Here is a 72,089-nt window from a genome sequence, read left to right on the forward strand (position 1 = left end):
CACTAGTTCACTAGCATGAATATCAAGAACAGGTCATGCCAGAATAAATGCATTTTTTTAAAAAGGCTACTAGACTAGTAAAGAAACACTGTAGGTATAGTTTACCCATATTTTAGCAGAATCACAAAGTTTATTTTATTCTTGTGTAAATGATAGAGAGAGGTAGACTAGATTAGGAAATAATTAGCTGGATTTGGATGAATGAAAAAACCCAAAGAATAGTCATTAATGGTATGCTGCCAACTTGAAAGGAGGTCTCTAGTGGAATATTCCAAAAATCTCTCCTTCTACAGCTTAACTTTTTATCAACACTTTTTTTAATTAAAAACTTCCTTTTTAGATTTGGATTTTTATATGGAGTTTTGAGTGATGAAATGTGCTTGTCAAGGATAATACATACTTTAAATAAATAAGTAGATAGTAAGTTTCATATGGGCAAAGGGTGAACATTTATCAGTGACTTAGATAAAGTTATAGATGACTTAACCAGATTTGCAGATGATATCATGTTGAATATGATAGTTAACCTGAGTGATAAGAATATTTCAAAAGATCTTGAGAGAACAGAAGACTTAGTTTAAAAAGAAGAAAATTTAAAAAGATAAAATTAAAGTCTTACTTTTGGGTTACAGAAATTGAGATTGAGATTAGATAGCCATTCACTTAAAGGACCTGAGAATTTTAATAGAGACAAATTAATGTATGTCAACAATGTGGTATATATCCAAGAAAGTACATACACTCTTGGGCTGCATTGTGAGAAGCAGGGTTTCAAGGACCAGGGAGGTGAGAGACCCACTGTTCCTAGCCATCATCAGCACACATCCAAAACAGCATATTTACATTTTAGAGAGGATATTGGTAAGCTGTTAAGTACTGAGGAATAGGTAAACAGGATAGTGAAGGACCTTGAGTCCATGCCATATGAGAAATTGAGTAATATCTAGTAGTATACTAGTAAATATTTGACAACTAGCTCACAAGGGAATTGGGAATATGTGCATGACATATCTTTAATTATTAATATTTCCCCATCGCTTTATTAAGTCAAGACAATGTAACAATAAATAAAGCCATGATTTTTAATATTTCATGGTTTCTGGGGTCTAAATCCTCACACTGAAAATTTAACAATTGGCTATTATAAGGTGGTTTGAGCTGGTTCCAGCATACCATTGGCAATATCCTACTCCAAGAAAATAAAATTTGGGATTTAGAACACAAAAAAGATCCTTAAGTATGTTCCTCAGTTGAGGAGAGCTGAGACGTGTTCTGCTTATTCCCAAAGAGCAGAACTAGGAGTTCTGAGTGGAAATTTTGTTGTTGTTAATATTATTCAGTCACTTCAGTCATGTCTGACTCTTTGTGACCCTGTTTGAGTTTTTTTGGGGGCAGAAATATTGGGATGATATGGCATTTCCTTCTCCAGCATGTTACCAAGAAGTAAACCTAGGGTTGATTCAAGAAAGACTTGCTAACAATTAGAGTTTTCACAAAGTAGATCAGATTTCCTCAGGAGGCAGTAGGTTCGTTTTTCACTTGATGACTTCAATCAATATGGATGAAAATATGGTAGAGAAGATTCTTATTCAGAAAAGGGCTTGACATAACAGGCCATTGAGGGTATTTTGAACTCAAAATTTCCATATATCTGCTCAAAAACTTTCTATTCTGATTACTCTTATAACTTTGAGAAGAAATAAGGAAAGAAATCAATTGAATTCCTGTTTTAATTAAAAAACTTGAATAAATCTTGATTTACCTGGAAGCTTGGGTTAAAGCAAGTAGTTTCAAAGGTTTCTGTTTTTTCTCAAATAATGATACATCTAACTTTAGGAATCATTCAAGCAATCTGGTCTTGTGAATGAAAAATATATTATGTTAGTATTATATGAATTTGCCATTATTTTTCCATAGTCACAGAAGTGACATTATTTTCTAAGTTTAAATAAGAATTTCTATCCTAACGATTTGGTTTCACTTCCTTGTATCTCCAAAAATTCCAATAGGGTCAAATTTCATATGGTAATCCATAACTATAGCATTTTTTTTTTGCAGGATGCTATTTTACTTTGTAAAAATTCATCAATTTTTAAAGTCAATTTTATTTGGGAGAAATATTTTTTTCTAATTAAGAAACATTTATTTATTTTGTCCCTCCCTCCCAGTGGAAAAAAAAAAAGAAAACCAAATCCTTTTAACAAATATACATATCCCAGAAAAATAAATTCATTCTTTGAGCAATTCCAAAAATGTTGAGGTATTCTGTATTTTTAGTCTATTATCTCCATCAGTAGGTAAGTAGCATCCTTTTTCAAAGATCCTTTGGCATCATGGATGATCATTTCATTGACTAGAGTTCTTAAGTTTTTCAATATTGTTCATTTTTTATGATATCATTGCTACAGTATAAACTGTTCCATCTGGTTCTGTTCACTTTACTTCTCACAAGTCCATGCAAATCTCAGGTTTTTCTAAATCTCCTTCATAATTTCTTATAGCACAATAATATTCTTTGATATACATATATCATAATTTGTTCAGCCATTCCTCAGTTGGTAATACATCTTTTCCTGAAAACTCTCTGGTGGTTTCACATACACATGTATGTGTATATGTTATGGGCCAGAACTTGAAACAAGGTGCTAAGTAAGTGGATTTGAGGAGACAATGGTTAAATCTAGTTTAGAATTTATTTAATCCTGCAACAAATAATGGTTTCCTGGTGATATAATGATTGGTGTATACTCAGTGTGGAACATATAAGGAGGAGTTCTCAGGGCCAGAAAGGACAAGAGCACTAGAAGCTCTCGGAAGCAGAGACAGATTCATTCCATCATTACCTTTGTAGTGGCTGGAGGTTGAAGCACAAACTTTGAAGTCTGGGAGATTCAGAAGCCAGAAAAGGCAGCCCGGCAGAACTAAGGAAGACAGAGAAGTGGTGGCAGACTTTCCTGTGGAGAACACTGAAACCAAGATCCAGAAGGCCTCCAGAAAAACTAGCCGAGCCCCAAGTGAAGGAGACAAGACTTTGAAGGAGACAATAAAGGATTTGGACTTTGACTCCTAGCTGCGTTTGGGGTATTTACTGAACTGAAACTAAGGCTGATCCCAGAGACCTCCAGAAGCCCCCCAAGAAACCTGCTCCCAGAGCGATTACATTTTAGAGAATATTACACACATGTTTATGAACATATGTATATGTGCATATATGTGTGTATCTTCATGAATATTTATGTGTACATATGTGTACACATGTACATTATGTATATGTGCATTTGGATTTTGGATTTTTTACATGGAGTTTTGAATGAAGAAATGCACTTCCTAAGGAGAATAAATATTTAAGATGAATGTAAAAAATAGTAAAATTTAAGTAAAATGTAAAATTACTTTTATTTATTTATTTTTTGGGGGTGAAATTACTTTTGACATGTTGAGGTAACTGTGTTGTGAAAAGAGAGATTTGGAATCCAAATGTTTAGTATTATAACCCATCTTGCCTGAAAACTTCCTCTATAGCCTTCACCTCTTTTGCTCTCAACATCAATTGTTAAATGAAAGTCTTAGAGTGAAAGATTTTTAAGATTCCTTCACATTGTATATAAAATTTTCAGCAACTGTGTATTCTAATTTAGAGTAAAGGTTAAAATTTTCATTATCCCTTCTCAAGGGATTAACCCTTTTCATAAGTATGGAGTTAAGAACTACATTCACTCCTATTTTTATCTGCTACCCTGCCTGGGTTCAAATTCACAAAACTAGATGACTTTACTAGCATAAACTTATCATGATGGGGCTAACTTCAGCTTTGACAGACACCATCTCTCTGAGCCTCTTCTCCCCTCTGATTATAGGTCTGGGAAGTAGAATGTTAAACTCCTCCCAGTGCCTTTCTTTTTTTAAAAACAAATATTTGTTTTCAATACATATTGCTTTATGAATCGTGTTGGGAGAGAAAAATCAGAGCAAAAGGGAAAAAACCAAGCAGAGAGGAAAAAATAGAAAAAAAAGAAGTGAATATCACATGTATTGATTTTTATTCAATCTCCATAGTCCTTTTTTTGGATGCAGATGACATTTTTGTCAAAAGTCTATTGGGATTGCTTTAGATAACTGAACCACTGAGAAGAATCAAGACTTTCATAGTTGATCTTTGCACAATCTTGCTGTTATTGTGTACAAAGTATTCCTGCTTTTGCTTGTTTCACTCCTTATCAATTCATGTAAATCTATCTAGGCTTTTCTAAAATCAGCTAGTTCTTTTTTGTAGAACAATAATATTTTATTATCTTGATATGCCATAACTTTTCAGCTATTCCCCAATTGATGGGCATCTACTTATTTTCTAATTCTTTGTTACCACAAAAAGAGCTGCTACAAACATTTTTGCACATGTGGGTCCCTTTCTCTTGTTTATAATTTCCTTGGAATACAAACCCAGTAATGGCACTGCTGGGTCAAAGGGTTTACAGTTTAGTGCCTTTCTTTATAGACTGGCTTCTTTGCTCATTTTGCTTCGCATCTGTTGCTCTGCCTGGTTTCAACCCCACAGAACAGGATGCCCCAACTCTGCTACCCTACCTCCCCATGCCTCCTTTTATGTCTTCCCCTTTAGTTTGAAATTCCTTGAAGACAGGAACAATCTTTTTATTAATTGCATCCCTAAAGCTTAACACAGTACCTGGCACATGGTAGATACTTAATAACTGTTTACTGGATTGAAAGAAGCTGAGAAGTTTCTGTGTTGGCCAACAAAGCAGGTAAAGAATTGTCAGTTATTAATTTTTCATTAAAACTCGTTTATAACTAAGATTTATAAATTAAAAGGGCTTAAAAACATATATTCAGAATACTTGAAAAGCTAAAGGTTACTAACTCTAACTCTGCCTTTGAAGCAGAATCTCACTTAATCTTTGGTTTTCTGTCTCCCATCTCCCTGTCTTCAAAGAATTTGTATTCAATTGAAGGAGACAACATACATGTTCACTACTTAAATGGATTTGTATGTGTGTGTATGTCTATTCAAGAGACATACAAAGTAGACTCTTTCCACTGGATGTTCTCCATGTCCAAAATACCTTTCCTTATTATTTCTACCTCTTAAAACCTGAGTTCTTTTCAAAGCTTGTTCTAATTCTTTGACTGCTAAAGCCATCCTCCCAAATCACTTTTATCCATTTTGTATGCTGTGTATATATTGTTTCCTTCAATAGAAACTTCTTGAGGACAGGAATTGTTTTCTTTTTTGTCTTTTTTATTCTTAGTTCCTAGCATAGTACTTGACACATATAGATGCTTAACAATTATTTATTGATTTCTATTTAGGATCAGAAACATAGTAGAAATATCTCCCCAAACTTCCTTTTCCTCTTTCCCATCTTTGATTATTTAAATGTTAGTCATTCTTCAAAGATCAAGTCAAAGTCCTATCTCCTGAATGAAGTCTTCTTTGCTCATCCATATTCCCAGTGATCTTTCTTTGAACTCCTCTGGTTCTATATCATTTATATCAATTACTTGCTATTTAATATGTTGTACTGTAGCATTTCCTGTGTTGTCTTAATTCTCAGCTTGTTATTTTATTTTTCATCTGTATGTGTCTTCTCTCCTCAAAGAAGACTAAGATCCTTGGGTGTGTAGAGTTATACTTCCTTGTATTTCCCAGTCTTGCTCAGCTCTGCTCACATACAGTAAGTAGCAACATGGTAAATGCTGGTTATTTAATTAGTTGTTTTCTGAGCCATTCTCAGAAAAATAAAAGCCTTCTATGTATCAGAAGCAAGAAAAACCTCTGTACTATTTTCATATTAAGAATAATTTTATCATGAAATTTTTCAGCTAAAAAAGGAATCATCAAATAGTTTTTCATCATCAAAATAAGTTTTTCACTGTTCTAATTTTAATAGTTAAATGCCTTCTTTTATTTCTTATCTCTTTTACTTCTCAACTTCTCTAATTATTATTAATGATTGTTTCCATGGAAGACTCAATAGAATTTATTAAAAATCAAATTTGAGAATTGTGTCACATCTGAAAAGAATTTTAATTATAAGGTATAAAATGAAAGGTAAAATTTTAAAAGTTCTTTCTTGCTCTTGAAAGTTGATGACCCTCTAGAAATGACAATGGATTTTATGTTAAATGCAACCAAAATTTTTTGCTCTACAATGCAACAAAGCTTTTAAAGTTGGAAGAACAATAAGACTATTGAAAAGAAAACTATTAACTGTTACAATAAAAAAAATCTGTTCATCATAGGCAAAAATAATACAAAGAATTTAAGCTGAGAAAAAGGAAACTTTTTCTAATGAAATCCATTTTTTTCACTCAAAGCTATACCAAAACAGATATCAAAAGAAGCCTATAATATTTGATCATAAAAAAACATTCAATGGCCAGATAGTTGAGGGAATTTTATTTTTACTTCTAGGTGGTCTAGAAGTCTTGTTCCCAGTAATAGAATGATTAACTCTGATAATTATGTTGCTACACTAAAAAACAAACACACAAACAAACAAAAAACACCCAGAATTATTCTGGAACTACAGATATTCTTAAATAGGAATAGAGAATAATAGGGCTACATTACCTTGGACCATGTTACACATTCTGAAAGATCAAGAAATTTATACAAGAAGATACAAGAGATAAGTACGTTTCCATGGCATAGAAATTCACCTAATTTAAACTCTAAAGTTTATGGGTTATAATGACTTACAAAAAACTTCTCAAAGATATGTTTAATACCTAAAATCATGTGTGGTTTCACAATGAAAAATTAAAGAATATTTGTGAACTCAAGGACAAATAAGATAAGAGATTGTAGAAATAGGATAATATAAAATTATTTAAGGCATAAAATCATAATATTTATTGTATGTCAATAAAATTATTTTATTTTATCTCACTTAATTTAAATGCTACTCTAGCAGATGCTTAATAAATGCTTATTGATTGATTGATTGATTCATGCAACTTAACTAAAACACCTATATGCATAGCATATTCTCACACCAATATACTAGTGAGGGAGGTTCTTAGGTTTTTGAGATTAATTTACAGCCTCTATGTCAATGAAACACAATTTTTGTATGATAAATGAGATGCTGTGTAGGGTACTCAGGGACAAGCTAAAAGCAGTAACAGTAAATGGCAATCTTCTGACTTACTGTATATGTCATTGAAAAGAATGATGATTTCTCACAAATAGAGGTGAAGTGAGGGGCTACAATGGCCCAGATTTAAATGGTTTTGTGCTTTTTCCCAATCTTCCCAGACATGTTTAAATAATATTTGGGCTCATGAGTGAATTGTGTTCAATTGACTACAATGCTCATTTTCAGTAGGAATTTATTAAAATCTACAGGCACAGATTTTTTATAGAAGTAGATGGATATTAGGATTCACAGCTGAGAAAGAACTAGATTTATCTCATATTAGAAAAAAGGGCAGTGTCTTAAATATAGGCAATTTTCAAGAGGATTGAAAACCAGATTCATAGAGTTGAAAAAACTAGGACAAAGAATAGCATTTAACTGACATTTTTTAAAAGGGATAAAACATTTCACAGATATCATTTGACCCTAAAACACTCTTGTGCACTTCTGGTATTATAGTTATCCTATTTTACCTATGAGAAAACTAATCATTAGGGAAGATCACAGATAAGCTTTTTAGTACAGACCTTTTCTTTACAGATGCTTAAATTGAGATTCAGAGATGTAATATACTCAAGATCATACAAGTAACAAATATCAGAATTGAGATTTGAACCCAGATCCTCTGACTCCTTTTTCTTTTTTTAGCTTTAAACACATGCATAGTTTTCAACAAAATTGCAAAAACTTGTGTTCCAAATTTTTTTCTCCCCCTCTTCCCCACATTCTCCCCTAGTTGACAGATATTCAATATAGGTTAAACATGTGCAATTTTTCTGTACATATTTCCACAACCATCGTGCTAACAAGAAAAATCAAATCAAAAAGAAAAACATAGAAGGAAAACAAAAAGCAAGCTAACAACAAAAAGGTTGAAATGTGATCCGCATCAAGTACCCATAGTCCTTTCTCTGGATGCAGATCGCTCTTTCCATCACAAGTCCATTGGAACTGATTTGCCTGAATCACCTCACTGTGGAAAAGAGCCAAGTCCCTCAGAACTGATCATCGTATAATCTTGTTGTTGCCATTCATAATAATCTCCTGGTTATGCTCATTTCACTTAGCATCAGTTAATTTAAGTTTCTCCAGGCCTCTTTAAAATTATCTTGCTGATCGTTTCTCATAGAACAATAGTATTCCATACCATTCATATACCATAACTTATTCAGCCATTCTCCAACTTATGGGCATCCACTCAGTTTCCAGTTTCTTGCCATTATGAAAAGAGCTTTCCACAAACCTTTTTTGTACATGTGGGTCCCTTTCCCTCCTTTAAGATCTCTTTGGGACATAAACCCAGTAGTAACACTGCTAGATCAAAGGGTATGCACAGTTTGATAACCTTTTAAGCAAAGTTCCAAATTGCTCTCCAGAATGGCTGGATCCATTCACAACCCCACCAACAATGTATCAGTTTTTCCACACCCCCTCCAACATTCGTCATTATTTTTTTCTGTCATCTTAAACAATCTGAGAGGTGTATACTGGTACCTCAGAGTTGTCTTAATTTGTATTTCTCTGCTCAATAATGATTTAGAGCACCTTTTCATATGACTAGAAATGGTTTTAATTTCTTCATCTGGAATTTGTTCATATCCTTTGATTTATCAATTGGAGAATGACTTGAATTTTTATAAGTTTGAGTCAATTCTCTATATATTTTGGAAATGAGGTCTTTATCAGAACCCTTAAGTATAAAAATGTTTTCCCAATTTATCACTTTCCTGAAATGAAATTTTCTTACCTACTCTGTCATAATCTGTAGAAGGAGGAGGCTAGACCAGTTGATCTCTAAGGTTCCATCTAGCACCCCTACTTAGTGTGATTCTGAGTCTACACAACTTGCATCAACCTAATTGTCTTTCCAGTTGAAGTTCTTGTCAACATCTACATAAAATTTTTGTTTTTGCTCTGTCTTTTCTAACATGTTCAAATATTCACAATTCTATCTGGGGTTTTCTTGGCAAAGATACTAGAGTGGTTTGCTGTTTCTTTCTCCAGCTCATTTTGAAGATATTGAAGTAAACAGGGTTAAATGACTTGTCCGAAGTCATGCTAGTAGTGTTTGAGGTCAGATTTGAACTCAGGCCTTCCTGATACCAGGCTTGGTGTTCTATTCATTGAGCATCTAGTGATTCTGCAATCACATTAACCAATATTTTATAAGCAACAGATATTTACGATGTATACAAATAGTTTGAATATTAATGAGTGCCTCTAAAGTATTTAAGGACCTTGAAAATACTGTGAGAGGTAAAATAATTTTATTCTCTGAAGTTTTCTTTCCCTATCAATTCACTTAGCAAATATTTTCTTCCTGATGATAATCTTCATCCCTAAGCAATTGCTCACAAATTTGGAATTATTTTGTTCTGAAGCAAATATTTGTGATTCAAATTTATCCCATTCAATTAACAGAAATATATACTTTCATATTTGACTGTACTTGACCAAGGATCCCTTCTGCATCATCCAGTCAGTTAGCCTTTATTGGAAGACTTCAAGCCTGCCTCTGGATGCAGGCTACTCCACCACTCAGGGATGGTTCTAATCATTAGGAAGTGTTTAACTTACATTCACTTTTAGTTTTGTCCAACTCTTTGTGACCTCTGGACCTCCTTCCATAGGATTTTCTCAGCAAAGATGGAGTAGTTTGCTATTTCCTTTTCCAGAGGCAAACAGAGATTAAGTGACTTGCCCAAATTTACATAGCTACAACATTTCCGAGTCTGAATTTGAACTCAGGTCTCATGATTCCAAGCCCATTTACTATGGGCCATTCACTGAGATACCTTGCTATCTTGTTTTATTTATATGTGAACCTAAATTTACATCTGGTTCAATTGAGTCTCCTTTGAAGCAGGCCCTGGCTCTCTGAGGCTTGGGATGAGTCACTGCTATTTTATCAAGTCAACAATAATGCTGAACAAAAACTCACAGAGAAATATATTAAAAACAGTTGGTTCAAACCTAACTAAATTTGATCTTGGCTGAGTGGAGGCTGCCTTCTTTGGCTGGGAAGGGAAGGGAAAGAAAGGGAAGTGTTTGCTGGGAAGGAGCATTGCCCCAGGATGTTGTTGTTTCTTTATAAGGAAAGAGCTACCATCTGGGTTGGGCAGCGGAGATATGACCTTGACAGTGATTTGAAATAATTACCCAACCTCCATCAAATTTTTCCTCAACAAAGGATATTTGAATACTGTCCAGTGGGGTAAATTGTTTATTATTTCCATGACTACATTAGTAAACAGTTTTTCTGTGAGTGTACCAAAAGAACAAATTGCTTCTTTTTGTGGCATCTATTTTCCTTTATGTGACGTTAAAATACAAAAGGTTCATCAACTCTTTTTAATTGAATTGCTCCATATAAACTCCTTGACAAAGTAATAGATATGTAGCCCCTTCTAAATGCCAAACTAAGAGTAAATTGCAGACACGACATGTTAATATATTGAAGATAAAGAATGGTGTTGAGAAACATCAGAAATCACAGGATAACCCTGAAACATAACAATTCTCTTTCATTACTGAGTCCAATAAAGGAACAAAGAAAAAGGAAAGGGAAAGGCAGCAGAGCAAAGGGGATAGAGGTCTAGAGCAGGAGACTTGGATTTGCATCCCCACTCTGACATTTACTAGGTGTGGGGCTGTAGGCAAATCAACATCACTTATTTAGACTTGGTTTTGTTTTGTTTGTTTGCTTGTTTTTTGCTGTGAAATGGGGGAAGAGATTGGTTGGACTAGATTAGGGTTCTTAACTTGAGGTAAAGGGACTATGGATATCCATGAACTCAGGTGGGAAAAATACCACTTTATTTTCACTAACTTACGGTTTCTTTTGTAATTCTATATATTTTATACATCAAAAATATTATTTTGAAAGGGTTCCACATGGTTTATAATTTTTTTTTCTGTTCATTATACATAAACTTGATCTCTCATCTCTGACTCTTTGAAAAGGTTGTCCACACTCACATCCTTCTCACTTCTACCTCCTAGTTTCCTATGAAGTTCCCTTCAAGTGCTACTTTCCACACAACTTTTCTTCTGACCTCACTAGCTTCTAGTGTCTTCATCTGTCAAACAAAATTATTTTCTTGCCATGTGTCTGTGTGTATGTATGTAGTTCCAGTATACTGAAAGCTCCCTGATGGCAGGGACTGTTTTGTTTCTATCTTTGTATTCCCAGAACATAACACAGTGTCTGGCACATAGTAGAAGTTAATCTATAAATACTGAATAATAAATATAATGAACAATAGTATATAAATTATATAATACATTATACATAATATGTAACAATGTATAATGTGATCATACATGTTATGATTATATAAAACTTTGATAATTATAATATATTGATAAATCACTATTAAATAATTTTATACATATTAATAGAAATAATGAATAAATACTGAAATATATACATATATATCCACATAAAGTATATATGTATACATAACTATGTTAGTTTATGTGTGTCTGTATAGCTGTTGTTCAGTTATTTTTAGTTACGTTTGAATCTTTGTGACCCCATTTGAGGTTTTCTTGGCATTAGGGAAGTTTGCCATTTCCTTCTTCAACTCATTTTATAGATGAGAAAACTGAAGCAAACAGAATTAAGTATCTTGTTTAGGGTCACACAGCCAAACACTTTATATACTATGCTACCCAGCTGCCCTAGAGAGACAGAGAAAGAGAGACATACATATATACACACAGAGATATACATACATCTATCTATAATTATATATAATCAATATCTAAATCTATCTCTATGATTAGTTTTCACTATATATAAATTTGTGCTATATAGCATATATGTGTGTAGGTATATATATATTTATGCTGCATATTATATACTTTAACAATATTATATAGTATATAATACTAGTTTAATATGTTAACATATTATAACATAATATATTAACATAACAAAATATTAACATACATTTCACACATGGAGTTATAAGTACATTATATGTAATTATAAATTATTAGTATGTTATTTTAAGTATATTATCTATACTTATAATTTAATATGTAAACTTATAAATGCATGTCTATATATAGTTATATAAGTTTATATGAAGTTATAAACATATGATATATTATATAATTATAAGCATATTGTTATGTTTATTATATATTTATAATCTCATATATATAAATTTATAAGTCTATATAACATTATATAAGTTTATATAAACTTGAGTTTACATGTGAAGTTATAATAAGTATACACAATACAATATAATACTCATATATCAGGAAATGAGAGAGACAGAGAGAAAAAGATGGAGAGATGCAGAAACAGTGAAAGAGACAGAGACAGAGAAAGAGAGAGTGTGTGTGTGTGTATATGCACGTGTGTATGTGTATGTGTGTGTGTTTGAACTTAGGGGGACTACAATGGAAGGAGCATTAAGATTCACCCTAACAAGATAAGGGATGCTTTCCCTAGTAATCATTTACAGACCTATTATTAATGCAAGTTAAGAACACAATTTGAAGCACTCAGTAATATCTCAGGAGGTAATGATGTTGACAATGATGAAGTGGGAAAAAAAAATCAGTCAGGTAGACCTTAAGCATATTAATCAATCAATCAAATTGAAGTCCTGCCTCTGAGACATATTGGCTATGTGACCTTGGGCAGGTCACTTATCTTTCAGGGATCTAAGTAGTTATCTAAGATTTTGGCTTGCAGGGCAAATGTTAATCTGCCTGGGTGGAAAGATTCCACTTTGTTTGTTCCCTACACTAATGAAACCCCTGAACTGCCAGTATATCAGATACTAAATAAATGTTGATTGATTATTCTTTAAAATAAATGTTCCTATCTCTGTCTCTGTCTTTCTGTCTCTATGTGTCTCTTTGTCTCTGTCTCTTTTTTCTTTGTCTCTGTCTCTCTGTATCTATCTTTTGGTCTCTCTCTGTGTCTATCTCTCTGTCTCTGTCTTTGTCTTTGTCTCTCTGATGGACACACACACACACACACACACACACACACACACACACACACACACAGATAAATAGATAGACACAGATAGATGGATATAACCCCTAATGAAGAATCATGCAAATCAACATGAAGGACATGGCCCTGTCTAGGAAAGAGCCTGTAGTAATAAATGCCTTGAATTCTCATTTGTAGAAGACTGAGATTTACAGAGCATTTTCTTCCCTCAACAACACTATAAATTAGATAGTGTAAGCACTATCCCAGTGGAAGGTAGGCAAGAGGATTTACCAGTAGACATTTTAAATGTGTGAAGCTTATTAAAGCTTCGAGATGATCTGCATATCCCGGTGCTAATTAAGAGGCACCTAGTGGAAATTATAGTGACAAATGCCAAAGGGATATATGGGTGGAACTCTTCTCTTAAAAAAAACTCTGCAGGAAGCAGTGAGAATATCCGGAGACAGGGAAGAACTAATGGAATTGAGTTGAAAGGGAGGGTGGGAGAAAGGAAGTCAGAGGCTTCCAGTGGAAAGTGGCTGCTAAGGCTGATTTTGTCACTGCCAGATAAGAAAGTTGCTCCTACAGAAGAGAGGAAGGAACCTCTTCTGACCATGGGTAGAGGAAATGAGGGAAACTGGAGATAGGAGGTATATTATTGCTCAAAGGTAATAGAGAAAAAGAAGACATTATGAATGACTTGGGCCTTCATATGAAAAAGCAGGTATATGGCCTTGGGCATTATGGAGCCACAATAAAATTGAATAAAATATCATTTAGGGATATTCTACCACCAGAATAAGAATAATCAAAATGGCTAAGGATTTGAATCTTTTAAAAATGTCTTATTCAAAATGATGGTCTAAAAAGGATGAACTCAATTCAGCAGAACTGATTTTAATTCATCAAACATTTATTAAGTAAAGTACTATGCCATATTCTCTTTTTAGGTCCCTGGCCCATAGTAGGAACTTCACATCTATTTGTCAAAAGAAAGAATAATATATAATCTATATGGTATAAGTAGTGATTATATTTCATTTTTGTCATCATTTTGTATAACTACATACCTTTTAAAATGCTTTAGTTCCTTAATCAGCTTGGTCCCTCTTCAAATTGCCAGTTATATGTCCCTAAATTAATAGAACAATATTATATCAAATTCAGTCCTACAGAAGATGTGATGTACATGTATCTTAAAAAAAAAATTAGATCATACACATTGTTTCTATGTCTTAAATTCTAGAAGGATTGGGATAAGGGGAAAAGTTTTATTGATGAGTTAAGGATCTCAGTTTTCCTTGGAATGGGAACTCTCTTCCCTGGAACATATTGCAAATCATTCTCAATTTAGTAGATAAATCTTTAAGGCTTGAAGCTAAAATACACCTAGTGACTTATTCATGGCCAATGAGCGTCAAAAGTGGAATCTGAATCCAGATCTTGCTGACTCAAAGTTTAGCATTCTATCCACTATATCATATTGACTCATGTTATTATTAATATTCTTTTTGTTTTTGTTGTTTTCCTTGTTTTGGGGTTTTTTGTAAATTGTATTTCGTTTTTTCCCATATAGTTTTCAACATTTATTTTTAAAAGATTTTGAGTTCCAGATTTTTCTCTCTCTCTCCCTCCTCAAGATGTCAAGCAATCTGATACAAGTTATATACATGTGCATTCATGTTAAACATAACATTCATATTTTTATGATAAGGTGGAAATAACATTATAAAATACCTAGGTTCAAGTCCTATTTCTCACACTTGTCACCTCTATAAGCTTGGGAAAGTCACTTAAACTCACCAGTACTATTTCCTCATTAGTTAAATGAAGAGATTTTATTAGATGTTATCTCTGAAGTCCCTCATGTTTCTTGATCTAATAATTCTGTCCTTTAAATCTTAACCCTGCCATTTACTACTTTTACCACTTTACTACTACTTTCTTATAGGATTTTCATAAGTAAACAACAATTTCTGATGAGTCACAATCTCACTTTCAAGAGATTCAATTTTATTTAATTCAGCCATGATTTATTAGATATGTCCTATTTGTCAGGCATTGTACTAGGCATTGTAAATACAAAGACAGAAAAGGAAATAGTCCCTTTCCTTAAGGAACTCACATTCTAATATCTCTTCCATATCTAAATATACAATTCTATCATCCTGTCAGGCACCTCTCCTTTGTAATATGATTTCAATTGCTGACAAATGGGTAGGGAGGGCTGAACAAGAGGATCTCTGTGGTCATTTTTAGCTCAATCAACTCAAGCACATAGATAAGAACAAAATCTGTATTTTCAGCAGGGCAGAGAACTTTCTTGACTCGGGAACTTCCTCTATACATGCAGAGGAGCACCTTCTCTGAAACAGAGTTGCCTAAAACAGGACTTCTTAAATTTTTTTCCACTCATGACTCCTTTTTGTCAGAGAAATTTTTACATGACTCTGCATATATAGGTATATAAAATAGGTAGACAAATCAAATATTCACTGATAATAAATTATAATTTCAGGATCTCTACATTCAGTTATGAGACCCCATATTGTGAACTACAGTTTAAAAAGCTGAGGCCTAGAACATTGAGAGGTTAAGGGGATTGCAGGATTATATAGCTAGTTTGTGTCAAGTGGAAAAAATGGCCTTCTAGGATTCTCTGAATCCCTCAGTTGTCCAGAGCACCATAAGACCATGTCCAAGATGAAGTAAGCATTAGAAAGTAAGTGATTTGGTTCAAAAAAACATGCTGATTCTTGAAGTTTCTCTGGCTAACAGTGAAATGGGATTTCTGCAAATCCAGAAGTTATAGCTTGTCAAAGTTCACTGGTAAAAAAGGTGTTATCTCGTTAGCTATACAACCCCAGAATCACCAGACAAGGCAAATTACAGAAAAAGAAAGCCAAAAGGTTATCTCTAGCAAACAGTAACACATTCTAAAGAGTCATGGAATAGTGTTTTGGAGAGGATTTTTGAAGATCTGATTACAGAGCTAATGATTTTAAAAGTGAACTTTTTCCTCCTCTGAAACATTTGTGAAACTGACTAGGACTTTACTCAAGCCTGTATTTTGATCTTTTCATCAAACTTTTACATATGTTAATCCACAGCTTTCCTCTTCTTAGAAACCAGTTTTGCCATGTTTCTTGGGCTCTCTCCAAACATTAGTTTGTTGTTTTTTTTTTTTCTCACAAATTTAGCAATCCCTTGAAAAGTATTTTGATAAAAGATAACACTATCAAATGAACCACAGCTGCAGATAGATACAAAGCTTACTATATTTATCTGGCCTCTGTAGTACAAAGTTGTTGGGTTTTTAACTCTGCTCTAAATTTTCTAATTGAGATTCCTTTTGGAGTTGAGAAAACAATTCTACAATGAGATTTCTTTGTCTTTCAGTCAATTACATTCAAATGGATTCTGCTCTTTCTTCTGCACTTCTCTTTATATCCATCTGATCATGATCATATAAGAACAGGTTTAGACTAGTTGTTATTGGGGGCATGATCTGCCATAGTCATACATCATCAGAGCAGCTTTATGTGACGACCACTGTCCTGGCATTAACTGTAGACTTTCCTCTGAATAGCTGAATGAACAGCTCAATAAGTCAGTCAATCTATAAGAATTTATTAAGTGACTACTCTGTGTGAGGCAATATGCTTAGATGCTAGGAATACAGGTGCTCAAGGAGTTTACATTCAACCTAGAGAGGTAAAATGCCTACGTATGTGTGTGTGTGTGTGTGTGTGTGTGTGTGTGTGTGTGTGTGATAGGTATGTGTATAATTAACTTATAAAAGTTAATTTGGTTGCGGAGACTTCATGTGGAAGTAGTGATTGAGTTTTGAAGGAAACTTGGGGAATCTGAGAGATAGGGTAGCTGGGTGATAAAATGGTTAGAAGGCTAGGTTTGGAGCCTGGAAAACCTCAGTTAAGATTTTGCCTCAGATTCATTTTAGCTATATGACCCTGCACAAGTCATTTTCTCTCTCAGATTATTTCCTCATTTTTAAAAGGAAGGAGTTGGGGGCAGCTAGATGGCACAATGGATAGAGCACCAGCTTTGAAGTTATGAGGACCTGAGTTCAAATCTGGTCTCAGACACTTAATACTTCCTAGCTACATGACCTTGGGCAAGTCACTTAACCTCAAAAATATAAATAAATAAACAAATAAACAAACAAACAAACAAATAAATAAATAAACGAATGAATGAATAATTAAATAAATGAATGAATAAATGAATGAATGAATAAACAAACAAACAAATAAATAAATAAATGGAGTTGCACTCAATGGCCTCTATCCTTCTAAATCTTTGATTCTAAAATGGGTTGCATTCTAAGTATGGGAGTCAATTAGTACAACCACAAATAGAAAATGCTGTGAGTCTCATCTATGGGATATAGTAAGAAAGTCAGTTTGCTGGAAGACAATACATTGGAAAAAAGTAAAAATAGTAGGATTGGAAGGAAGATTGGAGTCAGGTTATGCTGACTTTAAATATTAAACAGTGGAATTTGCTCTTGGTCTTAGGGTCCAGGTCTCTGCCTGCTACATTAAGCTTGCTGTCTTTTGTTCAAATAGGAGAATCAAATTCAATGTATTACTTGGCTACTTCATTAAAGGTATTTCACAGAGGGAACTTTTTATATTATCAGGAAAATAATGGGTAAGGAAGAAAAATTTGATTGGTCACAGTAAAGGTGAGGAAGGCAAATAGTCACAAAGCTCCACAAGTATATTTGCAATATGAGGTGAGGAAGGGTTCCATATCATTGGGTGAAACTCCTGTGGCAAATTATGGGAGGGCATAGACAAGAATTCTACATGGCTATTATTTCTGTTGTTTTGAGGAACAACCAAATTAATGAGATCAGAGATGCACATGAATACTTTGAAAATGATTTTGATGAATCTGTGATCTCACCAAAGTGAGCTCCAGCTACGCAATTTGAAACCGAGTTGTTTGTCACTACATGAATTCCAGTGGTGCACCAGACCTGTCCAATGATCATCATTTGCTCTAAAATATATGTGATTTGGTTCTGATTTGTCTTCTGTAGACTTTTAAAAAATATATTTTTAACTTATAGAGTGCATATATCTATGAAACAAGAAGCAGTGTGATGCAATGAATAGGGAGTTGGTTTGGAGTCAGGAAAGCCTGGATTTAAAGCCTTGCCTCTTATATAAACTGACTTAGGGACTCTGTGCAAATCATTTAATTTTTCTCAGCCTCAGTTTCCTTATCTGTAAAATGAGGGCAATTGTAACACCTATCTAACAGTGTTTTCGAGAGGATTAAATGAAATAATATATGTGAAGCATTTTGTAAATCTTAGACAATATATAAATATTAGCTTTTATTATTTAAAAGAGGGACCCAATTAAGCAAAAATAGCTGACATTTGACAATAGGCACAGCATTGTGTCTGCATGGTTTACCATCTCTCTGCAGAGAATAGAGAGATATGTTTTATTATCTGGTTCCTGAAAATATTATTGGCTTTTTGGGTACTCAGAGATCAGCTTTGTGAAGTGATTTTCTATAGTCACCGTATATTTTGTTTTCCAATTCTGCCCTTTTGTTCCATATCAGTTCTTGCAAGTCTTCCCATGTTTTTCTGAATTCCTCATATTAGTAATTTCTTACTAAATAATATCTTATCACATGATTTATATATTACACTGCATTCAGTTATTCCCCTCTTAATAGATACTCCATTGTTTCCAGCTTTTTTCTACCATTCTGAATAACATTATAAAACCATAAAAAGAAATTCTTTCAAGATTACTCTGGCTGATATGCCATTTATCTAATTTTAGCATCATTTTCCAACATTCTGCAGAGCAGAAAAATCTAAAGCTATCACAAACCATCTCTTAAGGGAACTATGGAGCAAGAGGAGAGTAAGGAATCTGATGTCTGTCATGTGATGATTAAAATATTTACTGACTACACAACTATTATAGCAAAGCTTCCCCTTCACCCACCTACTGTTGAAATCCTAGAGGGCCACATATGTCCTTGGCCTAAGCATACCATTCGCATTAGCATGAATGGGAGAAGTTCATCTAGTCAAAGGGCAGTCTATAGCTCTTCATTCTGTAAGGAGAAAAAAGGACTATTCACATGGACATCACCTTTGGTCCTAGCTTCCCTTAAGCTGACTTATCTTATCTTGTCATGTACCTTGAAAAGTTTTCAGTTTCTACAAGCCTTTACCAGGCCTTGTCTAAACTAGAAGTGATAAGGGCTTTCCCTATCATCAGCTAACACAAACTCATTCAATGTCATGGATCTTCCAGATGGAACAATATTAGATTCTGGGTGTTTAAAGGGTCTCAGATGCAGGATAGAACTCAAGAGCATATTCTTATAAAATAGAACATAAAGGGAGATTCAGATTTCTTTTAGTCAGATTTTCTGTAGATTTCACATTGCCACTGATTCCTCATCTTGCTGCCCTACTTGCTGAAATAATAGATGTGTGTGTGTAAATTGTATGTGTGTATGTTTGTACTTGAGGATGGGAAGGATGTGATGAATGAATATGATTGTAGATTTAAGAGATAATCAAACAATTCTATCGTTTTATGGATAAGAACTCTGAGGAGAAGAAAACAAAAAGAAAATAAGCATTTATTAAGCACTGACTATATGTGTATATATGTATATATAATATATACATATATACATACATATATATGTATATATATATATATATATATATATATATATATATATACTATGTGCCAAGAACTTTACAGATATCATCTCATTTATTTTGAAACCTTACCCAGCTTGACAAAGATGATAAGTTTCTGAGGCAGTATCTGAATCCATATCTTCCTGACTTGGGGCTTAATGTTCTAACAGCCACACGGAGCTACCTCTCTAAGACTCTATCACCTGATCATTTCAATTAGTCTTCCCAACCAAACACTAATTAGGCCTAATCCTGCCTGCCTTCCAAAATTATACATAATGAAGCCTGTTCAAGGTTATCAGAGAAGATTGTAATAATGAAGAGAAGAGCTGGGCATCCCTCACAGTTTTCTAACTCCCTTGCCACCAGATTAGAAAGTGAGAGGTAAGACACACAGGAGGAGTCCTATAGGCACTAATACTTGCTTCACCAATGGGACCCTTGTCTATTACCCATCTGAGCTTTAGATGCTGTAGCTTCCTTTCTGTTTTTCAGGACCACAGGTTAAGCCCTCAGAATTCAGTTTTCCTTGGGTTCTTCCCTCTTCCTAGATTGTCACAAGGGCTATATATGTCCATGAGTTTTGTGTCTTACCTCGTTCCTCCCACAGTCTGTATTTGACCTTCTTGGGAGGACAGAATCAGGAAGAATCAGGGAGGATCACACAGCATTTGTGGGTAAGAGTGATTCTTGTGATAATCCATAAATAGGAGAAATGGAAGCTCAAAAAAGATTGAAATGTTTTTGAATGCTCTACTCTCTCCTCAAATGACTATTGAATCTTTTCAATCAATAAACTTTAATTAAGCGCCTGCCATATAGCAGGTGTCAAGCATTGTGTTAAGAGATGAGGACACAAAATGAGGCCAAAGATGGTCCCTGACCTCAAAGAGCTTACAATCTTATGGGAAAGACTGCCTGCTAATATATATATATATATATATATATATATATATGTTTTATATATATATATATTATATATATATATATAATATATATATAATTATATATAAATATATTATAAATAAATTATATATATATATATTAAATACTTGCAGATGGGGGCAGCTAGGTGGCGCAGTGGATAGAGCACCAGCCTTGAAGTCAGGAGGGCCTGAATTCAAATGTGACCTCAGATACTGAACACTTCCTAGCTGTGTGACCCTGGACAAGTCACTTAACCCTCAGCCAAAAAAAAAAAAAAATACATACAGATAGCCCTTAACATTCACCTTTGCAATATCTCATGTTCCAAATTTTTCTCCTTTCCTTCCCTCTACCCACTCCTCCAGATAGCAAACAATCCAATAAGATTAAGCATGTGCAATTCTTCTAAACATATTTCTACATTTATTATGCTGAACAAAAAAAATCTGATCAAACAGGAAAAAATGAGAAAAAAAAACAAGCAAACAACAAGCAAAAAAGAAGTCCATTATAGTTGATCATCACATAATCTTGTTATTGCTGTGTACAATGTTCTCTTGCTTTTACCTACTTCACTTAAGCTCTTTTCACTGCAATGAGTCATCTAGGGGTCTTTTAAAGGCCATTGTGGCCACCAAGCTCCACCAGCTCCATTTACTTCTGATTATTCCATACTTTAAAGACCTTTTGCCCTGGCTTGTCCTGTGTTTGATCCTGGTCTGCTTATACAAACTTCTTTTTTTGCATTTGTCCTTAAGCTTTTTTGGACTTTGGATTTCCCTTCTCCTTTCCAATGGTGTGATTCCTCCAGATCCCAGGAATAGCTCAGCTCATGGATCCAATTTGGTCTTTGACCCATATCATCACCTAACAGTTACTATAGAAGGTCCTGTAGGTGCTAGGACTTGCCTCACCAATAGAACCCTTGACTTCTGGATGTCTATAACCCAACTGAGCTTCAGATGCTATACTTACGAGTTTTGTTTTTTACCTTGTTCCTCTCACAGTCTGTATTTGATCTTTCACCTGAGTTAGATAAAACCAGAACTCAAGTATAAAAGAGATTATAAATCTGGGATATAAGATAGGTAATGAAGAATAAGAGGGAATTTAGAAATAGGAAATAGCATGGAGTCAGATTAGAACAATCATCAAAAAATACAGCACCTTAAATTAGTATTTGCTAAGTCAATGAGATCTAAGGAGGGCAAGGCAGGGAGGAATTAAAGGATAATGGGTCCTCCTATACCCTTAGAGTTAGAAGGGACCTTTGACACCATCAATTACTCTTTCATTTTGATGAAACTGAGGCACTGAGAGGTTAACTAACTTGTCCACTACCATTTAGCCATATGTATCAGAGTGGAGTTAAACCCTGGTATTTCTGATTCTGAAGACACCTCTATATTCACTATACCATACTGCCTCTCTCTCCTATGTCCCAGAAGACTGGATGAGGGCTCCATAGTATTGACATTTTTGGGAGGGAAAAGGATTTAGAGAAATCCTATAAGTGGAATCTGGCAAAAATAAGATCTACTTTTTTCATTCTTTTTCCTTCCTTCCTTCCTTCCTTCCTTCCTTCCTTCCTTCCTTCCTTCCTTCCTTCCTTCCTTCCTTCCTTCCTTCCTTCCTTCCTTCCTTCCTTCCTTCCTTCCCTTCCTTCCTTCCCTCCCTCTTTCTTTCTTTCTTTCTTTCTTTCTTTCTTTCTTTCTTTCTTTCTTTCTTTCTTTCTTTCTTTCTTTCTTTCTTTCTTTCTTTCTTTCTTTCTTTCTTTCTTTCTTTCTTTCTTTCTTTCTTTCTTTCTTTCTTTCTTTCTTTCTTTCTTTCTTTCTTTCTTTCTTTCTTTCTTTCTTTCTTTCTTTCTTTCTTTCTTTCTTTCTTTCTTTCTTCTTTCAGAAAATTCATGGAGACCTGGTATAACTTTCCTGAATTAGCATTTTGCCTGCACTCTGACAATGACTTGAAACCCTCAGTCAGAAGTGCCAGTATCTGAGGTAAGCAGCACTCTTTCTGTATTGGGCTGATAATAAATGGGTGTTGATTAGGCAAGACCATTTGTAGCAGAGTACTGAGACAGTTGTGGGTTGTTCTTTTTTTCTAAGCTTTTTATTTTCAAAATGTATGCATGGATAATTTTTCAACACTGACCCTTGCAAGACCTTATGTTCTAAATTTTCCTCTCCTTCCCCCCTCCCCTAATTGGCAAGTGATTACAATATATGTTAAACATAATATATGTTAAATTCAAAATATGTAAACATATTTATACAATTATCTTATTGCATAAGAAAAATCATATCAAAAAGAAAAGAAAAGAAATAAGAAGTGAACAACAACAAAAAAGTGGGAATATTATATTGTGATCCACATTCAGTTCCCACAATCCTCTCTCTGGATGGATATGACTCTCTTCTTCATAAGAACATTGGAACTAGCATCAGTCATCTCATTGTTGGAAAGAGTCACATTCATCAGAATTGATTTGTCTTATAATATTGATGTTGCCGTGTATAATGATATCCTGGTTCTGCTCATTTTACTTAGCATCATTTCATGTAAGTGTCTCCAGGCCTGTCTAAAATCATCCTGCTGGTTATTTCTTATAAAACAATAATATTCCTTAACACTCATATACCATAATATATTCATCCATTCTCCAACTGAAGGGCATGCATTCAGTTTCCAGCTTCTTGCCACTATAAAAAGAGCTGCCACAAACATTTTTGCACATGTGGGTCTCTTTCTGTGGGTTGTTTTTTGAGTTGAAAATAAGGCCTGCATATAAATTACCACCATTTTCAGGGACTAGCCAGAATTGGCTAGTACACGTGAATATAAATGTTTATGTAGCTGGAGGCAGAAGAGGAATTGGGAGATTCAGCAAAGTAAGTTGCTTATAGGTGTAGATATCACAAATTAGGGAGAATGTGTAAATGAAAGAGACCTAGAAATGGAGATTCTAAATTGGACCAGAGAAGAATTCCATCTGTTTATGAGCTAAGTTATATTATTGTCTCTTCCTCCTTCTGTGATAATCTCAAAAACATGGCATGGCCCTGTTTGGTCAACAGCATGCTGCTTTTCCCCTCATACATGGAAATATTCATCATTTTTGTGGAAAAATGAACCAGAAAGATTAGCTGAGGTTGTACATTGGCAAGAACACAAGGAGGAAGGGTTGTCTGTAATCACTGTGGCACTAAAGCGTGTGCCTGCTGACTTGTTAAGTTTTCCAATGGCGCACTTATTTCATGTTGTAAAACTTTTGACTATATACTTGGGATGAATTAGGGTGGCCACAAGACAATCTGTATGCCCAAAGTTTTCTTTTGTTACTAAAGCCGGTGGGATCAGTGGTAAAAGCAACACACTGCTCTAGAAACCTTGAGGTAAAAAGAAGTGGCATATGTAAAATCAAATACATTTATTACTTCTTACATTCATACCAGAAATTTCTCACCATTACTGTGGAGTTTGGAGAGAAATTTGTGAGGTTCATATTCATTGTTGGTTGTAATAGGTTTTATGAAACAAAAATTAATACTTTTCTGAAGTTCCATTATTTTTAAAGCAGAGGTTTACTACTGGTTTATTACTGGTAATAATTACAGTAACAACAATAAAAACAATATTAATAATCTAGATTATTATTTCACATTCCACCTTCCTAAATCAAAGAAAAAAAATCAATTATAACAAAAGATGAATCTAAGTTTGTAATGTCCTGTTGTCTCTCAATTGTAATCCTTCTCTGGGAGGTTTCTTTTCTGTAAATCCTTTTCTCTGGGAGCAGGTTTCTTGGGAAGTTTCTGGAGCCTCCAGTCAGAATGAAGTAGAATCTCAAATCCTCTTCTTCCTGAATCCTGGCTCCTTTTTATCCTCTCAGAGAATGGGCTTGTGGGTACTCCAGAGGCTTGTGGGAACTACTTATAACCAATGAACTTGCTCCTTTTAAAGGTGTAAACTCCTTTGAAGGTGTAAACTCCTTTTCAGAAGTCTAAAGATGTAAACTCCTTTTAAAGGTGTGAACTAAAGGTGTGAACCCTGAGTTAGAGAATTGTTAAGTACAGACTTAGCACCTAGTAATTACCTATCATCTCCCCCTTCCTTTTGATTTAGAACATAAGGTAAAACATAAATCCATCAGTAAGGGAGATATTACACATAATTACATAAATTACATAAATACATAGTAACATAACACATGCTAGAAGTGATGTAACAAATACCATGATCAAATAATCATAATTTGAGAATTTATACATGTCCATAAGTCCATTGTCCATTAGTTCATGTGCCAGAAATCCAATAATTCCTGCAAGTTTTAAAGTCCTCCAATAGTCTCATCTTGTGTTAGGAAATCCAATGATTCCTGCTGGTTTTAAAGTTCTTTAACAGTCTCCTTATCAGCTATACTCTTTCAGTGTCAGATGTTTCTTAGATCTTCTCCTTTGTTTTGATCTGTCTGGGGAGGGAACCCCAAGCTTTTATCGCAACCTTTCTATATCATTGTGCTGATTACCTGTCTCCTCCATCTCTTCCTCATGCTGAGCACCTTACCCTCTTCTTCTTCCACCTTCTGTTCTTCATTATGCACCACCTGAGGTTCTTTTTCCTTGATTGATTGTCTTCTAGGCCTAGCTTCCATTTTATTTATTTGTTCAGCAAATTCATTGCATCTACCTTCAAACGTAGCATTCATTTTTCTCTGTGACTCTTCTATTAGCTTTTGTGTAGCTGGGCACATTCTTCCAGGAATGCAGAACAAATGGGGCTTTGTTTTAGTTCTTATATATTTAATTATCTTAGAATTATGCTCATTCCATTCTTCTTGCAACTGAGCAAGTTCAACCTTTTGTTCCAAAAGTTGCAGTTCTATCTGTTTAGCACATCTTTCGTCAAAAAGTTCTCTCTTTTCATTTTCAACTTGTTTTCTTTCTTCTTCTGCTTGCACTTCAAGCTTTTGTTCAATTTCTTGACGCCTCTTTTGCCTTTCCGTAGCTACAGTTGATTCCTGCTTAAATTTATGAAGGGTACCCATTAACAAGCCAAATATATGTCGATTCCTTTGTTTTCCCTTTTCATCCATATTTTGATCCTGAATAAGGTCTCAAGGTGTGCGCTTTTTGGAGGTAGCTACAACTGAAGGCTGCAATGCTGGCTTTTTGACATCATCATCCTCTGTGTTGCTTTCTTGGCGTGATTCTTTTCTTGTCCGATGTTCTTCTCCCAGCCTACTGACTGCCCCTTCAAGATCTCTCTGTTTGGCTGGAGGTCCTCCTCCACTATCTGAGAATCCATGCTTTAGCAATAAACTACCATGACCCCTACCTCCACCAGGGCCTGAAAGGGCCAACAATTTAGCTTGGATGGGTCTCACATCATTAGGATCCCAGCCCAAGAGTTTTCGGATATTCTCGTCTACATTTTTAAAGCTCTCCTTGGCTTTTTCTAGCTGCTTCTGCAGTTCTCACTTGACCGCCATCTTTTCCACCCAGGCTGGTGCAGCGGCAGTTCTCAAGCCAGATCTTCCACCGTGGCCTGTTTGGGTGCCAAAATGTTATGTCAAGTCCAGGCTAGTTCCTCTGAAGGGCTCAGAATAAGTCCTTGCCCCACGTTGGGTGCCAAATTGTAATGTCCTGTTGTCTCTCAATTGTAATCCTTCTCTGGGAGGAGATTTCTTTTCTGTAAGTCCTTTTCTCTGTGAGCAGGTTTCTTGGGAGGTTTCTGGAGCCTCCAGCCAGAGCGATGGTAGAATCTCAAATCCTCTTCTTCCTGAATCCTGGCTCCTTTTTATCCTCTCAGAGAATGGGCTGTGAGTACTCCAGGGGCTTGTGGGAACTACTTACAACCAATGAGCTCGATCCTTTTAAAGGTGTAAATTCCTTTAAAGATGTAAACTTTTCAGAAGTCTAAAGGGGTAAACCCCTTTTAAAGGTGTAAACTAAAGGTTTGAACCCTGAGCTAGAGAATTGTTAAGTACCAACTTAGCACCTAGTAAGAACCTAACTTAAGTTAATATAGGTAAAGGAGAGGAAGAGGGGATTTAGAAATGGGAAGATTAATAGCAAACAAAAAACTACAGCACCTTAAATTGGCATTTGTTAAGAGAATCAGAATATAACTGGAGGGCAAGGCAGGGAAGAATTAAAGGATAAGAGATAACAATGACAATAATACTTGGAAGTTATAGAATGTTAAGATTTTCAAAGTTTGTATATATATATCAATTATATATGCCATTATTATCTTCATCTAACAGAGAAGGAAACTAAGGCAATAGAGTATGGTTTTACAACTAAGTAGAACTATGGATAGAGTGCTGGGCCTGACAAATCTGAGTTCAAATGTGTCTCAGATACATACCAGCTTTGTGATCCTGAGCAAGTCACTTAACCCTATTTGCCTCTATTATTATCTGTAAAATGAGCTGGAAAGAAAATGGCAGACTACTGTAATATCTTTGCTAAGAAAACCAAACTTGGGTTACAAAGAATCAAAAGCCATTGAAAACAACTAGTAAACAATCGCCCTGTGTGAGTTCTGCATAAAATAATCTTTTTAGCAAATGGACATTTAGCATTTGAATAATGGGACCAATCAATGGAGTTGTGCTTACAGTAGTAGAGTTGGTATGCTCGACAGTTTGGTTCAAGAAAGGACCTCAGTGTATAGTACTTTATCCGGCCAGGTGACTGTATCACTATTTTAAAGATAAATGTTTGAAAGAATGAATGAATATAATTCTTTTTTTCTCAGTCATTCTTTCTTGGGTTATATGAATAGCAGCTAACCATTCATTTGACAATTATTTATTAAGTGGCTCGTATGTACTCCAGACATTATGTCAGTTTAGTTCAAGAAAAGACTTCATTATTTGGTAGCTTATCCTGCCATGTGAGCTTCAGAATCTTCCTGAGATAATTCAAATGTAAGAGATTTCCAAAGCAAGCCCCAAATGGTCCTTGTTTGAGTCCTGATTGCCTCCATGTAAATGTGAATAACACTCATTTCTGTTTTGGCTAGAAATCCTGAGTATCTTCCCCTTCCAGATCTATCTATCTATCTATCTATCTATCTATCTATCTATCTATCTATCTATCTACCTATCTATTATCTATCTATCTATTATTTTTTTTTCACTAGGTAAAAGAGGCCATTCTTTGCCTCAATTGCTGCCTAGCTTAATCACTGAATAGCTAGTTACCTAAGCCAAACTGGGACTTCTTAAAGATTTTAGCTTAAAAAGGCCAAAATCTTCCACAGCATCCAGAGCCATCTCTAGTTATCTCAATCGATATCTGGCCAGTGGACCCAGCTGGCTCTGGACGGGAAAGTGAGGCAGGTAACCTTGCACAATCCTCCCTCGCTTAATTTACTTGCATGCCATAACATCATTTCCCTGATGTCATGGTCCTCTTCAAGAATAAAGGAAGACAACAACAGCTCTCATTATAAAGAGATTATTTATAACCAGCCCAAATTTATCTCTTTGAAGCTTCTACATATAGCAGAACTTCAACAATTAAATTTAATATTGATACTGATTGAGTACGTACTATGTATCAAGATAAGAAATGCAGCTTAATGACCTAGAATTGGCAATAGCCAGTCAATGCTAACATTCCTCTGTAATTTCTTTCTGTCCAGTTGTGTGACTCCTTTACCTTCTTTGAGAGGCTTTAAAAAGTTCCCATCTGTCCACAGGTATTTTCTTCTCACACAAAAGCCCTGCTATTAGAATTAGATAACAAAGGACCATATAATTAAGGTAGGTGAAAAGAATTAGTTACCTGAAATATCACATTCTCTATTTCTCCCATTGCCACTGAGTACCAAGATAAATTAATTGGCTTCTTAGGCCTTTTAAGAATGAGAAATGGAGTAGGTAAAAACCAGCGGGAGAATTTGACAGTGATGGCCCATGAGTACAGAATACACAGGAGGGTATTAGGGATAGGAAGGTACATCTAGAGTTGTTGCATACCTGGGATGAGAAGGTAAACGGCATAGAAAATAGGAAGAAGGTAACAAAGTTAAGCACTGGTGAAGTCATAAGTCATACTTTTGCCTTGAGCTAGCCCTCTCTATTAAAGTTGATTTTCTTCTCCCTTATATGGCAAACTCCCTTGAAAAGACCAGAATCTGAAGGAATGACCAGTTTGAAATTAGGGCTAGATGATTAACAAAAGATCAGCTCCAACAACATTAAGAGGTCTTGATTTTTACATTAAATCTTCAGCTATTCCTCTGATCATTGTTCAATGATACTTCTCTACTTCAGAAGTTTCATACCAACAACTAAGGAAATTGATGGTTATATACTATTTACCTGTCCAGTTTTCAAGTGTGGTTTCCACCCTCTTGATTTAATTAATTTTAATTAATTTTAATTAATTTAATTAATATCATCAGTCTTTCAATATATCTGTTTGTCTGTCTATATCTTGATTTGTTCCTATTAGTTGTCAGTTCTCATCCATCTAAGAAGTAAAGAAAAAGGTGCCGAAAAGAGTCATCTATTGTTCTTCTCCTTTCCATTTCTTATATGACTCATGTTCAGGGTCCAGGAACTTTGTTAAATAAAGCAATGTAAAGAGGCAATGGACAGAGCATATAGTGGGATTAGGAATACCTAGGTGCAAGTTCTACCCTTAAGCATACTTATTTTGTGATCTGGGCAAAGCAGAGTAGTATTTCATCTTAATTGGTAGAGAAAGTGTTTTTACCAGGAGTTCCCTACACCAATGAAATCACAGTTCTAATAAATTAAATTAGTGAATGAATGACTAAACAAATAGAAAAATGAATGAATGAAGTCACATTTCCTGAAACAATTATCTCAGCTAGCCATTGATCAAAATGAGAAATATGAAGAATTTTTTTAAAAAATAATTTTCTAAAATCATAGCATTTTAAAACTGACAGGAACATTAGGTATTGCCTGGCCCAGCCCGCTCATTTTACAAATGAGGAAATCTGGACTCAAATAGCTAGTTAATTTCAGAGATTTCAGTTTCTTGATGCTCACTCCAGAATTTGTTCTTCAACACAATGTACCCTTCCCTTTAAAATAGAAAGGACTAAATGTATAATAAATTGAACAAGGTTATTTTAGGAAAGTTTTCCAGAATTTTTTTGACTCCATTTCCTAATCAGCAACTCTCAGAATCTTCTTTCTTTTTTAAAACAATTTATTATTTTCTATTTTGAGCCAATAAGCAAGTTCAATAAGCAATAAGGAGCAACCCAGCTGAACTCTCTCAACATTCCTCTCAAAATAATTTTAAAATAATTCCTTAAATCAAATTTTAGAAGGGCAGAGCCAACAAATGATTAAGGAAAATATTTTGCCAACCAAAGGAAACTTAGAAGTTGGCAGGAAGGAGAGGTTTATGACACATTTGGGGTGGATGCAGGTCTGGACTATAAAAGGAGGGCCAATGATGGACTTCAGAGGTGACTGGGATAGCAACAACTTTAGGAGCTCTCAGCTTAAAGGTGGTAAAGGAATAAGACAATTGGACAGGGGACCCTTTGTAGGTACTGTGTGCAGCTAGCACTGACTAGTTATTGCTAGTTTTGGGTCACAGTTGTAGGAGAAAGAGGAGTGCTTGTGATTGGTCGCAAAGGAACAAGGAGGCCTGGTCACAGTTTCAATATAGCAGAGCACTAAGACAAGACTGAAGTAAAACAGTTCCAGGACCAAAAGAAATGTTAGTATTTGTGGCTACAGAGGAATGGGGTTCTTTCTGGGTAAAGACTAGAGCATAGATCAGGAGAGAAGTGATAACACCTCTCCTAGGATAGCACTACCTTGGCTTGAAGACCCCCATTTCCCCCACAACTAGCTCTGAAAACAGCAACATGAGAAAGAGTGAAGTTTGGAATAGACTCTTCACCATGAGGTAAGCAAAACCCAACTGCAACATAAAGTTCAAAGTCCAGAAATACATCGAGGAACTTAAAAAAAACACAAAAGAAAAAAATATATAAAAACTAGTATGGTGGCAAGGAAGACAGACAGACAGACACAGACAGACAGATAGATAGATGGATGGATTAACTACAAAGAAGACTACTATGTGAAAACAGTTACAAGCAAATCCTCAAGGAAAAATGCTAATTGGGCCCAAGACCAACAAAAATTCCTGGAAGAATTGAACAAAAGGATACCTTTATTCTTCCCAATTAATTTTTTTATTATGCTCTCCATAACATTTATTCCAAGTCATCTCTTCATTCCTCACATCACTAGATTATGTAATTCAGGATATGTATTTGGGATGGGAATGGCAGTAATTATAATAAAAGAGGACCAGGGATTTGAAAGTAGAGAAAAAATAAAATTGAAATGGTTAACTGAAGCACCAAGATTGTGAATGGAGGAGGGACCAGACTAGTATTAGGATAGCAGGGAGATGTATAGGAAAGCTTCTGGTGAAGACAGAGAATAAGATTGAGGAATGAATCACAGGGAATGATAGAAGGGCAATAGACTGTGGCTAGAGAAAGGAATTTCAAAGTCCTGAGTTATGGAGATAAAATATTTGGGGGTAATAATATAAAGGACTTTTAAATATAAAGGAAGATAGAAAGAAACCATTTTCCTAACTCTACCAAAATCTAGAAATTGATATGCATCCAAGAGCATAATTATAAAGCAAAAATAAATCTTAAAAGTTCTCTTTCTCAACTCTTCCATTTTATAAATAAAAAAGCTGAGGTCATAAAGTTGAAATAATTTGTCTAGTGTCCCTTAGGTAGTAAGTGAAAGAGCTGGAATTCAAATTTAGGCCTTATCACTACATATTCTTTATATTGCAGCATATTTCCTCCCTAAAGTGTCTTTTGGGCAATACTCCTCACTTGGGCTAGCCTAAGTTTTCCCAATGCTCCTTCTATTTGAGTATTGGTGTGATGTGTACATTTTGAATAGTGTTCTTACTTTAGAACAGAAGGGTTACTGAATATGGATGTAGGGATGCTTATGTAGAGAATCGGATTTTAGGTTCTTAGTCTCTACCTCAAAAATGGTAGCTCCTTTACAAAGGAAAATTTATCTTCAACAAAACATTGTATGGAGGTGTAATCACTAAATCACAAGCAGAAACTCCAAGCAGTTTTCAATTTTGATCTTTTTTCTCACCTATACAAACCTGTTTCATTCTTCTCTTTTATAATCATGACCCATATTACCATAAAGACACAGAAAACATAATGGCTTCCTTGCTCTTCAATCAAAGACATGACTTTGCTGATCACCCAGAGTTTTTGTGGTTTCAACTGCAGCTAAGCAAAGGAAAGCTGCATTGGTTGAGTGGGATGTGAACTGAGTTGTGGGTGGATCTGAGGCTAATGGTTTGGCTCCCTTCCCCCAAAGTGTATGGACACAGGAAACAGACTTCAAACATCTTAGGACCAGGTCATGGATTTTATGAGTTAAGAGAAAGTGGAACCTCAAAAAGCAAAAGAATTCAGACACATCTTTGGCTGCCCCAGTGTACTACAGACACAAAGGTTAAAGCCATCCAAGAAAGCTGGCAGGGAAATTCCCAAGGAGTCCAGATGCTGTGGTAAGAATTCATCTTGTGTGGATTTTAATCCAGACATGAATACCCACTGAACCTTTGGGGAGGTGGGAGAGAGAATAAGCATTAATTATTTCCAGATTCAGGAGTTTGGGGCCCAGCCCAGCTGGGCTTTTAGTTAGTCTCCATTTTCTCATCCTATTCCATGTGTATATAGTTTTAATTTGTTGAGCTTTGGATGGTCTTGCTTCTAAAAAAAGTTGCTGTACCATCCCATTGCTATGTCTGAATATCAGAGACTTCTCTTGAAATTAAGGTGCTATTGGAGGTCACCATTCAAGGCTTCAAAGTATCAGGTTGAATTTATTTCTGCTGAGCATCAAAACAAACACAGTATGTCTAAAGATTATTAAGAAATGCAAACTCACAAAATTGTCTCCAAAATATCCCAGATAACTAATTTACAATAAGATAGATAAATGAAAACATTTATGTACCTTAGGAATTTAACTGTCATTGAGTATAACCAATAAACTCCATGTTTAAAATCAGTTGTCAATTATTAATATTATTTAAGTTAGTGCTATTATTTTTACCAGTGAAAAATTTAACATTCATCTTTAACTCATAGGCTGATGTAGATTGCACATATCTGTATACAAGAAAAACAGACAAAATATCTTTCTGGAACTCTCTACAGATACTGTCCCTCCATTCATCTTCTTTAAATTTTGATAGAAAAAAATGGCTTAGAAGAGGGGAACCCATGTATATTTTTATCATGTGCTAAACTTTTAGGGAAATTAATATTAAGAATATTCTCTCCTCTACTGATAATATTGGTTATTGATTGGCTACCATAAAATTACAGGCAAAAAAAGTGTAGTGTGATCACTGGAAATTGTTTACAATAGGTAAACAATAATAGAAGATTTAAAAGTAGACAGTGAAACAGTTCTCAAGGGAATAGAGCCCAAAAAGTAAAAATCTTTTTTTTAAAAAAAAATTTTTTATTGAAACTTTTTATTTTCAAAACATATGCAAGGATAATTTTTCAATACTGACCCTTGCAAAAACATTGTGTTCCAATTCCACCCCCTCTTCCCGTCACCTCCTCCCCTGGATGGCAAGTAATCCCATATATGTTAAACATGGTAATAATATATATAAATCCAATATAGACATACGTATTCATACAATTATCTTGCTGCACAAGAACAATAAGATCAAAAAGGGAAAAGAAATGAGAAAGAAAATAAAATTCAAGCAAACAACAATAAAAGAAGTAAAAATGCTATGTTGTGATCCAGACTCAGTTTCCACAATCCTCTCTCTGAATGTAGATGACTCTCATCAACACAAGATCATTGGAACTGACCTGAATCATTTCATTGTTGAGAAGAGCCACATCCATCAGAACTGATCATTGTATAATCTTGCTATTGTCATATACAATAATCTCCTGATTTTACTCATTTCATTTAGCATCAATTCACTTAGAATCAGTTAGCATCAATAAGTTTCTCCAGATCTCTTTGAAATCATCCTGCTAATTGTTTCTTCTAGAACAGTAATATTCCATAACATTCATATACCATAACTTATTCAGCCATTCTCCAACTGAGATATATTTCCAGAGAAGTCAAAATCTTGATCTGAAATAATGTTAGAGATTTTGAAGATTACATATAACCTTAAGTTACATTATTTCACTCATATGTTAAGAAAAACTATTATGTTCCTGGAACTGTCTTATTTTCTGGGAATACAAAGGCAAAAACCATACAAATCTCTGCCTCAAAAATTTTATATTCTATTGGGGAAAAAATGTAACCCCCCAAATTAAATTTCAATAGATAAAAGTGAAGTAGATATAAAGTAATTTCTGGAAGACAGACAAGAGATGGGTCCCTAGTAACTGAGGAAATCTGAATTAGCTTCCGGTAGTTGATCTTAAAATGAGGGTAGGGCTTCTAGGACACTTTAAATAAGGGGATGATTCCCAAGTATGGGAAAAAGCAAGGGCAAAAGTCAAGAAGTGGAAGATGAAATGTAGATAGAGAATATCAAGTAAGTTGGCTGGAACATCGAATATATGAAAAAAAAAGTAATATATAATGTGCAAAAATCTTGGGAAGGCTAGAGCTTTATGAGAATCACATAAAGTGCCATTACAAACTTCATGACCATAATAGGCACTCAATAAATATTTGCTGAATTAATATATTTTTTAAGAAAATTTTTTTCTCTGAAATGTAGAATCACCAAGTCTATAAAGTACAATCCTGTATATTTCTAAGCTGGAGGAATTGTGCACTAAATAATTTCAAACAGATTCTAACACTATTTAAAAAAAATCTTGGGGCAGCTAGGTGGTGCAGTAGATAGAACACCAGCCCTGTCTGAAGGACCTGAATTCAAATTTGACCTAAAACACTTAACCTAGCTGTGTGATCCTGGACAAGTCACTTAACCCCAATTGCCTCAGCAAAAAAATGAATAAATAAAATATTGGTGGTTATGATAGAAGGAATAAACAAAATCTACTGTCTGATCATACTCACTTTTAAGAAACCTAATCTCGCTCGGCCAGACACTTGACTCATTGCCATATATGTCCTGAAATCTATAGAAATCCAATAATAATAACAGTTAATATTTATATAATACTATAAGGTTTTCAAAGCAATTTACAAATACTTCATTTTAGCCTCATAGCAACTATGGTATATGGAGACAATTAGTATCCCCATTTTACAGAGAAGGAAATTGAGACTGATAAATTGGAGTGACTTGCCTGTGATCATACAGTTTTAAGTGTCAATGACTTGAGGTCCAGAACTCTACCACTGTGATACCTGCCTGCTCTTTATTTTCTCTTTGTTTTTAATTCAATGAGCACAAGAAGCTGTTCTTCCAAAATGCACCAATTACTAGTTCTTCACAGACTTCACAAAATTCTCTTTATAAATGCTTATAACATTAGTTTTAAAAGTTCAAACATGGACAAATTTCTGCTTACCTCCTTATCTTTGCTAATTTTCACAGATCTTTCTGTATCACAGAAGCACATCTGTCCATAACTCCATAAGGAGAGGTTTCCCATCAAGCCATTCTCAGCTGCCACTTTCAATTGCCATTCCAATTGTCATTCTTTAATTTTTAAAACTACAGTTATAATATCAGTTTTATTTTATCTGACTCTCTTGAAAGACAAATCAATATTTAAAACAAAGATTATATTATCATAAGTTTACTGTAGTTATATTTTCTTCTGATTTTGTTTTTATCTGTGTAAATTAATATAAATCTTCCTATGTTACTATGAATTTCTCATTTTCGCTATTTCTCATGGCACAATAATATTCTGCTGCATTCATCTTCCACAATTTGAAAAAAATGATATTTCTTTCAATATTTTCTTTTCCAATAGTTAAAAATGAAAACAGAAAAGAAATATAAAAATAGTAATGAAAAGGGTAATTAGCACTTATTTGAGTCTTTGTAGAGATTTGTTTTTTATGGACAGGGTATGAAAAACCATGCAGACTGGTTCTTATTATGGATGGAAGGGCAGGCAGTATTAGGGCTTTTAAGAAATCCCTAAAACCATCTTTATTTCCCTTCAAGTTTTAGTTTTTTGAAACTTCTTTAAGTTTTCCAAAACATTTTCCCTTAACTTAATCCATTGTTTTTCAAAGGAAATTTAATTTAAAAGACATGTTTTTCTAACTAACTAGAAGCTTGTGCTATACAAACAATAAAGATTTTTAAAAAAATTAATTCTTGTCTTGCTTCTAGGACTACTAGCAAACAAAATTCAAAAGGCATAATAGGGGGAGTTAATGTGTTTGCTGAGCCAATAATAACTGAAGATTATAAAATCTAATTTCTATTTCTAATTCAAATCTGCTGAATTTCACTAGTTTAATTTTAGTATTATTTGTAAACAAGGGCCATCCTATGTGGTGTGCTTGCAATTGTTCTTCTGAGTTCTAGTTGATTGTGGAAGAGCTTAGCTCCTGCCCTGACTGTATGGTGAGCTAGTCTTGAAAAGACTTGGTGTTTTAATATGTTGTGGTTAACCTTGAATGGTCCCTCAGGCCTTCTCTACCTGCTTAATAGTCCCAAGGGTCAAGGGAGGGCAGGTGCTGCATTAGTTAAAAGAAGATGAAGCTGATTTTTTCCCCTTGACTTTTCTGTATTATAGGTAGTGTGCTCTATCTCTAGACTTTCTGCAAAGTGATAAGAAAAGGGCTTCCTTCCTATTCCAATACTGTTTGTATATTAAGTTTCTCCTTTTGATGAGCTTTCCTCTGGGTCCAGATTACTTAGACATTTTACTGTCAGACATGTACCAGAAATTCTTTAGACAATATAGTGTTCAGGTGAAATATAAAATGCCTAATTAAGAAATATACAAACACTATTATGCTCTATTAAGATTAAAGTATCAACTTCCCAGCAGATTGTGGCAGTAGTTATAAGCCAAATTTCCGAGTCCTCTTACATGTCATTCTATTAATGTGGGTTGAGTCTTTTAGATTTAACATTTCTTTTGTGGGCAGGTGTAGTGTCCCATACTATATTGTACAATTCTACTTTTTCTTCCTTAAGGAAAATTTTAGATATGAGCCATAACCTAAGTTATTAAGTAAATCTGTACCAAAGGCAGAGGTTTAATGAGATAAAATGTGTGAAAACAAAGGAACCTGAGGCCCATCTTATTGAGTAACAGGTTTCCTACAATTGAACCAAGTCAAAAATGCATTCCTGGGTATAGAATATAAAGTAGAATCACAACCCTATGGTCACAGAAATAGTTGTTCAATATTAAAAGCTTAATTTTCTTTGGCAACTGGGAAAAGATACAGTCAGTGAGTCAACTAGCATTTATTAGGCACCCATTATATGGCACTGTGATAAGCATTGGAAATATAAAGAAAGGCCAAAGCAGTTCCTGCTCTCAAAATCTAAGTTTACTGAATGGGGAGGTGATGTAGTAAGATTTGTACTTTGAGAAGATCAACTTTACAACTTAATGGAGCATGTTTCTGAGTGGGGAAAACTTGAAGTCCAGAGAGCAATAAGCAGCTAATGCAATAGTCTAGCAATATGGTGATCAGGGCCAGACCAGAGAGATGTAACAATGTCAGAAGAACAAAAGGGAAAATACAAAAGACACTATGAAGGAATAAAAGATAGGACTTGACAACTGATTGGATATTGGATTGGAGGGATAAGAGAGAATAGGGAGTTATGGATGACACCTAGCTTGAAAGCTTGAGTGACTGGGAATATAATGATACACTTAATAATAATAGAGAAGTTAGAAAGAAAGGAGGGTTATGGTAGATCCATTTTGTATATATTTAACTTATTTTAAGATGACTAATAAATAGGCAGTTAGGTAGCACAGTGAACAGAGTACCCAACCTAGAGTCTGGAAAACCTGAGTTTAAATTCAGCTTAGGTATTTATTACACAGGCATTTACACACGGCTATGTAACCCTGAACAAGTTACCTACCATATTTGTCTTAGTTTCCTCATTTGTAAAAATTAACTGGAGAAGGAAATGGCAAACCATTGCAGTATCTTTGCCAAGAATATCCCAAATGAGGTCATGAAGAATTGGACAGTATTGAAACAACTGAACATTATAGCAATAATAAATAGGTCTTTGAGAATGGAAGTAAGGATGTTAAGAGAGAGATTAGGTTTGAAAAAGTAGATCTGAGACTCAATCCCCTAGATTTGATAATTGAAATCATTGCAGCTAATAAGATCATTAAGTGAAGTAATATATAGAGAGAAGAGAGCCTAGGACAGAAATATGGATAAAGTCAATTTATCTTTCCAAAGCTCAAGGCTTTTCTCAAGACCTTTTTTCTAGTCACTTCCCAGCCATTCTTGTTGAAAGTGGCTTATATTTTTAGGGTAGTGCTTCTTTCCATAATGGTGAGCTGCAAATCTGCATTCCTCTTTTTTTTTTTTTTCTTTCAGGCCCTTTCCACCCCAATCTCACTCTTAGTCCTCTTCTACCTTCCAAATACATGATAAAGAAATTACACACACACACACACACACACACACACACACACACACATACATATGATGAGAGTTAGGAAAGGGGGAACCCATTTTGGGTCAGCGCAAGAATAGTCTAGTGATGGCACAGAGTCCCCTGTAACAGGCCCGAAAACCTAGATTGATTAAAAAAAAAAAAAAAAAAAAGGTTTACTGTAGGAGTTTGGAAGTAAGGGTAAAGGTAGAAAGATGCTAGGGCCAGAGGTGGTTGCCGGGCGGACAGAAACCCTTACATGGCCGAAAGGGTACCATGTTTGGGGGGCTCCTGCAAAGAGCCAGGGTTCCCCTTTTTATAATCTTGAAGGTGGGTGGAGTCCCAGGCTCCTGGCTGGTTTCAGCCAGGGTTAGCATTGAATAGAATTCAATGGGTTTTTAGATAAGGAAGAAGCTGTTTGTGGGGGTTGAGGAAACCTGAGTAGATAGTGGGGGGGCTGGGAAAGCCCAAGCTAGCTTAGATCCGGTGGGGGCTGGGAAAGCTCAGATATCATTGGAATTCAAAAAGGGTGCTTTTTGACCAGAATTTGTGAATCAAAACATCCTAGCTTCTTCTTAAAGGGACCTTAACCCCCATCACACAACACACACACACACACACACACACACATACACACACATATATCATTAAAACCTAAAATTTCACTAAATCACTGATGATACCAACTTCAAAATGCATTATTTCCATTTTTTCTATGAAAGACTATAAACCATTCTATCCTTCTCTTTTCCGTTAGGCCAAATTTCTAGAAAGACAAATTTGTTGTTATTTTCAGCTCTTACAATCCTCACCAATCCACTCCTTTGTTCCTTGTTATTTGGTTTCTATCCCCACTATAGTTGTTGTTGCTTTTGAGTCTTGGTCTGATGTCATGACCCCATTTGGAATTTTCATGGCAAAGATACTGTTATGTTTTGTCATTTCTTTCTCCAACTCATTTTACAGATGAGGAAACTGAGACAGAGTTAAGTGACTTGCCCAGAGTCACAGTAAATGCCAGAGGCTTGATTTTGAATTCAGGTCTTCCTCAATCAGACCAGCATTCTATGCACTGCACCATCTCATTGCTCTCTTTTGTGATATTTTACCTATTTCTTTCTTCTTCATTCCTATTCTAATTCAGGCTTTCATTACTTCTTATTCCAACTATTATAATCATCACCAAAATTTTCTTGTCTATAGGCTTTTCCTCTTTCTATACCTCATTCACAAATCTACCAAATAATCTTCAGAAAGGGACCATCTGATCATGCAACTGTCTCCTTAACAATGTTCAGTGGATCTCCATTACCAATTTTAAAAATGCAAATTTCTTATATTGACATTTCAATTCATTCACAATCTCCAAACTACTTTTCCAGTTTTATTTCACTCTCCTCTTTCACTTACCCATGTTCCTATCAAACTGGTTTATTTTATATGTTTTCTCTAACATTTTATTCTCCTCCTTGCATTCATATAGGCTTTCCCTATTATTTTGATTACAGATCCAGTGACATATTATGATTGTTATCCAACAACAACCTTGGATAATTTCAGAGTGACTCATTAATAGAAATACAGCCACTAAGATCAATTATTTTTGTCATAGTGAATCATAAATGTTCTCTATCTATAAAGAAAAGATGGATTATTATTGGCATCAATGGAAGGTATAAACATCCTGATGAAATCATAGATCTTAGTATGTTTTTAAAAAGCATAGGAATAAACTGCTTCCCTTCCTATTCCTTGTGACATTTGGGGAATGGCAGTGGTAGAAATGTGAGATTGACCCCAAACCCTTTTACCTTACAAGAAAATCATAATCTTAGAAGGAAACTCAGCAGCTATATGATCCGACCCCTTTGTTTTAGGGATGAGGAAACTGAGGTTCAGGAAGTTCAAATTTAAGTCACTTGCCCATTTATGGCAAATTACTCTGAAGCACAAGAAATATTGAAAGGAAGGGAGGAAGAAAGGAAAGGATTGAGGGTAGAAACAAGATTTATTAAGTATCTACCACATGCCAGGTAGTGTGATAAATACTTCTATAATTATTATCTAATTTCATCCTCACAACAGTCCTGTGAGGTAAATGCTATTTTATCCCCATTTTATAGTTGAGGAAACTGAGGCAGACCCAGGCTAAGTGATTTACCCACTATCACATAGTTACTAAGTGCCTTAGGCTGGATTTAAACTCCATTCTTCTAGATTCTAAACTTAGTGGTCTTTCAAATGTGCCATCTAGATGAATATATATATAAATAAAAATAATTAATTTTATACATACAGAGAGATAGCATTATATAGAGATAATTAATTAGATCGATATAGACATACATATATAGAGAGAAATGAATAATTTTATGCTGAAATATATAAATAAATATATTTGTATATAGTTACATAGAGAGATAAATATATAATTACACACATATATATGATAAATATATAATTAATTTTATATAGTGAAAAATATAAATTTAAATATATAGAAATAAATAATTATATAATATGAATAAATTATATATGGGGGAATGGAGGCATAGACATAGATAGATGGATAGATAGAGATAAATAAACAATTGGAGGGAGTGAGAACCAGGGAGGAATGGAAGCAGAGAGGGAAAGAGAAAGAAAGAGAAAGAGACAAGAGTGAGAGAAAAATCACATTAACTATATTTTAAGTTTTCTTCCTTTAGAACAATAAACTCTTCAAAGAATGAGACTAAGGTAGCATGGTCATCTGCTTATCTAACATATTCACTCATATCTTTTTAAAAATTGCTTTTGAGGATTTTATTTCTACATGTTGTTAAGAAAAGCAGCATAGAGTAAAAAGAGGATTAGCTTTCAAGTCAGGAATACCTAGGTTCTGTCCTTGACATATTCTAGTTGTGTTACTATAGACAAGTAGATGCATTTCTTCATCTTTTAGTATCTCAGGCAATTCCCTAAGGCAATAAATTGTCAAAGGTGCAGATCTGCTTTGGGGAGGAAGTTTCTATACTAGAAGTCCCCTAACCCATTCTGCTGGCCAGCTCACTGCCATTGAGAATAAAAAAGAAAGATTTCAGTCATGGGGATATTTCTAATGTTTGGTATTTTAAAATGCTAGCCAAATATCCATTTTGTTTATTCCCAAGTTAAACATATGCAATAAAGTAAAATGTCATCATGGAGAGCATTTCCATTCCTACTGGAATATTTGTTATAAATAGTCATTCAGCATTTTCCCTTCCGTATTTGGAAAGCTATGATGCCCATGAGCTACTTTCTGAAACAACAGCTAATGATGGCATCTCTTTGGGGAAGGCATTGAAATTTTCTTAAAAAACTGAGTGACATTTCCCAGAAATGGGGAATGTATTTTGACAATTGCAATCATAGGTACCTTAACTAGCTCACTTACTCAGTTTCTGCAAAACCCAAACTTGCTTCATTGTTTGAATTATAATCCCCAATCCAGATAAAAATTCTGTTCTTACAGATTCTGGCTTTAACAGTGCTGATTCAGGAACCAAAAATGCCCTTTTATTGTAATTCTTTGGATTTACCCCATTCTCTCTTTACCAGATGTACATATTTAGAAAAGACTTTCTTCTCTTCAATAACCACAAATTTGAAGAGAATAGCTTCCTTCAATGGCATCAAATGGTGTGTATTGAGCCTATTAAGAACAGTCATTGATGTGGGAGAGCATTCTCATGAATGGCCACTAATGAAGAAGCTACAGAAGGAAAAGCTAACTTTTATAATACTGAGAAAACGCACTATTAAATAATCTCGCTTGATTAATGGACATTTACTCTAAACTCATTTTCTTCTTTGGTAATATTAACTGACATTTGGTGCAGGTGGAGTCATTCTTTTCAAGCATGTCTTTGATTCTTTAACTTAGAGCAATGAAACATCCAATTGGAAGTCAACCAGATACGCCATGTTCCACATGAATTCAGTTATCCAACTTAATTGGTCCTAAATCTATAACAAACGTAGCCTAGACTCATGCATAAAATTGGCTCAGGCTGGCCAAAAGGTTAATGAGATGTGCAAACCTTTCAGCAACAAGCCTGGATGAGGGTCAGGCTCCTAAAGAAATATGGATTTAGAAAAATCACCTCCTGATTAGGCTTTCATCTTTCATCTTGCATGGCTCACTTTCTATGATGTGGCCTGAGGTTTCTTTTCCATTTTGGAAAATAACTTTTAGCTTTTATTAGGAATATATGTAAAATAAGGTAAAATATTAAGAATCATTAATTTTCTATAAAATTGGGAACCACATTTTAAAAAAACTTGACAAATGTCTTTTGTTTAGGAATTCTTTGTAATTATAAGCTATGTATGGTCTTTTAATTTTACTTGTACTGTGCCTTTTCTTAATATGTGCTTATTTCCCCTTCCCCCCATTAAACATGTATGGATAGATTCAGAGGATTAAATTACATAGTAGATCATTATCATGGGCGAGGCGTCTTTCAGTAACTTGTATATGATCAATGAAAGAATTGTTTTGTTTTCTCCTTCCAGAATTTAATCCTGGAACAAAATCCAATTTGTTTTCTATTTTCAAAATGAAAAAGCTGGGAATAAGCTCAAAGAAGTAAATGGAAGAGCAAAAGAAGAAGAAGGAAAAAAAAGAACATCAGGATTCCAAGATTTTTTTCTGAGGCAATTGGAGTTAAGTGACTTGCCCAGTTACATAGCTACTAAGTATCTGAGATATGAACTCAGGTCCCCTTGATTGCAAAGTTGGTGCTCTGGATTTGAATTCAGAGTTTCCCAACTGGTGAGGTGGAGGAGAGTGCTCTATCTACTGTGTCACCCAAAGACCTGATTCTGAGACATTTTTTGAAATAACTATAAGAAGAAAACTGAAGTTTGGAAATTCATAGTCTTTGCTCTTTCCAACCTCTTCCTTTCCTACTTTTCAATACTTTTTCTACAATCCAGGCTTACTCCTTGCTATTCTCCTCATGCAAAACTCCACACTGTTATACTTAGGAATCCCCATCCTGGAATAATATAACTCCCTGACTTCCCTGAAGACTCAATTCAAGCACTATTGCACAAAGGAGACCTTTCCTAGTCTTCTCAATTACTGATGCATTCTCTTCCAAGGCCACCTTTGATTTACATTCTATATGTCTTATATCTACTAGTTTATATGATTAAAATGCAAGCTTTTTCAGGACAGAGATTGTGCTTTTTCTTTAGCTCCCCAATGTTTTACATAATATCTAGTTACATGGTATTTCATAAATGCTTATCATTTGATACATAGTGTCAGAGAGATGTGTATGAGCATGTATGTATAATCTATAAGCACAGTACCTGAAAGTCCCAAACCTATCTTGATGATTCATTGTTTTTGTTAATGAATGAGGTTTTGTTAGTAATTCTAATGCCAGGAAAGGCTATCCTAAAATTGTGAACATTTTTTAAAATTTAAATTTAATCTTTTAAATTTAATTTTAATTAACAAGTCAAAAGAGCAGATTATCATCTGCTTTATAAAAAAAATAAATCATATAGTAATGAATAGGCATAAAGCATGCCTGTAAAATTTGGGAAATCAACAACAAAGGCAACGATAATAGAAAAAATGGCCCATGTATAAAGCCAAGTCACGTTTCATCTATTTATATAGATAACCAATTTTTAAAAGTTCTGTGAACAATTTGCCCGCTTTTTTGGAAAATAAACAAATAAAACGAACATCAATCTTTCACAGATATCTTCTAAGGATCCAAAATGTTGTAGTTAAACTACATCACATGTATATTTGGCCATTTATTTGTCCAAAATACAGCGAAGAAAATCTTTGATTTGCATTTTTTATAACTTTGCCTTTTCCTAAACTCATATTTCTTAATATTTGCTATAAAATGAAGACTTTAATATTGGCCATTCATCCTACAAAGATTTTCAAGTAAAATGTGAATTCCCTAAAAGCAAATACTGTTTTTCATTTTTGTCTTTGCATCCCTAGTGTCTAGAACCATATCTTGCACATTTATTGTTTAGTTGCTTAGTCATATTCAATTTTGTGTGACCCCATTTAGTGTTTTCTTGACTGAGATACTGGAATGGTTTGCTATTTTCTTCTTCAGCTCATTTTACAGATGAAGAAACTGGGGCAAATAGGGTTGAGTGACTTGGCCAGAGTCACATAAGTACACATACAGTACATCTAAGTATCTGTAGAGAGGGAGAAAGAAAGGGAGTGGAAGAGAGGGATAGGGATAGGGACAGGAACAGGGAGAGATGGAGGGAGAAAGATAAAGAGACAGAAAGAAACAAAGATACACACACACACACACACACACACACACATCTAGGTCTAAACCCTTTCTTTGACATGTATCCACTATGAGACACTGAGCAAATCACTGTAACCTGAGTAACAATCTGTAGAGCTACAACTTACAAGTAATTTGGGGATCTAACAAGATATTTCTTTATGTCAATGAACTTTTAGATGTAGTTACACATGTATGCAAAACTAAAGCAAAACATGAGAAGTTCTTTGAGTTTGAGTATAAGATTAAATGTATTTATCTTATTCTTATTTTATACATGTCTTCCTATTCAATAATGTCTTATTTCTTGTTCTCTATACATCTACCTATAACTCTTCAATGATGTTTATTGTCTATGTTTTCTTCTTTCCTTTCTGCAGATTTATCCCCCATTCCTTCTCCTTTTTTTTTTTTTTTTTTTTCTTTACAGAACTTCCTTGGCCCCTTTCTCTTTGGGTCTTTCAGTCCTTGGAGGCCAGTTCTTTTTTTTTTTTTTCTCTTGTTTCTACATTTTCCCTCAAGACCTTTCTCTGTCCTAAAGTACTATTTCCAAATCTAATACAAAGGCCAGCCCCAGATGACTATCCTTCAAGTATCCTCCATGAGATTAGAAACAGAATTCTTGGCTACTTGTTTTGTGCTCATTCTGTGATTCTTAGGTCCTAGCCCCATGATGTTCCAATTGGAGACACTTTAAAATAAAAATAATAATACCCTTAATGTTGCCCTGCTGCTGACAGAAGGCAGATTTATACCTTGGAATACTTCCATTTTTTTTTTAATATTTCATACGACTTCTATTTTCTATGCTAAAATGATGCAACTTGTATTGTACTTCATCCAGTAGAGCACTTAATCCCCATGAAAGAAATAAATGAATCACTGGCGCTAGACTCTTGCTTCCCAAAAGACTCTCTCTCAAATTAGAAATGACTAATTATTATAAGACTAAATAACTATGAGTTTCTCAGAATAAACAGATTTCCTTCAGGCATGAGGCAAGGCTCCCAGGATTCCCCTTTCCTAAATCCTGGAAACCCAGAGCTTTTCTGATCCTCTCTGGTGTCGTGTTCAGGAATTGAGACACATACATTGACATGGTTGGGAAAAAGCCGCATCTGTTCACAGGAAATGAATACCGCTTCCTTAATGCAAGTGGCATCTTGATGGGAATTGTGTTTCATACCCCAATTAAAGGGACCAAGAGCTGGAGAAAGCCTCCAACTTTCAGTAGAGGCATATAAATAGAGGGCGTTGGCAAACATTTCCCAAGATAGTCATTGAGGCCATCTGGCCACAGACCCAATCTCATGAGAAATATCACCCAAATGCATTGCTATGGAGGTTTTCATTAAAAAAAAAAAAAAAAGAAACCTAGTATTTACCAGATTGTTGAAAACTTGCTCTCACTGAAGGGAATATTGTTGTATTTTATTTTTTTTTTGCCATAATAAAATTCATATGAACTAAAGATCAACTTCTTCAGGGAAAAAAAAAGAAATTCAACACACAATCAAAATCTATTTAAAGAGAGGGGAACATAAACTATTTTTCAAAAATTTAGTAGGGATTTTGAATCCTTTTTCTCAGAGTCTCTCTTGTGACTTGAAAGCAGTATTAGGCAATGAAGAATTTCCCCAAAAAACTTATGGTTTTTCTTAATTTCTCCATTTCTGTCAAAAATATCACCATTCCTTCTAGTCACCAAGGTCTACAACCTTTCCTTTTTTCTTGTATTTCACCCTAACTACCTAATCATTTACTAAAATACATCAATTTTGCCTTCATCTCGCATCAGTACTCTCCTCTGTTCTACCATAGCTAGTTCATCCCTAATTACTTTCAGTTTATATACTTTTACTACTTTTCTAATTGGTGGACTTGAGTCAAGGTAGTTTAAGTTCTAAACTGTGTTCCATATAGCTGATGGAAGCATATTTCCCAGAGTACAGATTTGACTAATTTGTCCCCCTACTTAAAAATCATCAGGGGCAGCTAAGTGGCACAGTGATAGAGCACCAGTTCTGAAGTCAGAAAGACCTGAGTTCAAATCTGGCCTCAGACTTAACACTTCCTAACTGTGTGATCCTGGGTAAGTCACTTAACCCCAATTGCTTCAGGGAAGAAAAAAATCATCAGTATGTCCTTCTTACTTCAAGGATAATACATATTACTCTTTGTCATTTGAAGTACCACACAATCTGGTTTCACTCTCTATTTTTCAGATGTATTCCCCTTATTCCCCTTCCAAATGGTCTCTTTGGCATTCCAAGAATATGGCATTCTATCTTGCATCTCCATTCCTTTATCCATACTATCCCGCATGCCTTACTCTTTTGAAATTTCTAGCTCCCTTCAATGGTCAACTCAATAGTCATCTCCTAATCTCTAAAATTTTAGTGATTCTCCTATACTTAAAAATGCACTTTAAAAAAAAGTTTGCCTTTACTTATCTCTGTATGTTTCCCCCCAAAATGTAAACTCTTCAGTCTCAGGGATGATTTTCTTTTTTTGAATTTGCGTCCCCAGCACACGGTTTTGAAATAATTGCCTGTTGAGTCAAAGAGTAGGAAAATCCAGTAAACTGTCAAGGCAAAGGCAAATTAGCTGATTCAATAGGGCATGGAAATACTATAAAAGAAGTAAGTGATGTGTCAAATATTGTGTTCCAAATTCAAACAGACCAAGAATCTCCAAAATGTCAAAGAACAGACTAATAATGATTCTATTGATATGGACCCAATTTCAGTTCTCTAAAGTGACTTTTTAAAAGTCTCTCAAATAGTAATAATGAACCTAGTAGGAAAGGCAGGCTGCTAGATAATGCAGAAGCAATGTCAATATAACATGGATTTGATTTTGATAGAACTATTATTTCTTTTGACATGACAGCAAGAAGATAATGATTTAAAATGGATCATAATACTATCTCTAAATTGAGAAAATAAGAACATAAAATATGACATATATGGTCAAACCTATGCTTAATCTAGTTCAAGAGTCTATCTTTGATAATGATATTAAGGAATTATTTATGGGAATAAATGGCAATGTTGACTTCGAATGACTTGAAAATGTATCTTAAAACATCCTTTTCCCATAGGAATCAATAATAGATTGATCATACATGAATTTATCTAAACTTTCATTATATTTTTAACTTGCCCTATCTTTTAGAACTATCTTTTAGAATAAAAGAGCTCTACAAATGTAATAGTTTTGGAAATTTAGTACTTTCATTCATTTATCCTAATCTCCTTTCCCTCAAATTTTAAGTTTTATGTGGGTATACTCTGATTCTAATACATAGGATTTTGTTAAACAAATCTGTAGTCTTTTTCTTCATGCATTTCTTGCTTGTATAGATCTCTATCATATGTCCCTGTCAGCCTTTGCCTTCATAATTTTTATCCTGTTTTCTTTTGCCGTTCAGAATTTTAACTATGACAACTAAATAAACTCATAAAATTCACTACTGAAAATAAGTCAGTTCCATGTGCTGATAAGTGACACCCACTTATTTTGTATCTGTCATTTTATATTTAGTTCATTGTGAATATGTTATAGTCCACTAGTAGAATATAAGCTTGCTGAGAACAAGAACTATCTCACTTTTGTATTTGCATTCTCCAATGTCTAGTAAGAATGCTAGACACACACAGTGTTTCATAGATGCTTGTTCATTGATTGATGGATTGGTTTTCCTTTTCAAAAAACATAAGATTAGCATTCTGGAAAACAATTTGGAACTATGACCAAAGGATTATAAAACTGTATATGACTTTTGACCCATAAATACCATTACTGTCTATATCTCACAGAGATTTTAAAAAGGAGGAAATATTTATAGCAATTAATTTTGAAGTGGCAAAGAACTGGAAATTAAGGGAATGCCCCTCAATTGGAAAATGTCAGAACAAGTGGTTGCATGATCTTAATGAAATACAATTGTGCTATAAGAAATTATGAACAGGATGATTTCAGAAAAACTTAGGAAGATGATGAACTCATGCAAAATGAAATAAGCAGTACATTGTACACAGTAACAGCAATATTGCAAGAATGATCAGTTGTGAAAAAATTAACTACTCTGATGATGATCCAAGATGATTCCAAAGAACATATGATGAGTGCAAACTGAAACATACTTTTTTGTGTATGTATATGTATATAATGAGATAAAATATCCAAGAAGAAAGAAGTTGTGCCATTTTATTTACTGGGACTATTTCAAAGAAGTATGAGTCTATTGTTAATACTCATGATAGTGATAATAGCGATTTTAATAATAAACAATCATAATGCTTTATGATTTACAAAGCACTTTCTTCAAAACAACACTGTTAAGTTCAAGGTTGGTATGACTAATATTCCCACTTTTGCAGATATGGAAAATGAGAAGTAATTTGCTATTCAGCTAGTAAATACTGCAATTAAGACTGCACTTTGGGTTTTTTGAATTGTGGTCTAGAACCCTTTCTGCTCCTACCTATGCAATTGATGCTTACAGGACCACTTCAATATCTACTTTAGAAGAGTTTCAGACTTACATGAACTTATGGTGAGTGAAGTGAGCAAAACCAGGAGAACATTATACACAGTATCAGCAAGATTGTGTGATGATCAACTATGATGCACTTAGCTCTTCTTAGCAATACAGTAATCCAGTACAGTTGCAAGACACTTGTATTGGAAAAATGCCATCCCCATCCAGAAAGAGAACTATGGAGACTGAATGAGGATCAAAATGTTATTTTCACCCTTTTTGCTGTTGTTCACTTTTTCTTTTGATTTCTTCTGATTTTTCTTTCACAACATCACTAATATGAAAATATGTTTGAAATTATTGTATATGTATAATATTGGATTGTTTGCTGTCTTGAGGACAGAGGAGGACAGAGGAGGGAAGGGAGAGAAAGAGAACAATTTGGAACTCAAAATCTTAAGAAGTGAATGTTGAAAACTATCTTTACATATAATTGGAAAAATAAAATACTATTGAGAAAAAAAGTTTTAAAAATGTTAGTTTCATAGCTACATGCTATTCCCCATCCCTCACCCCCCCCAGTACTGCCATATATGTTTGTGACTTCTCTACCAACTTTAGCACAAATCTGGGAGATTGACATTTCTTTGGGGTCTTTAGCTTGATACCTTTTAGTCTAGACTCATAGCAATGTTCTTATGTTCTTATTCTTGTTTCCTTGGCTCCTTTAGAAATATCTTTGCTCAGTATTTGATGTGAAAATAACACCTCCTGGGAAAATCTCTGATGCATTAGTCTTTGTAGCATTGTCTAATATAGGCAGTCCTGTTGAGAATGACACTATTACAAACCTCATAATTAATAACATTCATACCATATAAGTTGATATATAGATTGGATGTATTATTAACCAAAATTGTTCAATGCTATCAGTTGTCTGTTTGAATATGTGAGTTTGTATTGATGATCATTTCTCTCAGTCCACTTCCTTCACCCCCATCTTCTCCCCAGAATCAAGTTTTTGTTGTATACACGAAGCTGTTAAAATGAGAAAACTACAAATAGTGTCACTGAATATTTGGATGTTATTTTGGAAACTAGTGAAAACAGGCTCTTTCTTGGGCTTGACCAGCAGCAAGAAGCCTCTTACACAATGCTCCTGGGAATGGTCCTGTATAATACAATACAATCTATTCCTTTTCTTCACAGAGCACTATTAATTCCACATGGTGACATCCATCTCTCTTTTCAGAGATGCCCCTGGAGCTTGACAGGCTGACTCAATGCAACTCTCTTCAAGACATAAGGAAACTGCTTATTTTAACTCCTCTAATAAAACAGAAGGAAAGACAACAATATTTTCTTCACAATGAACATGATCATGACAACAGATGGATTTTTTCCCCTATTTTGAAACAAGTCCCCCCCCTTGGCTTTTTTGTTGTGTGGTTTGTAAAAAAGAGAAAAGAAATAACCAGCTTCTCACTTAAATAAAACCAAACTAAAACTTAATTACAATCAGCTTTATGACTGATTACTCATAAAAACCAGGCCAAAATGAGCTATATGAGTTCACCATAAAAGATCAATTTCACTCTATGTCCTTCACTCAAAAAGATATTCTTTTATTTAAAATATTTTGTTTATGGTTTTAAAAACATAATTTTCACTTTTCATCAACTCTTTTACCCAATAGAAACCTATCTGGAATAAAGAGGTATTTAAACCAATTAAATCAATACATTGGTCATGTCTAATAATTTTATATCTCATTCTGCACTACCATTTCTCTCCTGAGAGGCTGAAGGTATCTGTCTTTTGATGTCATTAATGGTCATTGCATTAATCAGAATTCCAAAAGATGTTTTCATTCTTTATCTTTATCTTTAAGCACCATCAGAAGAGAACTCCATCTCTCACCTTTGCTAATATATACATGCAAAAAAATTTGTTTCAAAACTTTTTAAGTTTAGACTCAAAAACTATTCAAGACTTACAACACTTGACACCAAAATATTCCAGTACTTGAATGTATTTTTTGTAATCATCTTTTTGTTTTCAGAGATGCAAAAAGTAAGATTTAAAGAAATGAAATTTCTTCCTAGAATTTCTGATATGGACCATGATAAGTACTGCCATTTTAGATACTTAATTTCTTAATTTCTTCTTGCCTGTCCTAAAATAGAATGTTCCATTTTCCTCAAAAGCACTCAGAATAAGTTTATAGATGCCCTCTTTTTATTCTTTATAATAAACCTGATGCAAAAGCAGATAGTTAAGGCAATTAAATAGAATAGTAGATAGAGTGTAGAAAGAGGAATTAGATCTGAATCTGGTTTCAGATATTTAACTAGCTGAGTGATCCTGGGCAAATCACTTAACCTGTCTCAACTACAGTTTTCTCATAACCAGAGATAAGTTCTATTGATGAGACCTAATAGTCTTTATGATTTCATAGTATTTGACTGACTTTACACTCTACTCATGGTCTTTTAGAACTCAGTCTCATATGAAGCAGTGAGATTGTTCAATGTTGATATAAAATCAGTGGTATTCCAAACTTGGATTTTTAAGATATGAGTTCCTGAACAAGATCTTTGATGTGTAGAGAATTACCAGTATATACATTACTTAAGTAATATGCTATGTGAACCAAATTCTGCTTTTTTACATTACTCAAAAAAAAGTATTGTTAAATGTGGTTTTCCTTTAATGATAAGTTATCTGTGTTCCCAGAAAATGAATGAATGGATAAATGAACCCATAATGACAACTTGGTGTAAGTTCCTTCCCAGTCCTTCTCTCTTTGCCAATTTTCATCTTTTCCTCTCTAAGAATGAAAAAATGGAGAGAGGGAGACAGAGAGAGAGAGAGAGAGAGAGAGAGAGAGAGAGAGAGAGAGAGAGAGAGAGAGAGAATTTGTCCAGCTTCTCTCCATTATGAATGTTTGCTGATAGTTTTAGAGAGATGCTGTTTATCATTTTAAGAAAGATTCCCTTTATTCCTATGTTCTCTAGTGTTTTTAAATAGGATTGGATTTGTTCTGTCAAAAGCTTTTTCTGTATCTATTGAGATTATCATATAATTTCTGTTAGTTTTGTTATTGATATGATCAATTATGGCAATAGTTTTCCTGATATTGAACCAGACCTGTATTCCTGGTATAAATCCCAATTGGTCATAGTGTATTATCCTGCTGATATAATAACTTTGCTAATATATTATTTTAAAATTTTCAATCAATATTCATTAGGGAGAGGAGGCTGTAATTTTCTTTCTCTACTTTGGTTCTTTCTGTTTGGGGTATCAGCGCCATATTTGTGTCAGAAGGAATGTGGCAGAACTCCTTCTTAACCTATTTTCCAAATAATTCACATAATATTGAAATTAATTGTTCTTCAAATATTTGGTAGAATTCACTTGTTAATCCATCTGACCCTGGGAAATTTTTCTTAGGGAGCTATTGATGGCTTCTTTAATTTCTTTTTTTGAAAATGGGGTTAAGTATTTATTTCCTCTTCTGGTAATCTGGGCAATTTATAGCTTTGTAAATATTCAACCATTTCAGTTAGATTGTCAGGTTTTCTGGCATACAGGTGGGCAAAATAGCTAATTATTTCTTTAATTTATTTTTCATTGATCAATAAAACTTTAATACTGAACAGTAGCATGCTAATCATATCTAATTAGAAACTATTTAAACTTCAATTCATTTAAAACATTTAAATATTTTCAAGCTTTTTAGTTATTTCTTCTTAGCCAACATTTAGTCCAATCATCTTCATTTACTTTTCTTCCTTTTATAAAGTCATGGTTAATGAATATTCTGTTCTTGTTCTGCTTTTTTTCTTTTTTGTAAAGGAATTTTGAGATTTCTTTATATTATGCATACTTTATTGATCCTGATTGTTTTAGTATTCTGTTATATTGATGTATCACAGTTTCTCACAATTTAATCCCAATCTATTTTTCTAATTTTGTTAGACAATACCCATCGAATTCTGTGGTACACTTAAGCTGGCTTTCATGCTGTCTCATACCCAAGATATTTCATCTCTCATCTTATTTCCAGTTCACAGAATTCCTGGTTTCCTCCAAAGCTCAGCTCAAGAAAAGCTACTACAAGAACTGTTTCCTTTTTGAGTGGATGCTCATATGTTGGGGAATAGCTGAATAAATTGTGGTACATGAATGTAATGGAATATTATTGTTCTATAAAAAATGATGAGCAGGCTGATTTCAGAAAAGCTTGGAAAGACTTAGATGAACTGATATTGAGTGAAGTAAGCAGGACCAAGATAACATTGTACATAGTAGCAACAAGATTATGTGATGATCAACTGTTATGGACTTGATTCTTTTCAACAATGTGGTGATGCAAAGTAGTTCCAACAGACTTGTGTTGGAAAGTGCCATCTGCATCCAGACAGAGAACTATGGAGACTGAATGTGGATCAAAGCACAGTATTTTCACCCTTTCTGTTGTTTGTTTGCTTGTTTTTTTTCCCATTCTTTCCCATATATTTTTTTCTTTTGATCTGATTTTTCTTGCACAGCATGATGAATGTGGGAAAATGTTTAGAAGAATTGCACATATTTATCCAATATCTAATTGCTTGTCATCTTGGAGGGGGGAAGTAGAAAAAACTTGGAACACAATATTTTGTAAAGGTAAAAGCTGAAAACTATCTTTGCATGCATTTGGAAAATAAAACACTATTAATATTTTTTAATTAAGAAATGTTTCCTGATTTATTATCATGCTATGTCTCCAACAGTATGTAAGATCCTTGAGAGCAGGGAATATTTATTTTATTTCTCTCTTTATATTTCCAAGGACTGACATATTATAGGAATTTAATATATTTTTGTTGATTATACTTGTTCTTTAAAATTGAACATTTTAGTTTCTGTAATTTAATTAAATTTATTTCAATTCAAGAATCATATATCAAATTCCTATTGTATGTCAATCATTGTTAAATATTAGGCATAATGGACAAAATTGGAAACAATTCTCTCATGGTTCTTGTCTTCTAACCATAACATACCTTTTGAGATGCTGTTTGTCTTGCTCAAGAGATGATCAATAAAAATTGGGGAACTGATAGAAAGAGAAGGTACCGAGTGAGACAACTTAAGGAATCAAAATTCTGATTTCCCTTTTGATGTTGACAGTGAACTAATTTGTAGGAACTATGTGCCCATGTTTATGGGCCAGATTGGAAGAAGGATATAGAGCAAAAGAAAGAAGAGTAAAAAAAGATCCAAATAATCTCCTTCCTGGTTGCAAGCATTTTGTAGTTAGCATTTGGGAACATGCTTAGTTAAGTGTTCCATTGTGTTTTTTCTTTTCTTTATTGCTAAAAGCCACTAATTAATCATGATTAACAGTTAAAAATATGTGTACCCATGTTTGGAATGCAGTGGTAAGCTGCCCCATTTTATTGTGATTATTAACACTTTTGTTTCTTCTCTTGAAAATCCTTTGTTGGGGGTCAGCTAGGTGGTGCAGTGGAGAGAGCAGCATGGACAAGTCACTTAACTCCAATTGTCTTAGAAGAAAGAAAGAAAGAAAGAAAGAAAGAAAGAAAGAAAGAAAGAAAGAAAGAAAGAAAGAAAGAAAGAAAGAAAGAAAGAAAGAAAGAAAGAAAGAAAGAAAGAAAGAAAGAAAGAAAGAAAGAAAGAAAGAAAGAAAGAAAGAAAGAAAGAAAGAAAGAAAGAAAGAAAGAAAGAAAGAAAGAAAGAAAGAAAGAAAGGAAGGAAGGAAGGAAGGAAGGAAGGAAGGAAGGAAGGAAGGAAGGAAGGAAGGAAGGAAGGAAGGAAGGAAGGAAGGAAGGAAGAAAGGAAGAAAGGAAGAAAGGAAGAAAGGAAGAAAGGAAGAAAGGAAGGAAGGAAGAAAGAAAGGAAGGAAGGAAGGAAGAAAGAAAGAAAGAAAGAAAGAAAGAAAGAAAGAAAGAAAGAAAGAAAGAAAGAAAGAAAGAAAGAAAGAAAGAAAGAAAGAAAGAAAGAAAGAAAGAAAGAAAGAAAGAAAGAAAGAAAGAAAGAAAGAAAGAAAGAAAGAAAGAAAGAAAGAAAGAAAGAAAGAAAGAAAGAAAGAAAGAAAGAAAGAAAGAAAGAAAGAAAGAAAGGAAGAAAGAAAGAAAGAAAGAAAGGAAGAAAGAAAGAAAGAAAGGAAGAAAGAAGGAAAGAAGAAGAAAGAAAGAAAGAAAGAAAGAAAGAAAGAAAGAAAGAAAGGAAGAAAGAAGGAAAGAAAGAAAGAAAGAAAGAAAGAAAGAAAGAAAGAAAAGAAAGAAAGAAAGAAAAGAAAGAAAGAAAGAAAGAAAGAAAGAAAGAAAGAAAGAAAGAAAAAATCCTTTGTTCATGTACTGTAGTAAATCACCCCTTCTGGACAAGATTACTTTGGTTATTCTGTTATGGTTCTTTATGTATTTAGGTGACAATAATATTTGCAATAATTTTTTTTCAAAATGAGTTTTTTCTTTTAGATATATTGTTTTATATAATTTTATTTATTTGTAATTTAGTAACACAGAACTATCTTGTTCTTTTACATTATTTCTAAATAATAACAAAAATTTTCTTCTCAACAATCAATATAATTCTCTTTCATTTTAATTATTTTAAATTTTATTTTTATGATGCAGATAGAATTCACTGAAACATAACAAAAGAGGAGGTAACACTTGGATCCAAGTCCGACTTCTGATAAACTTATGCATGAAACAAAGGAGGGCAACAGAATAACTTAGGAAGAAGAATCCAGCAATATTTTACTTTCTAAAAAATATACTTTAAAATATGCTCTTTCAAAGAAGGTGACAAGGGAAAAGATATTAAAAGAAAAATGAAAAAAACTAAATTATGCTTAACTATACCATGGATAATTAAATTTGTCAATAATATGCACACACTGAATAGCATAATATTTAAGTTATTGAATGAAAAATTACTTGAATTTCAGGAAGAAATGGACAGCAAAAGTATAATGGTTGGGGACTTCAGTGGACTCCTTCCAAATATAGATGAGTATAACAAAAGATAAATAAGAGAAAAATTAAGGACCTTTATAGAATGAGAAAAAAAACTAATTATGATACAATTCTAGTGATTACTGAATCAAAATAGAAAATAACATATATTTTTGTGTGATATACACTATGTACTAGAACATAAAAAGTCTTTGAATAAATGCAAAATATTAAACACAATCTTACTAATCATAATATAATACAATTATAATAAAGGAACTACAAAATTAAAACTTAAATGGAGAATTAATAATTCAAGTATAAAGAATCAGTAAGTAAAGAGTAAATCATAAAAAAATATCTATTTTTATCAAAAAAAATGACAAACATCAGAAAACACAACAGAATTTGTGGGATAAAATTAAAGTAGTCCTTAAAGGAAAATAAATAACTTTAAATAATTTAGCAACAAAAAGATTAAAATAATAATTAGATAAACTGAGTATACAAATAAACACAGAAAAAAATGGAAAAAAATAAACACAAATTTTGAAATAAAAGAATAGAAAACATTTGAAAAAAATTATCACATTGATAAATAAAATTAGAGGATTTTTTGAAGTCACATAAAATAAACAAACCATTTTAACCTGATACAAAGGATGAAAAAGACCTCATAAGAAATGAGTATATAAAAATAAAGTATAAATTATGTTGCCTAATTATATGCCAGCAAAAATAAATGAAATGTGTACATATTTACAAAAACATAAAAGATAAAGTTCATCAGAAAAGAAATGGATTATTTGAATAAACCAAATTCAAAAAAACAAACAGAAAAAGCTATCAAACTTTCACATTGTGGGATCAAGATTTTACAAGTGATTTCTATCAAATATTCAAATAGCAATTAAATCCAATTTACATTCTATTAAAATTGTTTATAAAAATATAGAAAGATCATTCTACTTAACTCTTCCATGACACATATGTGGAGCCAGGAAGGAAACAGAAAGAGAAAGAAAATTATACATAAATACCTCTAATGAATATTGCTACAAAAATGTAATAAAATATTATTAAAGAATTTACAATAATGGCAGCAATATCCTGTAACTAGTTTTGATTTAATGTGTATAATATATATAATATATATATATAAATAATTCATTCACAATTCAATATTATGAAAACTGTAAACATAAAACACCATAGCAATAGCAAAAAAAAAAAAAAAAAAGTAGAATAAAACCAAATAGCAAAAAGTAAATACAGAAAATTATTTTCACAAAATACAATACTTACTTGTGATTTTTTTCAATTAAAAAGCACAGGAATAAATAGTTTACTCCTTAATAGATCAAACATTATCTACCTAAAATCAAAAGCGAGCATCTTCTGTAAAATGTCCATTGTCACTATACTTATTTAATTTAGCTTTAGAAATACTAGCTATAGAAAAAGTATATGAAAAACAAATGTATGTAATAAGTACAAGCAAAGAATACTTTTGTAACTGATATGGTAGTTTACTTAGAATTCCAAAAGTAATACAAACATGTAATAAAATCTAATCACAAAAAGCATCAGTGTTTTTGTATAGCATCATCAGAATCAGGTAGAAAGAAACGCAAAAAGAAATGCCATTCAAAATTATTTTGGAATGTATTAAATAACTGGAAGACAATTTACCAAGAGAAATAGCAATTGTATAATATTGGCTATATATTAAAAAAAACTATTTGTAATTTTAATTGAATAGAAATACATTTCTCATAATTGAAATTTGCTAACATAAAAATGTTAAGATTGCAGGTAAATGACAATAAAGAAAGAATGATATCAATAAAAAGAAAATACCCCAAATCTCATATGAACAAAAGGGGGGGGGGAAGAGCCAATAATAAAAATCATGACACAGTGGATAGAGCATCAGGAGGACCTGAGTTCAAAAGTTAGTTTGGAGAAAAGTCACTTAATCTGGCTAAATTCCCTCTTCTCTACTTTATTTATTCTATCATAAAAAAGCTAAAACAATGAACTCTTTTAACCCATGTAGTTTAATGTGTGATCTCTTGAAATAAAAGCACTGGAAAAACAGGCTTTGAAAAAAATCCACTAGGATTCAAATAGCTATTTAGCTTAAATCACTGAATAGATATTGGCTCAGACAAGTCAAGACTTGGAAAAGACTTTAGATTAAAAAGGCATCTGGGGTTATCTCTAAATGGCCAGATCTATGTCTTGCCACTAGACTCAGATGACTCTGCAAGAGAAAATGAAAGTGAAGCTGATGACTTTGCACATCTCTGACTCACTTAAATCTAATTCATTTCTAAGTCAAGACGTTACCCTTCTAATATCATTAGTCCTCTTCAAAAATGAAGGACAAAACCCAAAAATCTCTGTTTCTCTAAATTTTTTCTCTGTATGATGAGGATAACAGCACCTCCCTCCCAAGGTTGTTGTGAAGATCATATGAAATAATATTAAATTCCTTACCACAGTGTCTTATCAGTGTAGCAAGTGCTAAATAAATGCACAAAATTTGATTTAAAAGGATGATGAACTAAACATACTATGAAGGAGACAAATTTGAATGCATGGGTATCACTAAAACTTGTGATGGGACCCTTGGCAGGAATATGACTCCAGAAGGGTAAATCATATTTTTAAAAAGTACAGGATACACAAGAGTATATATTTGTATTATTAAAGTAGGCAGAAAAAGTGGATTAATATTATATTTTAAGAAGTTATTCTCACATGAAGAAGATAGAGAACAAAAAAGGAGAATCATGGTGGAACACATTTGTATTTAAACTGACAGAGACAGATCATATGGTTATTATCATATACTATCAGCCATCTAAGACAGAAAGAAAAATTAATAGATAAGGAGTTTAGGAAAGGATAAGGACACTGGTCACAAATCTAAAGAGTGCAATTATCCAGCCATCTCTATCTGATAAAAGTAGAATACACATTAATATTTTTGCTTTCTATTATAATAATTGCATTCTTAAAAGGATGGAGTAGGAAAAGAGAAATTCTATAAAGGATCCATTACTCATCAAAAAAAGGAATTGGTTATGGAATTAGTGAAAAATAAGGAAAGTCAGCATTTTATTTTGGAAATTGGGTTAAAGGACAAGGAAGCTGACCATAATCTATATCAAGGTTTCTTAAGGTTTCTTTTTTAATTTCCAACTCTTTTTTACTCGATAAATTTTTATGCAACCTTGGATATATAGATTATATAAAATAGGTATATATGTATATATATATATCAAACATTTACTGATATTGTCATAATTTTGCAATCCCCACATTCATTTATGTGGCCCTATATGAGGTTGCAATCCACAATGATCTGTATTGTACTCTAAACTTGGGGTGCTGTTGTTGAATAGATTTCAAATGATTGATAGAAAGGTTAGGAGGATATCATGAACTAAAATTATGCAGGGGAAGAGCACTCAAGTGGAAAGAGAAAATCTCTAAACATGACATTAAAAAACGGAGATCTAATTTTTATGAGAGAACAGGGGAGTTTGTTGTCTAACAATAGATGATTTGATCAACAGACTTATAAATTTGAAAGATAGAAGGGCACCTGGGTGGTGAAGGAGATAGAACACTGGCCCTAGAGTCAGAAGAACTTGTGTTCAAATTCAGCTTCAAACACTGAACACTTTTTAGCTGTATGATCCCAACTGCTTCATCAAAAATAATAATAGATAATAAATATTCAGAGAAGATAGAAGCAGGAGCAAGCAATGAAGAGAATACAAAGGGACATTGTAAGAATAGTGTCACAAGTGCTAAATTTAGAATGATCAAGAAAAGGTGAAGATTTTTTTCACTGTCCTTGGTTAAAAGAGGGGGATCAAAAATAGGATAGGCTTGGAGTGACTGGGTGATGATAACCAACTTTTGAGATAAAGCAGATTTGCTCCACTTTAATATGATCTATTTTCTTTGCCATGGAGAATGATCATTTGCCTGGAATGGAAAAAAAGAAAGGGCTAGTAGGCACTTTGTAACCAATATAAATTAGAAATATTAAAAGAAAACTACCTGCCCTTGATGAATTCAAGTCACGTGGTGATGATTTGATGAATTATATTTTCAGTACTGAGGGAAATGGTAGATGCAAATAATGATTAATTAATTATCAGTGATATTTGAAAAATTATAGAGAAGGCAAAAAGTATCATAGGATTGGAAAAGAAAAAATTCAATCCTAATTTATTTTTAAAAAGATAAAACAGTTGGGGCAGTTAAATGGCAAAATAGATAGAGCACAAGTCCTGGAATCAGGGAGACCTGAGTTTAAATCTTGTCTCAGATTAACACTCAGACCCTGGTTAAGTCACTTAACTGCAATGGCCTCTTCCCCCAAAATAAAATAAAAGATAAAGCATTAGAATCTGGAAACTTGAGCCAGTGAACTTGACCTTGATCTTAGGCAAAAATCTAGAATATATTATTAAAAGTATGATTAATAAACACAGAAAGAAAAGCAGTAATCACATATGCATCTCAACCCATGATGCTTTTATTAACAACAGAATTACCAAACCATTAGGTCATTGGGTTGTTGTAGATAAAGTTTACCTAGATTTTATCAAAATCTTTGATAAAACATTCCACTAGAAAAGGAGAGGTACAAGCCAGGTGATAGTATAATTAGATGCATTTTTCAATTGGTTGAATGGAACAACATTAATTTGGAAAGTCTCCAATATAGTAACACTCTTCAAATCTGTGCTAGTCCCTGTGTTATTTGCCTTTTTAAAATTTTTCATCAATGATAAAAACATAGATGTCATTCTTCTAAAAATTTGTATATGACACAGAATTGGAAGGAATAGTTAACATACCGTATATAAGATCTTGATGACCTAGAACATTGGACTAGAATTAATTGGAAGAAATGTAGTTTTAAATTTGAGTCCAAGAGATAAACATTATCAGTATAGATAGGATGGAAGAGACACAGTAAGACAAAAAAGTGTTAGCAAAATGGACTACAAGAACAATACGTATCAGCAGTGTCAAATCACACCCAAAATCAGATTTGTTAAGAAAAAATAATTTTTAAAGAGAAGTACAATTTTAAGACTAGGGAGATTGTAGTTTTTCTGTATTTCAGTCTGATGAGAACTCATCTGGAATGCCATTTTTACTTCCTGCCACCACAGTTTGTGAAATACATTGATAAGGTCGGGAATTTTCAGGGAAAGGCTAGAAGCCTTGAAACAATCTCATAAAAAGAGCAGCTATAGAGAACTAGGGCTCTTAGCTTGGAAAAGACTCAAAGAATGCATGACAGCTGCCTTAGATTAATTAAAGACTGTCATGTTGGAAGAAGGTTTACTATTGTTCCATTTGTCCCAGAGAAAAGAATTAGGAACAGTGGGGGAAAGTAGAGTAGAGGAAAATTTAAGCTGGATATTAGGAAAAAGCTTCCTTAAGAATAAGAACTACCCATGTGTTTCATCTTGGGAATGCCTTGTGAGGTAGAAGTGGGTTCCTCAAGTAGGTCTAAAATAATTTCACACACACACACACACACACACACACACACACACACACACACACACCTATTTGTGTCTAATGATAGCCATTTCTAGGTTGGGATAGGGGGAAGAAAAAAAGAAATTTACATGATAACTTGTATGTTTTAAAGAATGACAAACTAGACATAATAGATTTCCAGCTTCACTTGCAATCATCTTTTTCTATTATACTATGTTATGTAAATGCTTGCTTTATTCCATAAATTTTTTTAAAAAAGAGAGAGAATGTTGGATATCTGTTTTTTAGGATTTGTTATAGAGGAAATCTCTGTGAGTATCTTGAGATCAGGGATTGATTTTGTTCCCCATTACTTTGCACAACATATAGTAGATGTTTAATAAATGTTTATTAACTGATTAATTATAGTAGACCTTTGATATTATTTACAAGTCTAAAATTCTGTGATCTATAATATTTCTTGGGTAGGAAAAATATAGTGATCTTACCTGGCTTATGTTTATTCATTTCAAGGAGAACAGGGTCTGTATCACCTTTAGACGGTGATCATGTTGAGGACAGAGGCTGTTTTTTCTTTCTCTTTATATCCTCATCACTTCATATACTCTGTTGGTCTGAGATGATTTAACTTTATTTTTCTGAAATTAGATTCTAGCTTATGAAAGTATGGTTTCATAATTTGATCCACTAGCACTCCTATTTGTGGATTCAGCTTGTTACTCTTACCTAGAATAAGACACCCAGGAGTGTCTACCTTTGTTATTGTCCCTACTTTTTTCAAATAAGTTTTATCTACATAAAATCCTTTTTCTACTTAGGATATGTGGTTTCTGTTTTCCTCAATCCCATAATAAGCAGCTTCCAGAAATATTGCATTCTCCTTCACTGGAGGTCTTTGAACAAAAATATTGGTGCTCAATTGTCTAGTATAATATAGTGGGCATTCTTTTCAGATATTAGTTGGGCTAGATAACTTCTAGTGTTGTTTCTACCTCTAAAATTTAATGATTTTTTGGAAAGATATATTTCTCAGATAACAAAAGTTATAAAACATCATATTGTGCATTATTACATATATATGAGGTTGTATTTTCATAGAATCTACCAACAAGCATTAATTAAATAAACAAAATTATATGACATTCTGCACAAGGCACTGGAAACCAAAACAGAAAAAAGTTCAAACTATCCCTACTCACAAAGACCTTAGATTCTAAGTTCTCTGAAGACAGAGACTGTATCAATTTTGACTTTGCATTCTAAATGCCTAGCACAGAGCCTGGCATACAATAGGCACTTAATGAATTATTCACTAATTGAAACATATCTCATAATCTCACACTTTTAAAAAAGACTGATGTTCAACATGTAACACCCCATATCTTAGCATCTCACGTCCTTCCCAACCCCAGTTTTATTCTCCACCAAAACTAAAAGAGCTAATCAGTCACACTGATTTCATTTAGGTAGGACTTTGGAAGTTTATATCAAGTCACCAATGATTTGTGATGAGACCCCACTCCTTTTGTTGCCATGGAAAATTCCTTGGCAAGAAGTATTCCATTTATTCACCATCTACTGGAAACTATACCCTGGGAGGAGAAAGTGTTGAGGTGCATGTGGTTTTTTTTTTCAAGTACATTTGCAATTGTGTTATTGCTTTACCAAGTGTTAAAAGGAGCATGGGTATGAAGCCCTTCAAAGGAACAATTCAATTAATCTTCCTTAAGACTCAGACTCATCCATTTGTCTGGAAGCCAAGTCTCTCTTCCCTGGAAACTCTGATGATAGTGTTTGACAAGTTGAAACAAGCGTACTTCCCTATGTAAAGTTTCCAGGAAGTTTTTCAAATCATAAGCCATCTAAAGGCTCCCACCCTCCTCTTTGTGCCTAGACTCTCATGACACTTCTTCAGAACTGTTCTTGAGAAGCTAGTCACTTTTTGGAAAACTCAAGTCCCTTTCTTGCCATCACCTGAAAGGGAATTATGGTGTCATGCAAGGAGAAACATATTCCTGATGAATATTCAAGATGGTCCCTGAAGGGATGATTGACATGGTCAGAGAGTGCTGAATTCCCTATTCCTGAGAAAATCAGATTAGATAATGTTGTCTATGACCTTATTCCTATGAAAATAATTGGCATTAACAGGGGAGGTTTGTGTATGGACATGTATACATATATTGTATTTAACTTATACTTTAACATATTTAATATGTATTGGTTAACCTGCCATATGGGGGAAGGTATGGGGGGAAGGAGGGGAAAAATTGGAACAAAAGGTTTTGCTATTGTCAATGCTGAAAAATTATCCATGCATATATCTTGTAAATAAAAAGCTATAATAAAAAAGAAAGAAATAAAAATTAAAAAACAAGGGAGGTTTGCAAAGCACCTGATGGAGGTCATCTTCTTTGATCCCTGTCAGGTACTGCAAGTACTATCATCACCCTCGTTTGACAATTAAAGAAACAGAGGAGGTTAGACAGTTAAGTCATTTGAGCTTAGTCATGAAGCTAGTAAATGGCAGAGAGGGAATATGAATTCAGATCACAATCAGACTGCAAATCTAACATTCTGTCCATGTACCAACTACTTCAATCTTCATCAATTTTATAGGAAAAAAACACTTATTAAGTATCTACAATGTATCAGTCAGACATCTAGATAGCCGTTGGTAGAGCATTGGGCCAGGAGTCAGGAAGACCTGAATTCAAACTTGGTCTCAGGTAATCACTACTTGTGTGACTTTCTCCAAGTCACTTAACTCTGTTTGCCTCAGTTTTCTTATCTGTAAAATGTACTGGAAAAGGAAACAGCAATCTTTGCCAGGAAAACCCCAAATGGGATCATGAAGAGTGATATACAACTGAAAGAAGTGAACAAGTAGACTAAGGCCTTCACCAATAAAATGTCATGTGATCTTCTTGATCTGGGAAGTGATAATATTTTTCCCATTTGACAGTTCATGAAACTGAGCCAAATAGAGGTTAATTAATTTCCCCAAGGTCACCCAATTGAGTTCTGAGGCCAGATTTGAATTCAGATCTTCCTGACTAATCCCAGCTCTCTACTTTTTCACTTAGATGCCTATAGCAATTAAGAAATTCTGCTTTATAACTCATTTTACCACTAATATTAAGAAAATTTTTGAAATAAAATATAACTGTTTATATACTCAGTTCATTCCAACTTGTATTACATTATTTGCATTCATGTCTTACCTTCCTAACTATAATCTCCCTGGAAGTATAAGTTTTGTCTTTTAATTATTTTTTTATATTGTATAGAGCTTAGAACAATGCTTAGCACATAGTTCAAATATGATAAATGTTTGCTCAGTGAATGAACGGAGGCAAATTTCTATGTGGTTGGAAAATGGTTTTACTCTAAAATAATAGATTTTGTTTGTGAAGTACTTCATTATTTAAGAAGTACTTTATTAACAGCAATATTTTAAGATGATCATCTGTGAATGCCTTAGCTATTTTCAACAATACAATGATCCAAGACAACTGAAGAACTTATTATGATAAATGTCAACCTTCTCCAGAGAAAGAACTGATGGTGTTTGAATACAGATTGAAGCATAATTTTTTTTACATTTTAAAAATTTTTCTTGAGGATCTTTTGTCTTTTTTTCCCACAGCACACTAATATGGAAATATGTTTTGCTTGACTATACATCTATAACTTGTATTGAATTGCTTGCCTTCTCAAAGAAAGAGGTGGGAGAGAGGAAGGAAAAGAATTTGAAACGCAAAGTTTTAAAAACAATGTTAAAATTGTTTTTATATGTAATTGAAGAAAAAAATGCTAAACAAGAAAAAAGTACTTTATGTATGATATTTCATCTGATCATCACAACAATCCAAATAAGTAAGTACTGTGGCATAGTTATCCTTAATTTATATGTGAGGAAGGCAAGACTCATAGGTTAAATGACTAGCCTGTGGTTTCATACAGATGCTAAGTGATGGAAGGCAATCTGATCAATGGTGATCAGTAGAAGTGATATAAGGACATACTTAAGATCTCACTGAAGAACTTCAGAATTTATTGTGTGTCATGGGAGACACTGGCAAAGGACTGCCCAGAATGGCATTCCCACATCAAAAAAGACTCTGTACTCTCTAAGTAAAGTAGAATTGCAGAAATTTAGACATCTCTACTCTAAATGTTCATCTGGACTATTTGTATCTGACCTAGAGATTTCTGAGATTGCATTAGTCTGATTAGTCGCAGATACACCATACCTTGACTCCAATATAGTGATATCATTTTGAAGCCAAATACATTCAAACTCTGGGTAAAGGGGGCTTTTTACTATATCACACAGTCTTTCCATTAAAGATAGCACAAGTCCAGGTATGGGACAACTACTATTTAATGAAGGTATCATTAAGTCTTAGAACTTGGAATGAATTTGAGACATCACTTATTTCACAGGATGCAGGAACTGAAATTTGGAAAACTTAAATCATTGGCTTGAGGTTACCTAGCTCATGAGTAGCAGAGCTGGGATTATAATGCCAGCCTCTTGATTTAATGTGCTGCTGCTGCTATTGCTGAGGATTAGATTTAGGATTAAGGAGAACTCAAGGTGACAAATTAAAAAAAAATACTTTTTTTATCAAGGTCTTGTTTAAGTTATATTATAGGTAGTAATTGTATAGAACTATAGGTAAAACTATAAGTAAACCTATGGAGTTCTCCTTCCTCAATTTCCCTGGCTTCCTTTAAATCTCAGCTCAGAGCTCACCTTCAGGAAGACTCTCTCCCAGTCCTCCTCCATTTTAGTGCTTTCTCTCTGAAACTGTTCTCATTTATCTCTTACACACATACTTTCTGTTTTTGTTCCTCTCCTGTCTTCTCCTCTTTGTCTCTATGTCTCTGTCTCTCTCTCTGTTTCTGTCTCTCTTTATCTTTCTACCTCTCTCTCCCCTTATGCGTATGTGTGTAGGATAAAAGTGAAGGAAGAGTGAGATCTATTACCTTTACGAAATTGTAAAGTTCTTTTAAGTACCTAAAGTTTTTTTTTTTTCTGAAAAACAGAATCTAATGCTATTTTTCTAGTATTACTATATAGCGTAAGACAAGGAATATAATACTATCTGTGAAGAATTTTAAAGTATCATTTAGAGGACAATGGAAATATAGATATGAATAAGTTGCAAATCTTTATAAACAATGATTTATGAAGAAGAAGTGTAAAGAATGGTATAAAAAATACATGATTAAAAGGGCTCACTAGTGTTAAAATAAAGGAATCACTGACTTAGCCTGTGGGTTCCATTTGCTTCACTAAAATATTAAGAGAAAGTAATGAAGATCACTAATATATTGGGTGGACCAATATTGGTTAATCACATAGAAGGGAGAATTATAAATAGGTTAATATCTGTATCACTGGAGGGAACATCCACAATGATAAGATCAAAAATTATTTGAATTTGAGTGAAGGGCAATCATTTGTTAGTTCAAATAAAACCCAACCCCATGATTACAATTATTATTAAATAAAATTATTGAGCAACTCTGTTAGGAAATAGAGGTGTTTGAGATTCTCACACCCCACACTTATGCAAGTCTCTTTACTCCCCTGACTGGAAGAACTAATGAACCCAAGAGATAAGTTTAAACAAGCAAATGATTACAGCTGATAAGTAAAAGTATAAGCATTATTCTAATAAATGAATGAATGAGCAAACAGTTTCTGATAATAGAGATGTCTTCCTATATTTTGGTCATTAGCCATAATAATAAGTATATTTTAATGACCATAATGAAAATCCTATGAATTGCATTATCTAATGTCTGAGGCATAGGTTTCTAAACCAAGTGTTAGCTGAATTTTTTTTAATTTATATTTTGAGTCCTTGCTTCATTTCATTAAGTTATATTGGAAAAATCAACATGGCACCAAAATAACTTATTAAACTGTGAAAAATTCAGGAAAGCCAAATACTTTAAATTATGATTGAATGAGGTGGGGAGGGGGCAAAAACTTTTATTACAATATTTGACCTCTATAAAAATCAAGTTGGACAAATTCATTTGATCATATAGTTATAGTCTTAAACTCAATGTTCTTATTAGAATATAAATTCCTAGAGGGCAAGTACAATTTTGTTTTATAGAGTCATAGAACTTTAGGGCTAAAAATTATTTTAGAGAATATCTAGAACAACTCATTCATTTTTTCTATGCTCCTATTTTATTTTATTTTTAGTTTATGGAATAAAACAATTATTTTATAACAATACAATAAAAAAGACAATTATTAACAAAATAGCAAATTTACTATGTATAACATGCTATTCCTTTTAAATATACAACAAAATTATAATGTAATTTTTTTCTTTTTTTCTTTTCTCCTCACTCTTCCCCCACTCCACCTACCAGTAAACACAAATATATATATATATATGTAAAATTATTCTGTATATATTTTTATCAGTCCTTTTTCTAGCAAAACTATTAACTTTATAGATAAAGAAACAAAAGCTGGTGGCAGCCCTTTTCATAGTGGCTAGAAACTGGAAAATGAATGGATGCCCATCAACTGGAGAATGGTTGGGTAAATTATGGTATATGAAGGCTATGGAATATTATTGCTCTGTAAGAAATGACCAGCAGGAGGAATACAGAGAGGCTTGGAGAGACTTACATCAACTGATGCTGAGTGAAATGAGCAGAACCAGAAGATCGCTGTACACTTCAACAATAATACTGTATGAAGATATATTATGATTGAAGTGGATATCTTCAACATAAAGAAGATCCAACTCACTTCCAGTGATCAGTGATGGACAGAAACAACTACACCCAGAGAAGGAACACTGGGAATTGAGTGTAAACTGTTTGTACTTTTGTCTTTCTTCCCAGGTTACTTTTACCTTCGGAATCCAATTCTTATCGTGCAACAAGAAATTTGGTTTTACACACATATATTGTATCTAGGTTATACTGTAACACATTTAACATGTATGGGACTGCCTGCCATTTAGGGGAGGGAGTAGAAGAAGGGAGGGAAAAATTTGGAAAAGAAGTGAATACAAGGGATAATGTTGTAAAAAAAATTACCCATGCATATGTGCTGTCAAAAAAATTATAATTATAAAATTAATAATAAATAAATAAATAAAATGCATACTTCAATGACTGTTAAGAAAGAAAGAAAGAAAGAAAGAAAGAAAGAAAGAAAGAAAGAAAGAAAGAAAGAAAGAAAGAAAGAAAGAAAGAAAGAAAGAAAGAAAGAAAGAAAGAAAGAAAGAAAGAAAGAAAGAAAGAAAAAGAAACAGAAGCTGTTTGAGGTTCATTGATTTTCCTAAGGCCACACAGGAAGTCAGGAGCAGAACTGATTATAACATTTCGTCCACTCCCAGATTCATGCTACAAAGCTATATCACTAAAATAATAGTTTTCCTTAACATGGAACTGAACTTGAGCCACACTATGGAAGCCATTTATCTTTACTGTGCTACCCACTAACTCACTTGGTGCCTTATATGATAGGCAGCTAATGATTTCTGTTGAATAAATGATGTTAGCCCACATTTATTTAGTACTTTGAAATAACTGTTTCCCTCAAAAAGACCCTGGACAGTAGATAGGAAAAAATATTGTTTAAAGAGGTAGGGGTGGAATGGGGTGGTAATCCCACTTCTGGTCTTGAACCAGTGTTCCCTGCCTTCTTCCCTTACTCCCTCCGTCCCTCTCTGTTTCTGTCTCTGTCTCTTTGTCTCTGAATTTTCTCTGTCTCTCTCTGTCTCTCTTTCTCTCACACACACACACACACACACACACACACACACACACACAGAGTATCACATAAAAACTTGAGTAACCTTAACCTTTTTCAGACTTACATTTCCTCATGTGGAAAATGATGCTAAGAATAGCAGCTATCACACAGGCTTGTTGTGACAAGCAAATAAGATAACAAATATATAAAATACTTTGCAAGTGTTAACTTACATGTACACTTTAGTGTATTATTACATATGAAGTATTTTGCAAATGATAATGGTTTGTTCAGAAATGTTAGGATTATTATTTTCTAATTCTTTATAAAATGTATTTCTTTAGAAATGAAAAGGAAAGGCACTAAATAAAAGCAAAATTAAGCTTTTCCACTTGAATATTCAAGTTACAATTTTTATTTTGAAAATCACCATTTCATTACCAATATTTAAGAGGCAAGGTATCATTGTTGTCCAGCAAGTTCAACACATATTGTGGCAAAAGTTGACAGGTACCATTAATGGCAGGCAATGACTTCCTAATTGAGTTTAGCAATAGAACTTTATGTAGTATAGCTCAATACTATGATAATCCAGAAGCATGTTATTTAGATAATCTCCTTGGATGTACCAAGAAAGACTGAAAGAGTATAATGGGAAAAGTTGTAAATGATTGTTGTACAATGAAACTAACATAATGCTTTTCATTTAAAAGAAAAAAATTTAAATGCTGTGAAATCCATTCATGCAATGAAACAAACCATTATTATTTAGTTTCTGAAAATGCACATCTTCCATTGTTTCTTTCCCAGATGAACTGAGAGAAAAGCAGGAATTTTCCTAGATAGGCAACCTTCATAGCTTCCCTTCTACATATGACACCAGTAAGTATACAAAGTCCTCTATTCTAATCAGATTGTATATTCAGTGTCTAAAAAGGATGGTATCTCTCCCCTAGATATTATTCCTTAATGGTAAAGAGAGGAGCTATATACTGAGACATGAGTTGATTAGATTAAGCTGTTGTCCTGCCTATCCATAACCCCCAGGAATGGAATTCAACAAACAATTTTAAATGTACAAGTAAGTAGATAGCTAGGTGTCTAGGTGAACAACAGGTCTTAAATCAGAAAGATCTGAGTTCAAACCTAGCTTCAGACACTTTACTAGCTGTGTGACAGTCAAGTCATTTAACTTGTTTGCCTTAATCTTAAAGAAGGAAATAGCAAACCATTCCAGTATCTTTTTCCAAGAAAACCCCAGTGGGCTCCTAAAGATTTAGATATGACTAAGCAACAATAACAACAATATGCACAATAGAGTCCTTACTATTTTAGAAACAGGAAGACAAGATTGATGTACCCTCAACAGATACTCCAAGACCTGGTCTAGTGAAAGGTAACATAAACTCCCCTGGAGGACCAATTTAAAATGAAATGCTAGACACTAAAAAAGAAGCATTTCTAAAAGTATAGCTTATACAGTATGGGCTAAAAAAATGAAAAGTTCTGATCTTGCAGTAATAAATATGAGAGAATTTGGACAACAAATCTTTATTATTTATCATGTTGTACTCAAAATCTAGACTCAAAATCTAATGCATTTTTCTTTTTTTCAAGACAGAACTCTCAAATGCCTATTATATTTTCTATAAGTGGCATTTAAAATCAGACATTTATAAGGTAAGGAGAAGTTTGCCTGGGGTACTCTGTATATATGTGCTTTGACAAATGCTAGAATATTCTATCTTAAGGCTACAAACTTATTCTCAGAACAGCCCTTCCACTAGCAATATTCCAGGTCTTTCCTCCCTTTCACAGAGACCTTGCTGATCATATTGATTCTCCAGAAAACTCTAGGTCTAGAGAAGTTTATGAACATCCTATGAAAATGGTCATAATTGTACATGCACACGCACACATTTTCCTTGAATTTGGAAAGAATCAACAATGGCAGTAAATGCATGCAACTTTTATCTTTGGAAGTAGGAAGGATTTCCAGTTGGCTGATTTTCTGTTATAAAACATCCTGGTTACGTTCTTGAATCTGAATAGGAACATTAGCACATAAGTAAAGTAAAACTATTTTTAAAAAGGAGAAGAAATAAAATGTTTTGATGCTTGGGACAGACTTTTTTTCCCTAGTGCAAATAGCATTGGAGGATTTAAAGCTGAAAACAATGTTAAAGATCATCTAATTCAACTCCCTTGGTTAACAGATGAGGAAACAGTAACTGGGAGATGTGACTTATCCAGAATTATATAGTAATATGTAGCAAATCCAGTATTCAGTCCCAGGTCTTCTCAACTTGAAATCGTCCTTTTTTTCTACCATGCCACACTAGTTTGAGGAACTGGAAAGGTCCTTAAAAGATCATTGAATCCAACTCCCTCATTTTAGAGATGAGGAAATTGAGGACCAGGGAGGTTAATCCCACTTGACTCTAACCCAGGGATTGGAGAGCTGGAGGATGGAACGAAACATTCTTCCCACATCCTCCTTTAAATAAAACAGAAAACTTTGTATTTCCCTTCTGTTGCCCTGCTTAATTTTGACTCTATCTTCCTCAGGCCTGCTTGTACTTTTTAGCTTCCTCTTATATGAGGACATTAGATTTTAAATTCTTTGCAGACAGAGATTATCTTTAATAATCTAATATTCTAATAAT

General features: G+C 33.7%; 1 long non-coding RNA gene across 1 annotated transcript; it reads left to right on the top strand.

Moving 5' to 3' along the window:
* The first annotated feature begins 20,455 nt into the window (after nucleotides 1–20,455).
* Nucleotides 20,456–50,652, top strand: LOC141541217 (uncharacterized). The gene is made up of 3 exons (XR_012481694.1): nucleotides 20,456–20,517; nucleotides 22,667–22,764; nucleotides 50,371–50,652. It is a non-coding gene; the product is annotated as an uncharacterized LOC141541217 (long non-coding RNA).
* The last annotated feature ends 21,437 nt before the right edge of the window (nucleotides 50,653–72,089 follow it).

The sequence above is a fragment of the Sminthopsis crassicaudata genome, chromosome 4 (genome assembly GCF_048593235.1).
Source record: "Sminthopsis crassicaudata isolate SCR6 chromosome 4, ASM4859323v1, whole genome shotgun sequence".
In the NCBI taxonomy this organism is placed as follows: domain Eukaryota; kingdom Metazoa; phylum Chordata; class Mammalia; order Dasyuromorphia; family Dasyuridae; genus Sminthopsis; species Sminthopsis crassicaudata.